The sequence below is a fragment of the Amphiprion ocellaris genome, chromosome 23 (genome assembly GCF_022539595.1).
Source record: "Amphiprion ocellaris isolate individual 3 ecotype Okinawa chromosome 23, ASM2253959v1, whole genome shotgun sequence".
NCBI classification, from domain to species: domain Eukaryota; kingdom Metazoa; phylum Chordata; class Actinopteri; family Pomacentridae; genus Amphiprion; species Amphiprion ocellaris.
In genome coordinates, this window is record NC_072788.1 from 13,184,378 (window position 1) to 13,256,466 (window position 72,089).

At 38.9% G+C, this 72,089-nt stretch overlaps 2 protein-coding genes across 2 annotated transcripts; one reads left to right on the top strand and one right to left on the bottom strand.

Moving 5' to 3' along the window:
- Positions 1 to 4,509: 4,509 nt before the first annotated feature.
- On the top strand, positions 4,510 to 8,929 carry LOC111576689 (protein translocase subunit SecA-like). Its single transcript, XM_023282508.3, has 2 exons — positions 4,510 to 4,584; positions 4,978 to 8,929. The coding sequence occupies exon 2, from the start codon at positions 4,998 to 5,000 to the stop codon at positions 8,574 to 8,576; it is 3,579 nt and encodes a 1,192-aa protein (XP_023138276.2). The 5' UTR covers positions 4,510 to 4,584; positions 4,978 to 4,997; the 3' UTR covers positions 8,577 to 8,929.
- Positions 8,930 to 12,372: 3,443 nt separating this feature from the next.
- On the bottom strand, positions 12,373 to 58,665 carry ndrg2 (NDRG family member 2). The gene is made up of 16 exons (XM_023282493.3): positions 58,396 to 58,665; positions 29,057 to 29,142; positions 24,819 to 24,860; positions 23,604 to 23,709; positions 23,391 to 23,511; positions 22,740 to 22,802; positions 21,073 to 21,133; positions 19,909 to 19,995; positions 19,537 to 19,593; positions 19,329 to 19,432; positions 19,204 to 19,242; positions 19,067 to 19,118; positions 18,876 to 18,923; positions 18,733 to 18,768; positions 16,971 to 17,022; positions 12,373 to 15,384 (listed from the first exon to the last, which is right to left on the bottom strand). The coding sequence occupies exons 2-16, from the start codon at positions 29,129 to 29,131 to the stop codon at positions 15,221 to 15,223; spliced, it is 1,107 nt and encodes a 368-aa protein (XP_023138261.1). The 5' UTR covers positions 29,132 to 29,142; positions 58,396 to 58,665; the 3' UTR covers positions 12,373 to 15,220.
- Between the last annotated feature and the right edge of the window lie 13,424 nt (positions 58,666 to 72,089).

The following is a 72,089-nucleotide window of genomic DNA, read 5'->3' on the forward strand; positions in this document are numbered from 1 at the left end:
CATTTTACCTTTCATCCAAGAAGCTCCTTCGGTACTGAAAAAACAAAATGAAGAACCTAAAAGACAAGGCCAGTTGCTCTTTACTGAAGCTCCCACAGACATCACATAAACATTGTTTCTTGTGTTCTTTCACAGTTACTATTCACCAAAACTAAATTGGCATTGTAATGCAAGGCTCAGATTTAATACTGTGTTGTAAATCATCTTTGAGTAGGGTGATACAAAGTGCTTTACATAACATGTAAACAGCATTAACCAACCTATTATCTTTGGGGTCAATTTATAATTAAATAAATCCATCCATCCATTATCTATACACCGCTTAATCCTCACTAGGGTCGCGGGGGGGGGCTGGAGTCTATCCCAGCTGACTCAGGTGAAGGCAGGGGACACCCTAGACAGGTCGCCAGTCTGTCGCAGGGCTACATACAAAGACAAACAAGCACTCTCACATTCACACCTACGGGCAATTTAGAGTAATCAATTAACCTCAGCATATTTTTGGACTGTGGGAGGAAGCCGGAGTACCCGGAGAAAACCCACGCAAGCACAGGGAGAACATGCAAACTCCATGCAGAAAGATCCCGGGAAAGCCGGGACGCGAACCAGGGATCTTCTCGCTGCAAGGCGAAAGTGCTAACCACTACACCACTGTGCAGCCCTAATTAAATAAATGATAGATAAAAATGTTTTTTGCTTCATATTTAATGACTTTCCCTAATTTAATGGGGACAACCAGGTAAACATAAAATTGGAATAGAGAATGTGTCTGAGGCAGAGGATGATGTTGAGGAGGATCCTGATTATAAGGCCTCCTACTCTGATGAGAATGAGACCCAAAGTGTTGACCCTCCTGTTGTCTCTCAACCACCAGCAAACACTATCTTCAAGAAATGGAAAGTTATTATGGTCCGTCTCCCCACTTGAACAATAGGGTAGACTTAGTGCTGCTAATGTCATCAGAACGGTTCCAGGGCCCATCAGATATGCTGTCAGCCACATCCAAGACATAAAATCAGCATTTCAGCTCTTCAGAACACCATCAATCAAAAAGGATACACTTGAGATAACAGATGTAGACAGGAGGCACACGTATGGGGACAGCTGGAAAGACTTGAATATGACCCATTTGCAAGCCTACATTGGGTCGCTCATTTTGGCAGGAGTGCACAAGTCAAAAGGCGAAGCAACACAAAGCTAAACACATTCCATGCTTTCTCCCGTACGCTTTGATGACAGAGAAACAAGACAGGGCCAACGAGAGCGTATGGAACAAGTGGGTTCAGCAATTACCCTTTCTTTGCCATCCAGGCCCCTACGTGACTGTGGATGAATGTCTGGTTGCATTTCGTGGGTGTTGCCCTTTACACAACACATGTTGAGCCAAACCAGCCAAACACCATATCAAAATATGGGCAGCTTGTGATACACAGTCCAGCTATGCTTGGAATATACAGGTCTACACAAGTAAATCCCCTGGGGAAGCACCTGAAACAAATCAGGGCATGACGGTGGTACTTGACATGACTAACATTTCATAACATAACATTACATGTGATATATCTTTTACATTGTACACCCTGGGTGAAGAACTGTTGAAAGGGAAGGTTACCATGTTGGGGACAGTGAGGAAAAACAACCCGAAGCCTCCCTCTGAACTGCTTGTGATGAAGAACCGGAAGGAAACATCTTCAATGTTTGCCTTCACTGACAGAGCCACTGTCATCTATTGCCCCAAGAAGGGGAAAAAATGTCCTGCTGAAGAGCACCATGCACAAAGATGCTGTCCTGAACACCAGAGAAGACAGAAAACCACAAATAGTCTTGGACTACAGGAAAAAGAGAGGGGTTGATAACCTAGACAACACCACAGCCACATACAGCTGCAGACGCATCGCTGCCCGTTCGTCCCTTGTAATCTTCTTCAACATTTATTTAAAGGGCTATTTAGGTAGTCAACAAACATCAAGTCCCTGACTCAAGTCCCTGACTCATAAACTTGGGTAACAATTTTAATTAGAATCATTTTCTGGAGCTTTAAATTGCTGGGGTCAAATTGGCCCCAAGGTTAAAAGATAAAATGTAAACTAAAATTTCATTGCTGCTAAAGTGGAGCAAGAGATCTGAAAAAATGCCCCAATTTTAATCCAACAAAACAAACCAAAAGCTCAATTTTTTTTAAGACCTGATAGCTGGATCACATCAAAAGTTTGTTCCAGATATGTTTGGGTTTTTTTTAACAGGGCTTGATAATCCACCTGTATAATGTTAGACAGGCAGCAGTGTTCTAAATGAACTGCAGAAGTGTGATTGACTTTGTAGAGAGGATTCTACCTACACATAACTTTTGTTCAATTTGGAATAAAGGAAAGCTCTTGAAACAATACAGAGATGTTAGAGGTTGTGGTTTGTGTAAAACAAACCTAGCACAAAAAAGACTGAATTTACATTTAATATTACATATTACAGCATTCAATGTTTTACTATCTGTTGCCATAGTATGTTTGCAATAATTTGTCAGAGAACCTTGTCTTAGCTGCCAAATGTCACAATTTCTCAAACGTGTCTTGAAACTGTGTTGACGAGAAGTTGTATTAATGTCAAGAAAATGAAAGAAAAACTATGTTGAAATCACTTACATATGACGGGGAATTCATTTGGACAAAAAGCAGGTAAGATCGGATCAGATCAGATATGCAGAAGAAGAGTTGTGTGTGTGTGGGCGTGTGCAACTCTGTTCTTTATGGAGGAAAGTATTTGTAAATAAGGACAAGAGAGAAAAAAGGCAAACAAATATAAATTCTAAAAGGAATTTTTAAAATCTTTATACATATATGTGTGTGTGTATATTGATCTCTGGTGTTGTGCACTCCTGATTACCACGCCCCCACAACTGGTATTGGAAGATCATATTCTGTGGCGCATACAGAAATACTGTTTCCAGTTGGTCCAGTTGACTCTGATCTCACATCAAGATAGAAAAAGATCCAAGTGAGGGTTCACCACTGGGCCATGGATCAAAGATGGCTCAACTGGCCACCGTCGCAATAGGAACAGTAACCACAGTAATGAGGCCTTGCTATATCAGTGAGGCAACCTGTATGAGAGATTTATTGTCTACAATGAGTGAGTGTGTACCAAAAATCTTTACCTCTAGTATTTTAACACTAAATACAAGACTGTGTTGAGTTCACTATGTGACAAAGATGGCAGTCTCTGTAGCTTGATGTTGGTAAGACATAAGTGAAACCATTTGATAAACGGGTGTGACTTTTGCCAAACAGCCAGCACATCACATTTTGTCATGTCTGGCTGTCATGTGCCCCAGCCCACCACATAAAAACAGACTGGAAAGTACAGAATGGTCATGGATGGACACTATTTGAAAAGTGACTGTCACAACAATCAGCAGCAGTGCAATGAACAGTCCATATTTTACATAATTACAGTCAGACAGGACACTCTATATTCAGATGAACTATACACAGGTAACACAACTAAATACTACTGTAATTTATTATATAAGTCAAGGTGAGTAAATCAATATTTTACTTTACAGGCGTTGAAGTAAATTTGCCCTTTATTTAAAACAAATAAACTTGCAAATGTGTTTGAGGTTAGTTTAACTACAGGAAACTGGATACAATTTCACTAATTTGTGTGCAGAGTTGGTGTTGCTACACAGACAAACACAGGGTGATAAGATCATGGATGGATTACTGTGTGGCCTACCCAGCACAGGTTCAAGGCCCAAACAGTCAGGGGACCTTGTCCAGAGTCTCTTTAAAATGAAGGTTAACATTTCATGCTGGTGAGTCTATCAAACAACCACAAAGAGGTACACAATTCCTGAAATGACTTCAAAAAGGCACAAAATGGCCTGAAAAAGAGGGAAATAACTAAAAGGGGAAATGAAAAAAGCATACAACCAGTGAAAAGACATACATCATGACAAATAATTATGAAACAACTGCTAAGATACACAAAATTACCAGAGACTGACTAAAACTAACTAAACTGATGTCAAATGAACATTAACACCTGCAAAACAATGCAAAGAGAGACATAAAATACACACAAAAGGACCACAAAGAGAGAGAACTACCTCAAAGACTGGAACTAATGAAGGGCTTTTTACAAGTCTGTGTCGAGGGTCCCCTCTATTCACAGTACATCCATGGATAAGGTGTGTTTACTGCTGGGCAGTCATGCTATAGGGCTTTATGCATTGATATCACTAAAGGCAATAATGAGCTTTTTTGTTGCAACAGTGTAAAAACTGGTTAACTTGTAGAAAAAACAATCTCTTTTTCATTTATTTTTGGTTGTATTATTGCTCTGGAGCTGCTCTTGAACTTAGAATACAGATGGCATCTTCAAGTACAGTAAGTGACTTGATTTACAATAAATCCAAAACGAAAGGCAAAACAATGGAAAATTCCATTGTGGCGGCGCCCAGACAGAGTTGGCAAAAGAGAAACTAAAATGAGAGCAATAAAAGAAGCATGAAATTCATCTGATGCAGATCACCTCAGGTATCAGAAAAACACACATCGTCTCTCCTTTTTCTAATCTGGTTAACAGGTAAGTACCAGAATACTACTATAATACATGAAATACAGTAATAACAAAAATATTTATGCTACAAAAAAGCTTTTGTTTGTCAGTTATAATTATGTGTAGTGCAGAGAATAAATGCTGTTGTTTTACATTATACAAACATACATTTTAAGGCAGTGAAAAGTATTCAGAGCATTATTAAAGTAAAAGTTACTGTATTGTTTTTAAGTTATTCTCTTGTTTTTACTGTAAAGCATTTTGGATAACCTTTGGGCTGTTGTAAAGGGCTATATAAATACATTTTGATTGATTAATTGAATACTATTGCTTATTTGTAGGTATTGAAAAGTTTGTAGAAATTGTATTTTTTTTAAAGGAACATTCTCTGAATCTTTTTTCTAATTCTGTTTTGACCAGATTTGATAGTTTTCAACAAAATGGATGAATCTGATCTTAGAGTGGCATGGTTAGCTGCCAGATTGACAACTTTCTACATTGCTCGCAGTTCATCTCCTAAGGATAATGAAAAGCTTCTCCTCAAGAAGCTGCAAGGACTGGTCACAAATTTAAAATGGAGCTCAGAGGATGTCACTAAGTTGTTTGACGCTCTTCTGGAGCGATTTGAATCAACATCAACAAATGACAGACCAGATCTCCTCACATGGATGATGGAAATGTTGCACTGCATAGAGATTAATTATATTACATCCAGTTGCATGAAGACAGGAACAGGAAGGACACTTATCGAGCTGGTCAGAGACAAAACTATAACGGATTACTACTTCAAGAAATGCTTAGCTGATGAAGCAGAAAAGACACTAGATGAAATTCCTGAAGAGATCCGTCAAGAAAAGTTAAACCAAGTTGATGAAAAACTTTTAGCCGATGTGAAAGATATTGTATCATCTGTGCATGAAAAAAAATCTGTGCAGAACGACGGATCAGAGTGGAGTGAACTCAAAAAAATCTTGCAGAAGCTTTGTTGGGCAGTGGAACAAACAGCTAAATTCAAACCACGACTGACACAGATGGTGAGCTGGTGTCTTTTGGCTCTTTCCAAAACAGGGCGGTTAATTCAGGTTGGCACTGGAGAGGGGAAGTCATGCATAGTGGCAATGTTTGCAGCTTTTCGAGCTCTGAGAGGAGAAAAAGTAGACATCATGTCTAGTTCTTCAGTTCTGGCAGAGAGAGATTTGGAAGAATGGAGATCATTTTATAAAATGTTGGGTATCAGTGCAGACTGTAACACAAACAAACGAGGTCAAGACTCAAAAAAGTGTTATGAGTGTAAAGTTGTTTATGGCACTGTGGAAGAGTTTGCTGGAGACTGGCTTCGGCAGCACTTTAACAGGACAGACATATTTGGACAAAGAGGATTCCAGTGTGCAATCGTGGATGAAGTGGATTCGTTGATGCTCGACAAAGGTCATCACACGGTCTATTTAAGTAGTGACATGCCTGCTTTGCAACACCTCAACCCACTCTTGGCATTCATATGGGCCACTGCTAATCAGTACATTGAGATTGGTGCAGGGCAGACCGTGGGGCCTAAATACCCCTTTCATCAAGTTGTGCTTGAAAACATTAAGGAAGCTGATGAGCTTGCTATTCTTCAAATAGCTGAGGACATAGGTGTACTGCCAAAGGGGTCTATCAAGGACCTAAGAAGGAACCCAAAGCTTTTTACTGAAAAAGTTTCAAGTGTTTCAGCTAACCAGTTGGCTGAGTTCTTTAAGAGAGTAGAGAGGAGATTTCCATCTTGCCAGTTTGCCCTCTACTGCAAAAATAGCAATGGAGCACTTGAGGAACTGAACAAAGCATCTCTAAGGGAAAATGAGGAAAGACAGAGGGTGCCAGTGCTTTTAATTGAAGGTGGCTTTTGTCAGTACATCTACTCTGATGAAAATAGCGTGCTGAGCGCTGCAGAAGCAGAAATAAAGCGTGCTCTGCATTTCACACCATGTGAACTGAGCCAGGCTAAAAGCAGCTGCTATATCCCGGGCTTCTTCTCAGATCTGGTTAAATCCAAACTTAAAGTTTGGATTGCAAATGCATTCCATGCTAAAACCATGACAAAGGACCATGAATATATAATAGAGACACATGGAATAGTGCCTGTGGACTACAGCTGTACAGGTGTTGTTGAAAACTACATGCAATGGACAGATGGACTTCATCAGTTTCTTCAAATGAAACACCAGGGTAAGCTTAGTGACATGACAGCAATCACAAACTTTATGTCCAATGTTGGCTTGCTTCAAAAATATGGAAATCAGATCTATGGAATGTCAGGAACTCTTGGCCAACAAGCAGAGACTGAGACTTTGCAGAAAATCTATGAAGGTATCAAAACCTGTCAGATACCTTCATTCAAACGCAGAAAGCTGTTTGAGGTTGAAGGGCTGGTTGTAAAGGATGAAGAAGAATGGATTAAGAAAATCTGTGATGCTGTTACTGCACAAACCAGCCTGACACCATACAGGGGTCCAAGAGCTGTGCTGGTCATCTGTGAGACCATCAAACGAGCAAAGGCTGTCTATCATGCTCTGGGAGATAAGGTCCCAAACAAAGAGCTGTACATAAACAACAACATGGACAATCGGAAAATCTTTGCCAAGAAGCTTGAAGAAGTCATCATTGCCACAAACCTTGCCGGTCGAGGAACAGACCTTCAGGTTTCTGAAGAAGTTAAAAGAGCTGGAGGTTTGTTTGTTGTGCAGACCTTTCTCCCAAAGAACGCCCGTGTGGAGGCCCAGGCATTTGGACGCACTGCCAGACAGGGATCCCCTGGGTCTGCTCAGCTCATCGTCTGTTCCAACCATCTTTCAGAGCCACTTCAATTACTAATTTTAACAAAGAAACTTCTATCTCTTTTTGAAAACATGCTAGATGCCACTTCACTTCATCAAAAAATGTTTGTGATGCAATTGCGGCTGTATCAGAGAAGCCACAGCGATGGAAAAGCTAAAGCAATGTCTCTGGCACAGTCACATATTTTGTCTGAAAAATCCAAGTCAGAAATACAGATCGCCAAAGAGGTCAGAGACAAGTCAGTGGCTGAAGAACTATCCAGCTACCTAATGTGTGTGGTCCCAAAAATAAAGAAAGAGGAAAAGCTCTTCAGTCTGTATCTGGACATACTAAATGAGGTGTACAGAAGCAGTAACAACAAGCCAGCAGCTTCAGAATTGTCTGCACTGAATGAATTCTGGGGTATGTGGCTACTCACAAGCTTCAATGAGAAAGACTCTATCTCAGATCTGAAAAGCAGACTGGATACTGACCTCAACATCGCCAGGGAAAAACTCAGACAGAGAGAGTCACCCTCATCAAACCTGCACCACTACACTGCCTTTGGCAATGACCTACGTGAAAAAGGAAAACTTGCAGAGAGCATCAGAATGTACAGTAAAGCCATAGAGGCAGACGCCTGCTGGGCAGCAATTGCCTACTACAACCGTGCTTTCACATCTCTGATCCAGCAAAACTCACATCAGAATCCAGACTGCATCGAACGAGCTCTGGAAGATTTGCAAACCGCACTGAAATCTGTTGAGTTTTACTGTGAACAGCTTGAAGTCACTCACAGATACTCCAAACCACAAACCGAGGACCTCTGCAGTGATTTAAACACCAGGTTTGATGGACACATGAAGGCCAGATGCAGAGTGTTTCTGCTTTTCAAGGAAAACATTAAAGAGGCCATAAAGAAAGTCGACAGGGCCAGAGACATGGGTGGGAATGTAAAGGTGGAGGAGGAACTCGTCTACTTCCTGGTTCCACTTGTGGATTTTCTGCCCTTGGCAATCCTTTCCATGGAATCAGTGGATGAAATTCGACGTAGAGACATTCTGAGGATCCACCAGCTTGTCAGCCATCCCTCCTTTGACATTCTGAATGAACTCAGGTGTCTTGAGTCTCTGGGCCTGACTCATATCTATACTTTAGACACACTGTTCTCTGTAGGGGGCTTTTTCTCAAAGATAGGTCGGAAAATACGCCAAGCTCTTGATTAGAGGGAAGGAATTCACAGTCTGAGCAAAATCTGCAAGCAAACAATGATGTGTGGAAAGCTTGCATGGACTAAGAAACACAGCACAGTTCTGACATGCTGTGGGACTCTGAGCTAATATTTTTGGCTTCATTTGTAGTTTTTGCTGCAGCTTTGAGGATACTTATCATCCTTTAGAAATCATTTTGATAGTAACTGAACTTAATACACATTCCTTCTCCACTGTTACAGGACACATAATATGGGAATATTTTTTTAATATTTGATATCAGTTCAAATGAGTAATAGCTATATGCAATATATAATTAATATGTTCATTTTGTTGAGGTTTTTGACTGTATTTGATTTTGATGAAAAATCTATTCAATCGAGAGTTTTGTTAAATGCAATTTATTATTATTATTATTATTATTATTATTATTAGCAGTAATATTGTGATGTTGTGGAACTGAAACTACTGATATATGTATATACTCATTTTTGTTGAGATTTTTTCCCTTTATTTTAAATGTTATTAATAATTAAGCATAAAGATCCATTAACTTGAGCCTGTGTTGTAACTGTATTTAAATGAATGTTGAGGTAGTGATACTACATTGATATTATCAGAGAAAAATTGGGATGTATTAAGGTTACTGATGTAATACTTGATAAAGGAATATATTTCTGATGACATATTTTTTATGACATTTTAAACCAAAATTGATTCTGTGCAATTAAAATAAATCTATAATTACGACACAGACTGATAGTTATTTGAAATACATTACTATAGTACATTTACATATGGAGCAAAAATAACAGAACAGAAATTATTTTTATACTGACTTTGAGGGGTAATGAGACTCATGCTTACTATTCTTCACAGCCAGGAGTGGAGATAAAGAACACAACCATACAGCGTAGCTGACTACAGGTCTATGATCATACTCTTAGAGTTAAAATTACACCCAGTAACTACTATTGTCTTATCAGAACCATTTCACTTGTGCCAATACAGATACATTTTACTGGCACAACCACCTGCATTCAAGCACATACAATTAAGTAGTTCTGACTGACTAGAAAATATTTACACAGATTTTGTAGCAAGTTAAAATTTCAATAATATTGTCACTGAAAAGTGTATAAACACCCAAGTGTGAGTAATAGTCATAGTGGGGCCACCAGGTTTCATTGTTAAGAACAGTCTTCAAACAAACATAACTTAAAAAAGACTCTCCAATATGAAAGATGAACAGAGACTAAATATAATCGCTTCACTACTGCCACTGTGTGGCATTAATGCGGTGCTGAAACTTGCTTGCAGAGGAGTCTGAATCATAGACTGTATAATAAAAAAAATATGAATATCTTTATTATACAATCTATGGTTTGGACTCATGTTACAATCATCTGTGTAGGACATATTATAATGTTTAGTATATGCATAAATATTATCATATTGTTTTAGTTTTTAAACAGCTAGTTAGATTTAGGGATTTAATCAAGCTAAATAAAGAGTTACAGAAAACATTTACAGTATAAGAAAAATTTGAAAGGTAGAAGCAATGGACAGCATTTGTATACTGTACTATACACTACAGTATTTCTGAACAGTACAATGCTAACAATGTCTGTCAGTATCATATGTACACAAGAAGTATGCTTAAGTGAACACATTAGAAAGTACTTGACTCATAATGAACTCCAACTTTGTTTTAATAAAGCTAAATGTAACCTCTGGAAAATGAACACCCCAATCAATTTAGGATTGATGGCCTTTGGCAAAAGTTAGAAATTCAAATTAGTTTTATTATAATTGATATTTAAAATTCTTATGTAATAATGTCAAATCACCAATAACCACGGATGTTCAGCCTACAGTAGCAGGAAATTCAGCAGGGAGAGCATCAGTGAGAGTAGACTGGACATGACGGTGCTACACTCAGCAATAATAATATACCAATACTTTATTTGCCTTCCTTCATTATTTATTTATTTATTTATTTATTTTTTTTAAAGATTAAGTTAAAATGCTTATGTGTTTACAGAGGAACTTGTGTGGAACAGCCACATTATTTTATCATATTTTAAACTTGTAGTTTTCCAGTAACTAGTAGATATAAAAAGGACGCTAATTAGCCACCAGTTTGTACATTAAGCTAATATTGCACTGGCTACTAGCTAGCTAGCCCGGAGTCCTGTTCTACTTACCGAATAAACCCACTTATTCAAAAAATGGAAATTCGCACAAAGTGCACATTGCTGACGAATACCAATAGTTTAAGTACCAATACCAATAGTTAAAGTTTTAAAATATTAGCATTACCTCAGCGTAGCGTAGCAGAGCAGGTGTTTCCAATTAGTGCTTGATTTCTTCCTCGCTCTGGAAGTTTCTCCGCAGCGCTGCGGTCGGTGCTGCCACCATAGGCCACAGGCGGTATTGCAGTCATTTAATATCTACAATCAAGGCTTTGTTCTATCTTCTAAACAAGGTTCTATGCAGTGACTTTGGTAAGCTTATGGGTTCTGACTGTGAAGCGAAGAATATTTTATAAATAGTCCCACATTTCAATATATATTTTAATTCATAGCCTTAGAAAACAGTTAAGACTCATAACAGCTCAGTACAGAAATTCTAAAGGAAGTAGAGAAATGTTTTATTATGTTACTTTCTGATACTACATACAAATAAAGCAATGTACATGCTACATACTAAATACAATGTATTCATTAACATGAAAGGGGAGGCAGAAGACTAGCACACTTTAAAATCAACCAAAAATCTGAAACCAAATGTTTAAAAAGAAGAAATAGACTACTAAGTAAGACTAGAAAGAAAACTACAAAAACACCACCACATAATGGGAAACTGAGAAGAATTTTCAAAGGTGATACTGACAACTGGGGTAACCTGTTTAAAAAAAATACAGCATCAATACCATCTACTTTTAAGGAACTTAAATCAAATTTATATTGTAAATATCATTAAGTATTCAGCCCTCTGAAAGTTTCACCTTTTACTCCTTTTCAACGTAAATCATGGTCAGGAAAATTAGGCTTTTTTGACAGAATTGTACAAAATGACTTATGTATGAGTGAAAACAGATTTCTACAAAGTAAATTCAAATAGTTACAATTATAAAACGTAAAATAAGTGATCACATACCTCCTTCAAGCCACTATTTAGCAGATGAACCTTTTACTGCAATTACGGCACTAAGCCTTTGTGGCTATTCTCAGTCAGCCTTGCATTACTAGACAGTGCACTTTCATCCCAGTCTTCGATGCGAAACTGTCAGGTCACAAAAAGATCATAAGCCACAAATTCTCAATTGAATCAAGGTCTGACTCTGCCACTGCAGAACAGTCATCTTGTCTTCCTTAAATATTTTCTGTGTAGCTTTGGAAGTTGCAGTTCTCTTGCAGACTGCATCTGGTTGTCGTCCAGGATTTCCAAATATGTTTCATGTCTGCCAAACACATTGTCTAGTCTGACAGCCAACAAACTAAATTTTGGTGTCATCTGGCTAAATAATCTCCTCCAGCTGATTTCAGAGTCTTCCACACGCTTTGAGCTAAAACATAGAAAGGAAATTTGCTGATTTTACTTTGGCTTGAGCAAAGTGCCTTGCAATTCCTTTTCGTCTTACTCTAAAATTGTGCAACTGAGAGGTTAAAATGTAAAGATTTGTGGGCTAGATTAAGCCCCCAATGTTTCAAGATAATTTTTTTTCATTCATTCACTGACAAAAACCTCCAAAAAATAGAAATTGTGAAGAAGCAGACGTATCCGAAGAAAGACATTAGACAGAAGATTACTCTTAAGCTTTTATTAATATTTAAGTTTGCTTTTTTAGGATGTTCATTGTGTTACACAGAGAAATTAGTCACACAAGTAAATTTGATTGTATTCTCTTTACTTTTAATCTTTTTGTTAATTATATTATTCTCCCTTATAAGCGCTAATGCTAAAAAAGTTACACAAGAACTATCACACGTAACTAACTTGTGAGCACATCGGGACAGTAAACTAACACTTCATATAGATAAAAGGACCCAAAAAAATAAAAGTTAAAAAAAAAAATCCAAAACATAGAAGGGGAAAGAAAAAATATGAGCAAAGTAAAAATGAAAAGACAAACAAAAGACAAAATGGACAAGCATTTACAATCACACAGCCCTGCTCAACTCTCCAGAAAGAAGAAGTACCGCTCTGTTTTCCTTATTTGGTAATTTTCTTATCTAGGCTCTACCTGTTATCCCTTATTTGGTAGATGTTCCATTTGTTGTTTAGTCATAATTTCAGCCTGGGATGAGCAAAACATTTACATTCTAAACTTCAGCCCTCTGGACAGTAACCCAAGTGGCATCCTGGTTCATCATCATCATCATCACCACCATTATTATCATCTCCAAGCTCAAATCTGACGCCCTTCATTAACTTTTCTGTTTCTCTCATCAAAATCATCGCTCCATCTCACCTTCAGCAAACAGGTTTGGGTAAGGAGCACTAAACAGCATGTAAAAGAAACAGGCAACCTCCAGCTAACTCATAAAAACATTACTGCTTATTAAAGAAGAAGGGAAAAAAAATCAGATGCAAAGCTGCATCAGGACATGCTTAAAAATGCACATGCACTCCAATGATATCAGATTGGGTTCAGGTAGGGGTCCTTGGTCTAATGGCTACACATCGCAGGGCAGTGGTAAGCTTTGTTTCGAGGGAATTTTAGCTAAATTGAGACGTTTTACATGGTCCTAAAAGGTGCACATTTAGCCTCACAGCATTTCTGATGACAGAATTTGGACTAAAAATGCCCCCTATTCTTTTGGGGACCTCAGTTTTGGCAGTACGCTTAAGCTTAAAGTTCAGATATTGGCCGATCAAACAAAAAGAGGCAAACTCTTTCACCTCTGATGCCAACAACCAACATTTCTAGAGCTCTTTTTTTTTTTTACTGAGTTTGGTGGCAGTGAAGGGGCTGGTTCATTGTCAATAATAAGTCACAGGGGGTTTTGTTGGTCTCAAAATTGACTACTAAACTTCCCTAGCGGACCCTGGTCTTTTCTCCGTCTTTGTGCTTCCCTTTGTGTCTTCAAACACTCCCGCGCGCCTCACATTTGCCTCCTCGCACACGTCTGAACAATCACACGCAAACACAATCCTCTGTTGACCCCCCATCGCTTGAATAAAGTCGAAGGAGTGTGTGTTCATTTTACCTCGCAGCGCACATAAAATCAAGTATGCCGGCTGGGTTTGTTAGGAGGTATCCATGCGCGGGCAAGGCTAAGAGATTACAACCCAGGTGATAAACACAGTGATCCCTTTTGGCCACAGCTGACACTGACATGCAATATCCAGACCGGCATGCTACTGCTGATGTGACGCTCCCCGGGGAGTAGCACACGAGCGTGGATATTGGGACAAGCAGCGCAAGACTGCCAGCAATATTGGAAGCACTATTAAATGTGCGACTAGCGTTAACAATAGGGTGCGAGCTAGCTGCAAAGCTAAAAAAAAACACCCTCAGTCTCACCTATGCTTTCCTTCAGACCAAAGCAGCACACGCATTCTCACAACTCATAAGCAGAATATAAAAGAAATAATAATGTCAATATTCACATGGGCTGATACCGGGCATGCATCTTCAAAACAGTCCAGAAAAAAAAGAGAAGGAAAAAAAAAAAAAGCTTCCGGCCCACTTCCTCAAATCCAACTGGGGGAAATAAAACAGTCACTTATAGACAAGGGGGGCAAATGGAAGACATAAACAACCTGGCAACATCAAGGAGGGAGTAATCACTATAAATGCTCTCAATGGCTGTTTCCACGCGTTACCGGTTAGCCAATCAGCAGCCGTCAGCCCCTCGCTGAGACAGGTCACAAATAAGAAAATAAAATCCCATTAAAGAAATAAAAATAACACAATAAAAACTAGCTTAAAAAGTAGTAGACACACATTGTTGTAAGTATCTCTGCTATAGTATGTTTTTTTTTTTTTAATCTATGTCATTTCATTAAAGAGAAAAGTGTTACAGTTTTTTTTTCTATTATTTCATTACCATTAGCTTCATCATCACCAACAACATAATCATCAGCATCGACAACAATACCGTTTTCAGAATTATTACTATTGGTTAAGGTGTGCCGCGTCTATATTTGTATCTATAGGCTGCACTGTGTCTAAATTAAAGGGCTCTATTGGCTGATAGAGGCTCCAGTAGAGGGAGGGAGAGAGAACTGGTCGCCATTCTTCACCTCATCCCTTTTATAATAATCTCTTCTTGCCTTCTACAGACTGCACTTCTTACATTTACCGTAGAACAGCCCAGTCTACTGTGTTTTCAGCTGGAAGGGGGGATGTGAAGGGCTGGACTTGTATGTGGAGCAAAATGTGGAGGACGGCTTTCTATCTTCCACTGAAATCGCTTTATCTCCCTTCTCCCTCCCTCCCTCTCTCTGTATTCTGCTCTTGTGGGGAATGATGGGAGTTGTTTAGTGACAAATAAGTAACCCATTCATCTTGTTCCTGCATTATCGCCATGCTTCCTCTTTCCCTTCCTTTCATTTTTTTTTTGCTTCCTCTCTTCTCCCACTCCCACTCTCTCTCTCTCTCTCTCTCTCTTCGTTCTATGTTGTATCGTTTAGTTTTTTTTTTTGCTTCAGCAGGAGACCTCCATGGTTTGGGAGGGGCTGGGCGGCATCTGTCCACCCTGCGAGCCCTGCGACAGGGTGCGGGAGCGAGAGCGCGACCCATCCATGGAGTAGGAGGAGGACAGGGAGGTGGTGCGGGAGCGGGACAGGCGGGTCATGCAGGAGGACGCCACTGTGGAGAAAGAAAAAGAAAAGAAATGCATAGTGAGTTTACATTCACAGCTTGGAAAACAACTCAGAAAGTATAGAATACATAAATGATAACTCTATGATTACAGTGCGTTTTTATTATTGTCACCCGTCACATTAAAATACCAGAATAAACAATGCATGAACCAATCTTTAACAACTTTCTGACTAAAAAAATCCTAAAACAGCAGTAAACAGGGGGTTGATTAGGGACTATTTTCATTAGTGGAATTACACACATTTAATGAATAATTGCTGAACTCAAAATAAACTTCTAATAAATGTTATTATGTAATAATAATAATGATATCAATAACTTTATTCATATGGCACCCTTAAGAACAGTGTTCACAAAGTACTTTGACAGTTAAAACGTGCAAGGCTGAGCAGTCAGTTAAAATAAATAGCAAAAATGATAATAAGTTGAATGAATACTTAGCTAGATTAGCACTCATATCAAATAATGGAACTAGGCAGTTTAAAAATTAAAGAATATGATTGAAGGTCAAAGGAATTAAAGAATTAATACGCTAGAAATAAAATAAAACAAGAGAGAACATATAAAATAAACAGGACATAATACAGAATAGAACACTAAAACTAATCAAAGCTAAACTTCACATAATAGCAAGTCTATAAAAGTGTGTTACTGACTCTGCAAGTACTTTGAGTCATTTCTTTGTTTCATTTGTGTGCTTTGGAGACATGGAAACGTCTTGCTAGTGTAAATATGATGAGATTTGTTGACAATAATGCAAATGTTTTATCCTTTTAATGCAACTGACACGTAAAATACATATTTTGAACAAAGCTGCACACATGGATTATTTGTTCCTCGTGCCCTTTGTTAAACTCAGACTATACTGACATTTGGAGGCCTCATTTAAAATATAGCTGAGTAGGAAACTAAACAAGGCACACAAATTAGAAGCTTGGATATCAATAGTTTTAAAAATAATACTAATAATAAAATGCAAAATTGGTAAAATAATAACACTAGACCTATATTTTAAGAATTTCAAATTAAGTAATATAACAATATATTAATTAAAACAAGTACAGCTGGAGGTAAAATATGACAAAAAATTGAAGCTTAATTTGCCCGAAGCATAAAAAGAAATTGCTCTTTAGATTTTTGTGTGTGTTGCAGGTGAAAAATGAGTAGAACTGCATTTTCTAAGCTCAGCAAATCCAACCATTTGAGTGTGTTTGCTAAGGTCCCAAATTAAATGAGAGGAGGTTGGTAAGTAGTAAAGGTAGGCAAGAAGGTAAATAAACAGTAAGAGCCTCATAAATAACTAAAACTCTGTGTCTATCAGATTTACAGAAAGTGAAAGATATCCAACTTCAGTATACTCTCACAATGATGACTACTAAATAATAAATCTCAATGACAAACAGCAGCAAAATGCTTAATAGTCACAGCAGATGCACGAACATATAAATGCACATATTGGGTAAACAACAAAGTGTCAGTATGAAAGAAATTAGAAACAGTTTTTTTAAAATTTGCACATGTCTGTATTTGTAAACAGAAACTTAAATTATTGGTCAGTGCAGTGAACTTACTGTAGCCCATGCCCTGGATGAAATACTTGAAAGCCTCAGTCAGTTTAGCAGGCTGCAAACAAAAAACAAGGCAATGTGATGCGTTCAATCAAAATGATCACCAACTGTTACCTGCAAGTGATGCACATGAGTGACCCCATGTGGCAGCAACGAGTAATTACAAGACGACTTCAGTAAGGTGAGCGTTTTTCAAGGCTGTTGCCTCTTTTGTCTTCTCCTTTTGCATTTACATGGGATGGAGCACTGAACATCTTACTTTAACAGCGAGTTAAAATGTGATTCTCGACTCCGTGGAGTTACTACTGCTGGTTCAAATTCAGTTTTAATCACTTCACGTGTAATTAAACAAACTAGGGATGCATGATATTGGATTTTTACTGATATATGTGCATATTTTTAACACCCAATTGCACATAACATCCCCTAGTGGAATTAACATAATATTATAAATGGTGCAGACATACAACACAGCACTTTGCAAATATACGCATTCACTGAGCAAAATACGATTACTTCAACTTACATGTTAAACATTCTACTTCATTTTTTATGTAACATTTTCAAACAAAATAGTACATTTTTGACCTTACAGGTGTTATTTGCCTGTCCATGTTAATTTTGGTCCAATGGGGATATTTCATGTCCTTTCCTTTTTTTTCTAATTTAATATTTAGACAACATTTTCCTAGATAACACACATTTCAAGTATTGTACATTAGCTGTGGAACCTGGTTGCACCACCCCTTACTGTTTAATACTATAGAGACGAAGCAGAGCACACTGTGGAAGTTTAGCTAAGTAAAGGAGCACTGCGATAAAGACTTCTATGAGTCTTATTGACCTTGACAAAGGAGCACTGCAATAAAGACTTCTGAGTCTTAAGCCACAAGTCAACAGGGCCATTTTTTCTCACATGGAAACGCACCACATCTGAATATCGTCCACTTGGTGGGCAGCACGAGTGGGCCACTAGGTGGTCACATGACAGTCCGGTAGATGTATCGGACCAACATGGCTCAGTCGCAAGTCGCAACTTTACAAAAGCAGTTTAGCAGAAAGTATTTCTGAAAGAATTTAAGGCAAGAAAAAAGCTGTGCAGTTGCTGAATCTGTCCTCGTTTTAGTTCAACAACGGCTAATTTAGACGTTTAACGAAAGTTTCACGATGCGTAGGACCTCTGCTCACCGCAACAAATTTGCATAAAGTAGAAATGAAACTACTTGATGCAAATGAGCTCCAAGGTGACGTGCCACAACACATCTCAAAACGTGCCGCAACGCAACCAGCACGCAACGCGGTGTGTTTCACATAGACACTGAATGGAATGTAAGAAATTGACGGATCCTGTGGACACGTACCATTACTGACCTTAGGCTAGTTAGAAAGTGTCAAATTAAGATCGGCTAATCGAAGGCAGCATTTCTAGATCACAGTGGAATATCTGATAGATGATTTTGTGGGGGTTTTTCACATTTCCGCATGGCAACAGATGCAAACAAAGAAGGTACATGCCGATAATGATTAGTTAAAAAATTCCTTGATCAACACATGACAGGTAGCGCTGATGATGCTGATATCATAGTGCATCCCTAACACTCACTATGTCACATTAATCAAAAAAAGTTTAGATTTTATAACACGCTGTAACATTTCAGCTCCACTGATTTCACATTAAATTAATCTTGGTGCAGCTTTAACATCCATGTTGAGTGTCTGCAATATGAGGTAAATCAGAGGCTTTCAGGGGTTGTGTTTTTCTTACCTGAGTCAGCTGAGGGAGGCCTCCAGCATCAGCCATCTGTGATGAGAAACAAGACATGAGTAACAGTAAAAGACACAACGAAGTGCCACAACAGAGAATGAGAGGTTGTTTAGATGTCAAATAAATATAAATATGATGTTCACCTTTAGGAATGAGGTTGTTGTTGGGTCCATTTTGCTGTTGCACTCCACCTGGTGGACACAGAAAGAACACCTGTAAACATCTGCCATCGCAACTCATTCTATCATTCTGCAAAACATCCAATAAACACAATAATCATTCATCTGGTTTCCGTTAAAATACACTTTTCTCAGAAACAGCCAGCAAAACTTACGGCGGCGTCCTCATATGGAGCTTGATCACCCACCACCAACATTACTGGACACCTGAGGGGAGACAGGTGGAGATTACAGGTCAGACAGGTGGCATTTTAATAATTTAGAGGCTTGAATATAAAAAGAGGGTATTTACTTGAAGGTGCTGTTGCGGTCAATGTTCAAGTCTCTACGACTGGAAGGGGGGAAAAAATGCCGTCAGTCATAGTTTAACGTGGAGCATATTAGTGTTTGTGTATTATTGTGTGTTGGTGTGTTTACCTGTTGTAAGTCTTCCACAGGAGCTCTATGTTGATCCCATTAGGAGCTTTATTGATACGCTCTCTGTGAGACTGCACTAGATCTGTGTTTGATGACAGCTCCTCCTGCAGAAAGGTTTCGAAATTAATTGAGTCCGACACAGAAAGCTAAAAAATTATACAACTGGTTGACCACGTGGGTTTTTTTTTTTTTCTAGAAAACACTATACCTGACTGAAGAGGTGGGACAAGATCTGCTCTGTGAGGGAGGACGTCACAGAGCTCAGCTAAAGAGGAAGAGAGACATCAATAATATAATATAATATAATATAATATAATATAATATAATATAATATAATATAATATAATATAATATAATATAATATAATATAATATAATATAATATAATATAATATAATATAATATAATATAATCAATAGCACTGTAGAGAATACACATGAAGCCACATAATTTTATAAACACATCTAAACTTAAATTGATGAAGAATTCTCCTCAGGACTAACTACATTAACATACCATGTTTCTGTGCACCAGACAGTCTTGAGTCATTCAGGAGAAAGACAGAAAGTAAGCAGACGTACCTTCTGAGCAGCCCAGTCTATCCATCCTCGAGCGTTGGTGTCGATGTTGATCAGAACCAGACCTTCCACTGAATCTGGGTTTGCAAGCTGAAGAGAGAGAAGGAAGCAACACAGACACAGATGGTGAGTCGATAAGGAAAGGAAGGAAATCGACTTGAAGAAGCAAGATTCAATATATGTGTAGAAGCCGTGAGTTGGTTTAAAGTCTCTCAATGTTTGGAGGCTTCCGGTGTAGCCGGCAGATACCTGGATAACAGATATTTGGGCCAAGACTTTCTGTTCCAGGTCTAAATACATTTTGGCTGATCTTCTTAAACACATATCTGCATATGAATGGAGAAAAACTTGTATTCTCTTCATGCAACCAAAGTCCCATCAAACACGATAAATGAATAACACTCAGACTAAAAACAGAAACCAGAAAGTTTCCAACATGTTGTACTTCTGCATATTCACAGACATTACTTGTATTTTTTATGGGATTCTGTCATTAAAATTATTTGGTAACTCTTTATTTTAAATCTGAAAAAACATAGAAAGAAAACTGAAATTTGGTAGTAATCAGTGCAACAGTATGTGCAAAGTTTAGGACATTTACTAGAGTTTAGGTAGCTGTGGTGAGTTTATATGTAGCTGTTGATTTCCAGAGGAAACTTTTTAAACATTTAAATGCATATAAATATCTATTCAGGATTTCACTATTATTGGAAGCCTAATTGTTCAAATATTATAAGTTAAGTATGTTTGCCTGTATGCAAATGTCATATTTTTACATATTTAGCTTGCCTAAAGGAAATGGATCTCTGAGAAACTCATTGATGGAGGTGTACTGGTGTTTTTATCAGAACTAGTACCAAAGGAGACAGTTTTTCAAGAAAACATCCAAGGAAATTACAAAGAAACACCACAACTTTTAAACAAGCCATTGGTGAGTCTTCTGGTAACATGAATTGCCATTTAAAGACAAAAACAGACGAGTTGAAAGAAGCCGTCTTCTTTCTGGCACCACGACACACTACCGTATCGTGTAACAGCCTGACTGACGAAAACAGTGGAAAATATTGCCAGCGAAAGTCTTGATGTTAAAAAACAGACCACTGTGAAGTGCTCATGCAGACAGTGAAATGACTCAACATGACAGCTTTAACAAAAGATGATGCTCACTGTGAACTTGGAGAGGATGTAGGCTCCTGCTCCCACACCGACGCCGATTACAGTGCGGAAGCTGACGGAAAGAGACACCGAGTCAGTAACACATACAGTATATATGCATATGTAAACATAGAGAGAACCTCTGCTGTGATTCTGGTTCCAGAAAGAATACAAAAGATAGAAGCTTGACTACAATAGCATTTTACAAGATAAAAGTTTTGAATTCGGACCAGAATGGCTTATTGAACTTGGATAAATTCAATCAATTACATATAGGAACTGCATTTTTCCATGTTAGCCCTCCTCAGACATGGGATAAGTAACACTGCTGATTTCATCTGTTATAGTGACTGAGACATAGATCACTTTCCCATTAATGCTCCTCACAGCTTCAATCAGGCAGTGAAATGAAAGTCACGGTACACACACTGATTTTATTACAGATGCATGTTTGTACAGCAAACAAAAGATTAACTCTAAACTAATAGCAAGCTTATTAAGTCGTGTCCTAATGACTAACAGCCTAGTATATTAACATTCTGTCCATATGTGAGGATAATAATCGATCTATTACTTAATAAAGAATAAAATAAAAATACTGCGACAGCTGCAAAGAAGCTCAAAGCTGTTGTGTTTCTGGATCAATATTGGTGGTGAAATGAGGAAATATGAAAATGTTACTAGCTCTGATCTAATAAGACCATTGTTGTGCAGCTCACTGTTCATTAAATATTGGTGCTGAAATGTGGTAAAAGCTTTCTCTGCAACTTGTGCTAAGCTTATCTTTTAATGTGAGTGAATGCAGGGCAGACTTGTGCTGCATTCAAAGACATGGAAATGTTACTCTAAGTCTTGCCTAGTAAGACGGTCATTGGGCCATTTTAATGGAAAAGTGCTCATTTAGTGTTAATGTAAAGGAGTGAACGTCTGAAAGAATCACGTTGTTACTGCAACATTTGTAATAAACAATCTGATGTGTTTTTGTACACGACCGTTCAAAAGTTTGGAGTCACTAGGAATGTCCTTTTTTTGGAAAGAAAAGCAGTTTTTTTCAATGAAGATAACATTAGATGAATCAGAAATACACTGTAGACATTGTTAATGTGGTAAATGACTATTCTAGCTGGAAACGGCTGATTTTTAATGGAATATCTCCATAGAGGTACAGAGGAACATTTCCAGCAACCATCACTCCTGTGTTCTAATGCTACATTGTGTTAGCTAATGGTGTTGAAAGGCTAATTGATGATCAGAAAACCCTTGTGCAGTTATGTTAGCACATGAATAAAAGTGTGAGTTTTCATGGAAAACATGAAATTGTCTGGGTGACTCCAAATTTTTCAACAGTAGTGTATATTAGATGCAGGTGCAGCTCAAGTAAGACATTTATTGACGCAAAATCCTGTATTTTTTTTTGAGTTGAGTGCATTGTTCTCCACTATAAATAAAGTATATAAACACATAACAGTTAATAAACCACATCTACTGTACATCTAGTGTATCTAAACCTCCAACTGCATAGCTACAACCGTAATAAGACAGAGCCTTTAATAGCTTTGTCTGGCTCTGTAACAAGACAAAAACAGAACCCCTACGCATCCATTCACTGACCTTCTGTGTGGGTGAGCAAAAGCGATGCTCTGTTTGCGTTTATGTCAAAATAAGTGCTGTTAACTCACTTGAAAAACTGCAGGACAGCAGGGATCATCTCTGCTATGGTCTCCATGGAGGGATACTGGTAGCTGCAACAGCAAAATGAAACAAATGATCTCAGTCTAATGAAGAAATGAAAACAATACGCAGACGATGTTCAGCGTTTTCTAACCTGGGATCTCACTAGAGTATTTGTAGAAGCTGGACAATGCTCATAACACACAATGAAGGAAAATGATTTCATAAGACACTTTGATCCACAGTGGGGATTTAAAACAAGACCTAAAAGAGAATGAGCCTCGATCTGTGGAATCAGCGGCAGGAGTTAAGGGTCACGGTGGAGATGCCGTGATAATACACGCAATAAAATCCTCCTGAGCCACTAAAATAATCACGCAAGGAAGAGGAGCGATAAAGAAGAGCAAGAGGGGGAAAGAAATAAGAAGCGTGGAGAGAGAAAAGGGAAGGATTTTGTTTAAACCTCTGACAAGAGCGCATTAGAGAGCGGAGAGGGGGGACATGTGAGAGATGGGAATGTTAAATATTTTTCGAGGAGATTACGTTTAAGCCTGCACAGAAGATTGTTTCCATGTCAGAAAGTTTACTTTAAAAAAAAAGCGAGGTTACTGCAGGCCACTGAGGGATGCAAGCATAATTACAGGGAGTGAACGTCGTACCCTGCAGGGTAGGCAGCAGCCCCCTCCTCCTGTCCCGGTGCATCAATATGAATCAGGGTGAAATTCTTGACAATCTCCTGCATCTCCTCGAACTTGAAGAGAGGGGAGAAGCAGCTCTTGCCTGCCAGAGAGAGAGAGAGACGGGAAACAAACAGGTGATCAGAGACTGAGACAAAGAGTTGAGAGACAAAGAGGCTAAAGAGAGCTACTCACTGTCCAGGCCCACATCATGGAAGGTGAGGATAGCGGGCCTACGGGTGGTTCGTGTGCCGTGGAGGGTCACATGCAGGACGCCGTGTGGGGTCTCAACACTGTGCTCCTGGAGAGAGCGACAGTTTGTGCTTGATATTAATATGCTGGGATGGACGGTGTTGGATTTTTGTGCGAGTGAAACATTTCATTCACATGCTACTGCTTAATATTTTTGGTTGCATGTGGTGATTTTCTGCAAAATTAACAAAATCTTAGCCAAAATCGTATCATTTATCAGAGCGAGAAACTATTAAAACAGAAAAAATCACTGTATTTTCAAAATTCCAACAGTTGTTGAGGTGCTCATGTATGACTTTTGCTTTTTTCTGAAAAATTAACATAATCTAAGCCTAAAATCATGATATATAAGCTAAATCTCTTTATTCTATATGACACAGACAAAAAAATAAACCTTTTCTGTTAACCAAATTCTGTAAAAAACAAAAAATTCTGCATTCCGAAGTGCAACTGACAAAACTTTCATTGACTCATCTGTGACCAACAGTTACATGACAAAAATTCAGAGGCTTTCTGGTTGACCTGGGCTGAACTGCAGGCTGTGTTTACACAGAGCAGACATGAGATGAGTATGGAAAGAAATTCAAAATGTAAATAGGAGAATATTTATTGTTTATATTGTGTATTTATAGTATAGTTTCAATTCAGTATAGTTTCAGTAAATAATAGAAGAAATGTAACTTTTTGTCTGTTTTCTGATTTATGGCATTATAACTATTATTCTGCATGAAAGACAGGTTTGACTTCTCTCTACCATTATCCTGCATGTAAGGAAAAACTTCAAAATAACAAAACATGTTATGGTAATAATACTGTGGAAAGAAAGTATTAAAATTCCCATTGAAACTTCTCTTGATGCATAAAGCACTGTCAGTTCATATAACGTATGCTCCAAAATGCGTTTACATTCAACAGTAACATTTGAACTCATGGCTCTTAAGATTGCAGTCGTGTATTGATTTATATTCTACACCTGTTTACTAAGATTTTTTCAGAATAAAAAAGGAACAAAAAGCTACTGCAACACCAATAATACTATAGTATACTTAACTCAAGTCAAAACAACATTCACATTTTAAATTAAACTCTTGAAAATTTACTAAATGATGCAAATGTCAAATATACAGAATTTCATAAATTGCATTTTATTAAACACACCTGTCCTTGGTCCAGGAGTATCCTAGCAGCCAGTTCAGCATCCTGTGAGAAATAAAGGAAGGACTTAGTAGCACAAGCTGCACAATGAACATGAAAATTCATGTCGTTTTTTGACTTCAGACAGTAAATATGAGCGAAACTAAGACGACAGTGACATTAAATGTGTCGATCACTGGACAGTGGAGAGGAGTAGGTGCATGTGGTTTAAGAGAGGACAATATTCATTTCCAAAACTACCAAATCACATCCAAAACCCAAACAGAATCCATCATGTAAAGAACTCAAGTTACCAACTTGGCTGCAGAAAACTTCATAAATTGTTCTAATTTTGTGATCTGAGTCACTTTGTCATGGTTAAGCTAATACAGCTTTTTAAAGAAAGTTCATTTTTTTCTTTTTAGTTCCCATGAATAAGAATAAAATCTACAAGAGAAAAATCTCAGCTTTATGTTCTTTCTGTTCTTTGTCCTTTCATGCTAAGTGAAGTCTTGCCTCTTAATTAACACCCACACAGGGAGGCTGGGCGGCTTTCTAATCCTCATGAAGCGGCAGAGAATCTCTTCAGAGGAGCAGGTGGTTGTTGCATGCTGCCTATTATATGGAGGCAGTCTGTCAGGGTGATTCATATGGATTCATATGGAATCATCTGACCATTTATCTCACTAATGAAAAGTTGTGGGTAGTTGAAGTGGAGGTAGATCCCAGTGAACAAAGGAATTTCAGACACAGAATTACCCTTTACTGAGTATTTGTCATGATCACACCTGCATTTCTAAACAAGTTTTCTTAATGTTCTCTTGCATTTTTTGCTTATATACATTGAAAAATTAGCTTTACAGGTCAACTACAACAAGTCCTCTCTGACAGAACTGAGCACGTTATCAAGCAGGATGTAACATTACATTACATAACAATTAAAAATTTTACTAAAATTTCCCATCATTAAAGGTCCACATCTAAAGCTACAGTCCTACAAAAATTGAAAGTTATCCCCTTTTTGCTTTTCAACTTGTCTTTACTGGCAACAATTTTAAAAAAAGATCCTTTCAGGTCAAAGCGAAAACAGATTTCTCCAAAGTAATGTCAATTCATTAAAAATATAAAATGAAAATTAAGTGATTGCCTAAGTATTCTCCCCCTTTAAAGAGACTTAATTCAATACAGCTGTATCAGATCGGTGCTTGAAGTCACACAGTTAATGAAATGGAGATGATCTGAGTGCAGTGGATGCGTCTCAGTGATTGTAGTAAAGAGATTCCTGTATCTGGAAGGTGCAGTCACTGGTGAATCAGTACTTCTGGATGTAACTACACCATGAAGACTAAATTACAAGAACATTTCCTAGTCACTAATTATCCCTTTGGAGTAGAGCTAAAAATGGAAGGATGTGTAAATCTACGCAGAGCAGGCTGTCTTAAAAAACTGAATGACTGTGCAGCAAATAGGCTAGTGAGGGAGGCCACCAAGACACCTATGACTCCTCTGGAGGAGCTTCTGTTCTTCACCAGACAAAACTTTACGGGAGATTGGCACAGACAAAGCTACTTTTGAAAAAAAAAAAAACTCCCAATAAATCTTGACTAAAGTTTACCAGAAGGCATGTGAAAGACTCTGAAGTCAACTAGAAGAAGATTCTTTGTTCTGATGAGACCAAAATTTCACTTGTTAACCATCAGAATAGACGATATTTAATAAGTGACTAGACCACCTGAAAGTGTTCTGCACCATAGATTGATTTACATAAGAGGTAGTAAGGAACCGCAGATGAAACATCAATATGTTTTTATTCTTCTCATAAATAGGAATAATTAGAAAACAGGTGCAAAGTAGCCTTTACACTTTATTTCATTAAGTATGCCCACACTTTTCTGTCGATAAAAAACAGGATTAAAAAAACATTTTACTAATGCACACTCCCCTGAGAGACACTTCTTTATAAATCACCTGCACTTTGGTTCACACATTAATTAACTATTGCATTTTCTCTTTAAGGTTAATTGATTATTCTAAATTGCCCGTAGGTGTGAATGTGTGAGTGCTTGTTTGTCTATATATGTAGCTCTGCGACAGACTGGCGACCTGTCCAGGGTGTCCCCTGCCTTCGCCCGAGTCAGCTGGGATAGGCTCCAGCCCCCCCCGCGACCCTAGTGAGGAATAAGCGGTGTATAGATAATGGATGGATGGATGGATTTTCTCTTTAACAAACGCAAGAAGGGAGATCGAGGGCTAAAATTTCATATTTGCCGTTTCTAACCAGGTTGTACTTTGACTGGCTGTCAGTGTTTTCTATTGTTCATCAAGTCATCACTATACTTGTGGTGTAGACTGAACTATTTGAGTAAAATGATGTTTGAAATGGTATAATTATAGCAGGCATTGCAGTAATCAAGCTTGATGTAGATGGCAAATAGCTGTTTTGATGGTCTAGTGAAAGATTGTCCTATATTCTCTGGGCTCTACCTCTCAGGTGAGAATTTTTTTAATGTTTTTTTTTTGTTGCTGTTGTTGCTTTTTTCAGTTTTACATCACAAAATGTCAAACAAAGCAAAGTGTTTGAAACATATTACATTTCTAGGCCAAGCAACTCATCAATTAATCCCTAAATAAAATATCTGTTCATTCCACATCTAGAAAAAAAAGAAAAGCAAAATCCTTCAAAAAACAATGGATCAAATTAAAAACTGCAAAAATATTCAACTTTGGAAACAAAGTTTTTCATCTTACAACATATTCTGAGTTTAACCCACAGATGCATAAGTGGGTCAAAAATGACCCGGTGAGGTCGTTTTTCAACAATATCTAATGAAATGACAAGTTTTGCTCATTTCATTTTCAAGCTATTCCTCGGAAAGCATGTTTTTAGTATCATTCCATTTAAAATTTTAAGCTACCTTTTATACTTTTAAAGAAATTGTTCTATTTGTATTACTACCTGAAGCTTTTTATTATTATTTATTTCCTCTAGAAGGAGAAAACGATTATATCTGTGCATTGTGTGCAGCTCTTTTTCTTTTTCTTGCACTATTTCTTGTATTCGCTGCTGTAACATCGAAAACTTCCCCACTGCAGGATCAATAAAGGTTTAATCAATCAATCAATCAATCAATCAATCAATCAATCAATCAATCAATCAATCAATCAATCAATCTATCTATCTATCTATCTATCTATCTATCTATCTATCTATCTATCTATCTATCTATCTATCTATCTATCTATCTATCTATCTATCTATCTATCTATCTAGGAGGGACAGAGAGCAGCAACAGCTGGAGGAAGAGTGGAAAAATGTCAACAAAATGGATGCTGACATTCTTCTATTGCTGTTCTGTGTAATATTCTTCTTTTTCAATTATCAAAATGTTCAAAATCTGTTATGAAGTGGAAAATTAAACACATTTCAAACATGAAATCATTCTTGTGTGGACAGAAAAACAAAAAAACAAAACAATAACATCAATGATTATTCTTAACCAAAATGAAAAAAATGGCAGAAAAACACACTGATTCACATATGGGTCATTTTTCACCCACTTGTGGAGGAGTGTAGGGTCCAATCACTCGTGCATCTAAGGGTTAAATACGTAACAGCAGAATGATAACATGAACTACTTTTTATTTTTATACTTCTTGATAACAGTATCCTTCTGTCTGTCTGTCACCAGCTAGGCATCAAATTAAACTGTTTAATCCCTTCAGCCCCTTGTAAATCTGGGTTGTTTTTGTTTTAGCCCTGCATTTAAGTGTTTGCCCATCAGGTGCCGGCAGTGAGTAACGAAGCCGCCGCTCTGCAGCGCTGCATCTGCAGCGCTGCATCTGCACGGCAACATCAGTGCAGCAGAGCAGAGGAGCTGCTCCAGCTCCCTCAGGGCTTTGACGTCAACCCAGCAGATACGAGCCAGCGCTGCAGCTGTGCAAAAACACACGCCGACACACACTCGCACAGCCGCACATTCACACACACACGGCCTCGCAACACATGTTGTCTCACGTAGGCTCTGCTCAGACTCAAACACTTGCAATTATGCGCACACGTGCAACGGACACATGGCAACACAGCTCGTGTTTCTCTCCCCTCTTGGGATGCACATGTATGTCCTGGCAGTTTTCTGTGGTTTCAGGTCATGTTTTCATGTGTTTCTGGACTACATTAAATCAGCATATGTGTGCACTTCTGCACACAGACTATATAAAAGCAAGCGTCCGGACATGTTTCTGTATATGGCGCCATCTCTGACCTTGGTGCTGTCAGCCTGACCCGTGAGTAAAGGCTTGTCCTCCGTGATGGCGATCTCCTGCATCTCTGTTGTCATGGTGTCACCTCCTGCACAGGTAAAAAACACACAATGAGTACATTGTATTTTTACTGTCATCCTTTGACAAACACTCACTGATGTGTCAAACACAAAGGCCCACACTGATTTATGCACACACACACACACACACACCCACAGCGATTAAATACTGTACATGGCTGCTATCCCCTGGGACGTTGTTTGGGCTGTGGGACCTTATGAGAGTTAATCAGTAATTAGTGACAGGAGAGACGAGCAGGAAAGGATTGTGGGGCGGAAGAAGAAAGAGCTAAAAGAGAAGAGGAGAGGTGGTTGATGGACGCATCTTCATTAAATATAAAAAGGATATTTTACACATTTTTAGCGAAATGAAACAGCGACAAAAGGAATAGATTATGAGAAATGGTGTGTTGACATGAGTAAGAGGAATGAAGGCAGGTGAAAAACTGCGACACAAGAAGAGACACAGTTATAAGAAATGACAGTCACCTGAGGGCAGGACTGACTGTGACAAACAAGCGCCTGATAAGGAAAAAAAAAGGCTTTGTATTACATTACTTTTATCTGTGGACGGTTAGTCGAGCATGCCACTTCATTCCAGACACCTTCACAGTTCTGCAGCCTCAGTGTGCTTTACTGTGTGTGTCCACCACAGCAGCTTGGGGCTAAATTCTGCGCCCAAGGGCGTCGCAGAGGTGACTGTTCAGAGAGGAAGAGCGCTTCATTTCCCCACACTGATCTCCCTACATGTCTGGGAATTCAAAGTGAAGCTTTGACAGTCGTGACGTTCCGTTCTCTGCGCTCTCAAGTGCTGCTTCACCCTTTAAGTTCCTTCAAAATGCCATGCAGATTGAAAGATTGTCATGATCAGTAAGTCATGTTGACTCGAGAATTGCTTGACTGTGTTATTTGTTTTGTTGCCCCACTTGACATTCACGTGCTACATCAGTGACATTTAATCGCCAGATAACCGCTAGTTTATCTGGTTTCACACAGCTGCCTCCGGACTTTGATGTGTAAAATGACTTCAGTGTACAGTGTTTGCCAGTTGTGCAAATATGGTTACATGAAAATTCCAAAACGGTTGAGGAGGCTGAAGTCGAACAGCGGCAGCAACACAGCCTCCACAGCTGCAGACACCACGGCAGATCATGGAGACTCCAGCCAAAATTAGCCTAGCTGCTTCAAGATTAGCGCCTGCTATCAACAGTTCACTCCCCTCGCCTGACTTGCCCTCACACCTTGGCCCACGACTTCAGCGAGTGCCAGACTTGGGCTGGGCCAGGATAAAAAACAACTTTACTTTAAATGGAGCCTGTTTATTAAGGTACACAGAAGAAATTTTACCCGGAGGTGCACAGAGGGTGACCAGGGTGAAGCCACTGCCCTGCAGGCAAGTTCATGGTCCGTCAACTTGAAACAGGCCACTGGGAGCGTGTAGCTTACATAAGGAGGGGACACAGGGTGGTGGGTGTTTTTAGAATGCAAAACCCCCCCATCAGCTGCTGCCTCCACCAGGGAAGGTCTGTGGTGCAGACGGGGGTGATGAGAGGCTCTGGTGGCCCCAGACTAGAATGCCTCAGGAGACCTGCTTGGCACCCAACAATGGTGGGTGAACAAGTTCCATTATCAAGGTACGGCAATCTGTCTAGGAGCCATGTGAGAGTTTTGGAGTTTGGTCTTGGAAATGAACTTCTAGATTTAATGTATTTAACCCTCATGCTGTCCTTGGGGTCATTCTGACTCCAAGCAAAATCTTTTGCCGTCGTATATTTAAATAAAAAAAAAAAAAAAAAAAAAAAAAAAGGCGGGGGGCAGTAGTGGCACAATGGTTAAGTTTCTGGGCTACTGATCAGAAGGTCAGAGGTTCAAACCCCGATGCGGCCACTGTCGGGCCCTTGAGCAAGGCCCTTAACCCTTCCCTCTCCAGGGGCGCTGTACTATGGCTGACCCTGACTGCGATATGTGAAAAACAACATTTGACAGTGCTGTAAATGTATTTGCGACAAATAAAGGCTTAAATTTAAAATTTACTTTATGTAACAAAGCCTGTTAGGCCCTAAATTCCAAAATGAGGGGAAAAATTTGTGGTAATGTGTTGGACTGAAGTAAGACTAAAGGTGTAATGCAGAATTGATTGACAGTTTTTACTATATGCTTTAAATAACAGTCAAACCAGGCGGGGTCATTTTGACAGCAGAGGACAAAAGGTGTATGGCAACTGGGAGGACATTACAAGGACATTAAGAATGCGTGAAGTAAAACTATCATGTATTCTAATGAATGTGCCCAACTCCTCTGTACAGATGTACAGAACGAAAAGGTGTTCAGTTTAAAAATGGTGGCTTAAAAACAAAGAATGGCAAGAGTATTCCTTCAAAACGACACCACAGTGTGCTATGTTTAGTAGAAATTTCAGGTTAAATTGCAATGCATCAACCTTTGTTGTTAACATGGTATATATATTTGTACATTATGACAGTTTGTTCCAGATAAACCACACAACAATTACTTTTGGTGTCTGAACTACAACAATCCCACCTCATCATTTTGTTCTGGAACTGGGTCTGCACTGAAAAAACAAGAACTCCAGTCAGCCAGGAGATATTCAAGCACTTTGAGTTTCTGTTTACAACTTTGTCCTACTTTACTTCCTCACTGCATTGTGGTGATCAGACTTTTTAACTACACATCAACCTGAATTATAAAAACAAACCAAAGGAAGCTGGAATACAAAGCAAACCTCAAGGCCTGTTGTGTGCAGGGCTGACTATGTCTGAATACACCAGTTTGTGTTTCTGCTCTCGAGTGCAAAGCTAGCTAGACCAATTGTTGCTTAGAAACAAAGAAAACGGTTGACATTGTATCATGTGAAGCAACTAAATGTCTGCACAGCAGGTGTGCATAAAAAGAACAGTTCTGTATGACTGCAATCCTTTATTTCTACTGGTTTGCCTGCATCCTCCTGCTCCACTGTGTAGTCATTTAGAACTATTTCTAAATGTTGCATTTGCTTCTTGCAGGACTGAATTTGTTTTTGTCCTGCTTTCAATGACTGCTTTTGTAGACTGTGAACAAAAAAAACCCCATCCGCTTTGAATGTGCATCAACAATGTATCCAATAAAAATCTCATGCTGGAAAATTACCCACACTGAGCTTCCCATTTGTCGCACAACAGCGCTTTTAGATTTGCTTTCAGAGTTCATCAAGCCTAAAAGGAAATATTACGCAGCAAGTGAGCACACTGAGGTTGTTATTGTGTCCGTCTGAGAGCATCACGATTAGTCTGACATTTAAACCTGAAATATGGGACCTTTTGACATCGCTCTCATCAACCGATGACTGGATTCTATCTGCAGATTTGGCATTACATCAGAGGGGGGTCGAGGCGCGTTGCCGTGTGTGTTGTGTGTGTTGTTTGTTGGTGCTCGTGTGTGTGCATGTGTGCACTCATCAGAAAATGAACTACAGCCTCGGGGGAGTTGTGTCTCTCTGGGTCTCAAACGGAAATGATTAGTCACCAAAGGACCCCAGCACACACATGCACTCCTCCCATTGTTCACCATCCATCCTCCTGCCGTCCCATTACATTCATCTGGTTATTAGCCTCGCAGATATTGCATTTGTCTTCTTTTTTTAGACCCCTGCCAGTGTCTGTATGTCTCTTTTATTTCACTTAATGTCAGATTCAATCCTCCGCCAACTACCTTCATTTATATTTTCAGTAATACAGCCACTGTAAATACTCAGATTTGTCATTTTCATCTTTCCGAACAAATAAAAAGTCAACGCTACGCTGTTAGTCCTGAATACTAAAATCGAAACGTAGCAGTGTGGGCTAAAAAAAAACAAACAAAAAAATGAGCAAAAAGTTAATCATCTAATGGAAATCCTGCAGATGGATTGCAGGTGACTGATCTCTGAGCCAAGACAGACACAATCAGTCTATAAAACTCTCTCCAAATCCATTTTAGTGCTGTAACTACCGATCGGTTTCATTATCAATTAATCCATTGAATGGAGCCGGGCTGCAGCTCAGGGAGGTCAGTTCTTGGTCACGTGCTCAATATGCTGTCCAATCGTGTATGTCCACTTTCTATATGTGACACTATCATATATAGGAGGCCCATCTGTGCGTTTGGCACTAATCAGGTCTGCATATAGAAATGCCAAGTTCTGCCTCCTTGCTGCACCATCACTGCCAGCTTGAAAATTGTCATATCGGAAATGGAATGCACAGTTTCTTAAAGCCCGAAGTGATGGCTTCAGATTTTCTCTGACCAACGGACCAAAAGACAGTTTAGAATCATGAAAAACAAAGAAAAAGCAACAAATCATGAACATGTATGGAGCTGGAGTCTGTGAATGTGTTGAGCTAATTAATCATAAATCACTGCAAATTGATTTTCTGTCACTTGATCAATCCATTAAAAGACTACCGATTGACAGAGAAGGTATAATCAATCTAGACAAGAGCCCAAAATTTAGTAGCTCCAACTTCTTTGTCCTAATTTGACAAAAGCCGAATATGTCAAGTGGACGCTGGACACTTGATTCTGACACTCTATAGCCCAAACAATTAATCAGTGAATCAAGGAAATGCATGTTCGATACATCAATGATGAAAACAACCTTTGTTTGTACTCATAATAGTCATTCCAAGTTAAAATTCAGTGCATTGTCGCATGAGAGTGTCTCAGTGCACAATGAAGACAAACAGCAACAAACAATTCAAGTGGCAAATTAAAGAAATACAAATTAAAATAGCTGGAGATAAAACAATAAAAGCAACAGACTGCATCGAGAGGATTAAAACAAATAGAGTTGTGGAGCCGAGCAGACAAATTAGACACTGCAGGACAAAGAAAGCGTGTCAGGGTTTCGAGAGTTGTTCCAATTAGAGAGGTAAGACTGTGTGTTCACAGGAAAGAACTACAGGAGAGAATCAATCTGTTCAGTAAGAGTAAGCAGGAGACTGCTGCTGTATTTTACATGTGCTAATCCATGTAGTGGTCAACTCCAGCCTGTTTCTAGTGATTATATAAACATCTGAAATACTTCCGGATCTTGGACGAAGCTAACGTTGACAATCACATCTAGAAATGGCAGCAAAATGAGACAAACACAGCAGCCCGTGCACCCCTCCCCATCTCCTCCATGTCTAAAGGCTTCATCAAGCCTGTTTCTGGACTGTGCCTTCAGCATCCAGCACATTAACACAACGCATGATGTAAGCACACTACACTGTAAAAACAAAATCTGTTAAAAAAAAGACAGAAATATGTCAGGAAAATACAACAAAAAATGGTGGAAGAGTAAAGTAAAGTGTAAAGTAGCTGAATTTAACAGCAAATATCAGTAAAATAATTATATTTTTAGCTGAGGAAAATTAAAAACGTAAAGACATTAAATACAGTTTTGGCATTTCTCTTTCTTTCAAGTCAACGTATAATAAATAAATTTTAAAAAAATCTTGCTTTTGCTAGCTAGCTATTACCTGTAATTTAATAAAAAAGGAAAACAAATCAGTAATAATTTAGAAATTATTCATACTTAATTATTATTAAATTTTATTTCAAATAATAATATTCTTGGAAAATATTTGTAAATAATATTTTTCCTGATTTAAAAACACTTAAATATACCATCATTTTACAGCCAAACATTAAAGAACGAATTACAATTTTCGAAAGTACAGATCTTTGATGAAGAAATTATTTACAATTTTTCTGTTTTTTTACAGTTAAATTAATTTTGAAAAATTCCGTCATTTCCGTACTTATCATTTGGTATGTAACAAAACAAGGAAAATGCCATAATAATACCAAAAGACAGGTGTGAGCTGAAAAATGGTTGGCAAACTAGGAATTAAACCTATTGTTCTCTGCTGTCTGTCTCCTTTCCTGTTCTTTCACCTTCACCTCACCCCAACTGGTCGAGGCAGATGCCCACTATCCCCAAGCCTGCTTCTGCTGGAAGCTTCTTCCTGTAAAAATGCTTTTTTTTTTTTTTTCGACACTGTTGCCAAGTTTTGCTCAAAAAGAATCTCTGGATTTGCTGGGCTCCTCACTATAATATGATAATGTATGATCTTGACTTTACTACATCACGTTATTCCAATACTATCTTAAATTGTAAATAAAAGAGTACTATTTGAAAAACTCCTGGACACCCAATTAAGAGGTATTAAACAAATACATAAAGCAAATACACGAAACAACACTCCCTCATTTTTTTGTTTTCTAATACACAATGTAAATGTTAGGTAGTTAATCTCACAAATAAACAGTACATGAGTAGTAGGAGCTTCAGTATTCAAGCTCAGGAAATAAAAGCACATCTAGAGTTGGTAAGACTCCAGCCTCAAAGACTCTTGAGCAGGTAGCTCGTTGACATGCAGCCTTAATCCTGTCTGCTCTGGTTTCTGTTTTGTGTTCACCCACTCCTGTCACTGCAGACCAGCCACTCCCACCTGCCCTGAGAGGACTAGTGCACATGATCTATGAGCCCAAACACACAGATGCACGAAACAATGAAATACGACCAAGCCTTTGCAGCATGTACATTTCCCATTTCTCTATTTTAAGCCTCCGTTGTCCTCTCTGCTTCTGCTCATGACCCGGAAATCGATCTCAGCGCACCGTCTTGAGGGATTTCTCAATTCCTAAAAATGCAACTTGAGAAGGATTGCCGGAGGATGCACAGGTACATCCTCTGCTGGAGTCATTTCCACTCAACATCCGCCCATTCTTGTCAAATTATATGTAAACTGAATAACAGATGATGCAGCTGTGCGTCACGTCATATTTTATTGATACTGTTTAAAAGCAACTGCTCCGAAGCAAAGACGTCTCAGTTTGTTAAATACCTGCTGAATTGTGGTTCTTCCTTCTGTTCCTCCTACACTCGTATTTCAGGAAGAAGGTACAAAAATATGAGAAAAGGAGTCAAGGAAAGCTTTGCAAGGAGCCATTTTGGGATGTCGTAAATACATCCAGCCTTCTCCTAAGCCCCATCTAAATTTAGGTCTAATATTCGCACTACTTTTAGCTCCCTTTTGGTCTCCACCACCTGTTTTATCAGCTGTTGAATTTTCCAATAACATAACTGTCACTGTTTATGAGCCTACTGAGCTATGCACAGTGTGTATACTCTATTAAGAACAGTGGGTGTGAACCAAAACAGTAAAGTTATGGACCAAAAAAAACAAAATAATTAGCTTAAAGATGCTAAAACGCCAAATTTAACTGAAGGGTTGGGTGATAATTCTTTGTTTTTTTTCACTACCGGCTACTTCCGTGATATTATGTGCAGCTCTTTTCCCATTGTGAATACAAAAATGTTAACTAGCAGATTTAAGCAATGATTAATGAATAATTAAACCGCTGAACTAGAATGCTGCTATATGACCAAACCTCCATACAGTTAAAAAACACCACAAAGAGCCAAAAAGCTGCTTTTTCCAAGGCAGAGAATGAACTTTTCCGCAAAAAGAACATATAAAAAACATTTTTCATAACAAGTATGACATACATTTTTGCATTTGCTGCATATTCTTGATGATATTCGCTATGTTATATCAGCCCTTTTGACTTATTATTATTATTATAGCACTGTGGGAACGCTTAAAGATATTTAACTTGTGGCGATAAAAACCACTTTAGCTGATACTGATGAAAGATCTCATAGTGGTGAGAGGCAACTAAATTATGTGCTGCCGAAGCCTGCAGACAGACGAGGAGGCAGAAATGACCGTCACATGACCACACTGTGCATTAAGCAGCATCGATACGGGTCTCAAGTCTCTCCAGCATTGTATCTAATCTGCTCACATCCACACACGTCCACGTACAGTTTCCTGATGCTGCAATGCTTTAATCAGCCCAGCTCCCCTCCATCATCCATCTTTCTTTATCTCTGCCTCTCTGAGTCAGTGTGTTCTAGAGCGTGTAATAACCGCTAAACTGCACAGGAGGCACCGTCTGTCACCATGGAAAGACGAATACAATGATGAAGGGGAAAAAAGACAGATTTGAATGAGGAGCAAGAAGGGAGGGAGGCTGGAAACCAGGGAGGAGAACATGTTTGGTAGCCGAGAAACAAAAAAAAAGAAAGAAAGGAAAGCATGCTTGCTTCTCATTTGCTGTTTCCACATTTCAGCTGTCAGACAACAGTTGTTCAGTTCATCTGCTGCAACAAACAGGTTCTACGTCTCAGCTATCTGCCTGTGTCAGACAATTGCTGCAGCTAAATTAATCCAAACTGGTTGTATTTATGATCATACACAACGATGGCATTTCATTCCTATTAGCAGGCCACCTCCATGCAGCCTGTCACAATCTGTTTTTGTCAATCCTCCCTTCCCCCCGTTTTTCTCCTCATCTCGCTCTGTCACACTGACTCCATCTCTTTGTCCTTTGACGCAATGCAATGTCATCACACGGTAACTGTGGATTCAGGCTGCCAGCAGCCGCACTAAACTGTGCAGAAGCTGATCTGAGCTCCATAAGACCTGGAGCTGCCAGTCTGCTGATGCTTCTCTGAAAAGCTTTGGCAGCCTCAACACAGAAATGAGCATCGGACCAAATAATTTTTATTGTGTTTTCTGATTTTCTCACCACAGCTGTTACGTCTAATCTCCAAGTCTGTCTTCTCTGCAACTGATCTTTCAATTGCATGCATCCAATTAATTAAAATCAATCACTGAAGCTGACAAATTTCATTTATTTATCTCATATCTCAAGTACTTGATTAAAGTGGTTGGCAAAAAATAAGGTGTCGACTTTACGAGATAATGGCTGCTATTTCTAATGTGTAAAACACAACTTTAGTCAATATTTAAACCAGATTAGCATTGGCATCTGATTTATGGTATTAGCAGTTATCCAGAAATACATTTAAATCAATTTAAGCAAATTTTATGTGCTGAGATATTGTTGAAAGCTCCGGAAAAAAAAGTCAAGGTAGGACTTTGAGCAGATATATCGAGGAGGAGGAGAACTCTAGAAGTTTCTAGAAGTTTGTCCATTCTGTAAAACAGCATTTTTTCTTGAAACAGTAAAAAAAAAAAAAAAATTTAAAATCTGGCAGCAAGGATGCCAGAAAAAACGTGTTAAAAACTGTGAAATATTTTACCATTCAAAAACTGTAACAAAAAAAAAAAAAAAAAAAAAAAAAAAAAAAGAAAAAGTTGCAACTATTTGTAAAATAATGAGACTTTTAATGGAATTTAGATCCGGTAAATAATAATTTTGCAGTCACATTTTATAAAAGAAGTCATTATTATATGAGAAAATACAGATATTAATGTGAAGGTGTGGCCTAAAATTATATCCTTTTCCTGTGATTTTACTAGATGTTCAAAATTATAAAATGTCAATTTAAAAAAAATTTTTATTTTTTTGGTCCTTTTCATTTTCCATTCAAATAACAGTAAATATCTGTACAAAACAGTGATTGTTGCTGGTTTAAATACAGCAAAAATAATGTAATTCAACAGTCAAAAATTTATACAAATTATTAAATTAAATTAAATCAGTAAAACTATTGATTTTTAAAATGGGAATTATTTACATAATTAGCCTGGTTGTTTTTTGCCAACATGTATATTAATACTTTTTTCTATGATTTTATTAGTAATTATCTGTATTTTAACAAAAAAGGAAACTTCTGTATAACGCCAGTCAATTATTCAAAAAACAACAGTTTGTTGCAACAGCTGGTTTTACATCCATGAAAATATAAATATGAGTAAAATATTTCTACTACCATAATACATCCCTCCTACATCCAACCCACTGGTGCTTTAAGGTTCTTGGATCAAAATCTGGAATTCAAATTTGACTGAGATCCCTAATAATGGTGAGAAATACACACTAGAAGTTTGTTATCAGTAAAATTCCGACAAAATGTTGCCAAAATATGAACCACTGATACTTTTTATAGTTTGGCATTTACAAGGTCTAATAAAGGCAGCCTCGCCTCGTTTTCTCCAACCTCCTCAGCTTCCATATTAGTGCCAAACTAAGTGCCGCAATCGAATAAAAGCACTACAACCTCACAAAGTATTACAGACTGACTGGAGTCGCTCCTTCAGGCTGGATGCACCTGCTGCTGTGGCTGTTGAGCGCTGCTAAAACATACGCTTCACTATTCAGCTGCTGCAGCTAGAGGTACTGACTCACATTCACACTCACTCTGTGTTTAGATGCTGATCTGCCAAAAAGATACAGGAAAAAACGCTTTCTGAACAACACTTCAGCAATACTCAAAATCTTCTAGGTTTGTGTCTGTGAGGCAACACAACGCTCAAACTTCCTGCCAATAATTTGCAAGCAGTATTGGCAAATTTACAGCATAATATTTTCATTTTCTTCATATCTCCGCTGATCTGTTTTCTGTCAGTATCGTTTTCCTTCCCTGCTGCTTCAGATATGCGACCTGTGAAGCTGTCAGGAGGGATGGTCTGCAGAGGACTGCTCTGCAGCAATAACCGAAGCTGTTGTCTGGTTCAAGGTCAGGTTAAGTCTACTGTTACTTTCTATTCTAAGTTTGGATTAAACTGACTCTATTACACACAGCAGGTTATGAGCAAACCAAAAATGCCTCTCAAAAAGAGCTGTATGCTAATCTACAAGAGAAGTCCTTCTGATCTAAGATAATTTACCGCAATATATGGGTTCTAGATATACAGAGTTGTTTTGTTTTCTTTTACTTTCAACTTATTCTACTCTTTTTAGTGTAATTTTTTGTCAAACACTTGTCTGCACTGCTGTGCTGCAGTAAATGAGTGGAGACTTGAGGCTTCTTTGCGTACAGATGTGTGATAATTCACCCCAATTTAAGGGTTCCTGGATCCACAGAGGTGTTATCTTGTTTTTTTACTCATGCCTTATTCCACTCTTTTGAGAGTCATTTTTGGTCACACATCTGTCTGAGCTGCTGTAACTGAATGGAGACTAGAGGCTTCTCTGTGCACAGCCGCCAAGATAACGTCTACTGTAGGCTGCATGCAAAGCATTTAGAAAACACCAGTAAATTGTAGCGTCCATGAAAAAGCAGCGAGTGAGGCGGTTTGAGTGCAACTGTATTCATAATTTGCTTGCAAGTTCTTGAATACGCAGATGTTTTTTGTTTTATTTTTTAGCTTTCTTTCAAACATATCGAGTTGGTTAGCATAAAGGCTCTGCATGTGTAGAGCAAAATGAGCTTGGGAACAGGAGAGAAACACTAAAAATATACATTTAGATGCAAAGAAACCAAACACAATGTCATCTATAGGGCTGCAAAATTATCTGAATAATAATTACAGTCCTGCTTTTGGTTTCCCACACTAAAATGAGCATATTCACTATGATCATGACATCTGAAATGGTTCACTTATTGGAAAATTTAAGGAAACGTTTTGGCTTCAGTAACTCTGACATCAGAGCTATTCCTTTTTCACTGTTGGCCACACAGCTGTTTGAGTTGCTGCCTGCAATAACTGAGTGGAGACTAGAGGCTTCTGTGTGTACGGCTGCCTGGCTTGCTTCCACTGTAGCCTGTATGTTAGGCATTTAGGGTAAATCAGTAAATTATAGTGTCTGTCATGGTCCGAATTCAGGTGCAGAAGAAATTTTAAGTCATATTCTGCAGTCACATACTCAGCAGCCAGCAAAGTAATCAGGAGAAGCCATTTGTTCCACTTTTTTCTTGTACAGTAAAAAAAATTACTGTCATCGAGTGGAAAATTGCAAGAAAATCCTCAACTCAGACAGAAATAAAAGCACTTCAAATTACTCTGTTTTCCCTTAATCAGTCATCAGCCGCTAGATTGTTGTTTGCAGAGCTGATAGAACAAGTCGCTGTTGATCTGCCCTCTTCCTTTTCATTTTAATCTCTTCCTCTCACTCTTCCTCATCTCTCTCCGTCCATCTTTTGTCACGCTGCTGACTTTTCATTCGTCTGCCTCTCAGTTTCTGCCAGTCATCGCTCCTCGTTCTCCGAGTCATTGCCGGTCGTTGTCTCATTTCTGCCATCCTCTTTCTGTCTCACCCTCCGTCATTTTCGCCACCCGGCAGCAAGCGAAGAGGAGGAATGGGCAAACATTTCAGCGTGCCGGCTCTTTTATTTGGTCTCACTCGGCTGCCAGCAGTGTTTGCAGCTCTGAACAAAGAGGGGCAGCCAGACACTTGGAAACACACAACCCAGACACACAAACAGTGGTCTAAAGTAGGGCACTGAGCATTGAGGTCACCTATAATGAGAATGTAGGCTTAAGGCTGAAATGTTGAAAGGTTAAACCTGTGGCATTTGGAGGACAAGCGCGGCAGCTTCAACACGGGAAGGCGTTGCTGTCGAGGGTGTAAGAGGGGGAAGCGTAGTGAAATATTTGAGGTCAAACATGAACAGGTAAAGGCCTGAGTACTTAATTCCTTCTTGTCTTTTCAAACATCTTCAAAGTCCATGACATTTTAAAATAAAATAAAAAATTGAGGCTTCACGTTCTACAGATTGTGGATTGTAAATGTCTTATCTTGCGTCATAATGTGACCCAGCACGGCAAAACCAGTCTGAGTTCTTCTATGTATGTTGTTTTTGTGTCAAGATGACATAACTATGGTTTTACAAAATGCTATAGTCAAACTTAAGGATTTTAAGCATGTTACAGTTAAGTTATTAAGAGTTTGCTTTACACATCCTACTCACTTATCTTTAATATTGTCTTCCCAAGTCTTACCTAATTTCGATTTGAAATGTTTTAAAACTAGGGTCAATACTTGAGTTTTAAGACCCTCTTTTATCATTTGACCTTGCAGTAACTGAGTTTTTGGCAGCACAAGATGGTTTTAACCCACCACTTATGCACTGTAAATAATTTGCCGATATATTGGCTGATATACTGGTATTTATATCGAGATAAGCTGGTAAGTAAAAAGAAGGAAATGCATTACAACAATGAGGACGTAGTAATCTAAAGGAACTGTAAGTGGTGCTATCAAAAAGTTCCAGGACTTATCGTGATGTATCCAACATGTACTGGCAGTAACTGTACCACTATATACAGCTGGACAGGTGTTCTGTATGTCTTTTTGACCACTGGCAGCGGTGCATTTGCAGTTTCCCCAGTCGTAGTGCGTCATCACTTTTTTTTTTGGCCACAACACAAAACTATCAATCCCCAGCCGCTCTGCTTGCTAGATTTGTCTACCTGACTCTTTCCTCTTTGCCCAAAATGAAATAGAAGTTCAAGAGTTGCTGTTTTAACACAGTAGATTCATCATCACACATGGTACTTGGCATGTTTACTTAACAGGAATTCAAAGGAGCGTTACAAGTGTTGCAGGAGCACTAGGAGCAGTATACCACAGCGGCACAAGACTACTTCAAAGGGAATGGCAGCTAATTTCATTCAGAATTCAATGGAAACATTACAGTTTTTAACATATTGATCACGTAGATTATTTGCCTACGTTAAGAATATATGTTTAAAAGATAAACACTGTGAGTACCTACTGGCAAAAAATAAGTTTGTAGCTGTTACAACACTGATATGGTAAATCATATTTGGACTAATATATAGGATTGTTTTGTTGTTTGTTTTTCCTTTTCATTATTACTTGCCAATATGCTAATCACAAATTTTTCATTTAGAGCTAATTGTAACTCAAATATAAAGTGCAACAAAACAGTGAAGTGAAAAGTCAAAAATACCAAAACAATAAGCTGATGCTACAACACTAAAACGGGAGGAAATTGCGGAATTGGATAACTCTGATGATCTATTGTTAATTTGAAAATTTTTCTTTGTACAGTTTTAAAGTGTTGCACTATAGTAACAAAACATTTGGATGTGGTGGTCATTAGCGAAAACAGAGTACATCTACCTCTGATAGATGGTCAGAAGTTGCCCAAAAACCACAAACTGCAGTTTTCCTTTGTTACACTACAAAATAACAACACAGTTCAAAGTTAGGGCGTTTTTTGGGGGGTTTTGTTTTGTTTCTGTTTGTTGCAATTAAAAAATTAAAATCACTGGAGATTTTCCGATTCCACTTGACAATAATGAAATGTGCGGGCATGCAGACACAATTTTATCACCCTGCTGACACACACACACACACACACACACACACACACACACACACACATATATATGTATGTATGTACAAACCCAGTGAAGAGACCCAGGTGTTGAGGACATTAACACTCCTAGAACTGAATCTGTTCCTTGTCCTGAAATAAATCCTGTTAGTCTGCAGTACTTCACTGCTGTCACACCTGCTTCCACTATGGCAGCTTTATGTGTGCAGAGTGGACAGCGATGTGCAGCTCTGTCTGCTGGAGTCAAATTGTCTTCTTTCCAGTTCACCACAGTCGTATACAGATTGTAAACGCATGGAAAGATGCAACAGAAAGTCCTAGTTTTCACTGCATTTCTGCTAAAACACTACTGCACCTGTGCAATATAATACAGCCAGGAGATATTCGCTTAGCATAGCGACTAAAAACGACAACAAACAGCTAACCCAGAAAAAAACTGTATCGGTAAAGTGATGAAGGTCTAAGTGAGATGACTTTCCTGAGTGTTGTAGTCACCATAAACTGAAATTCCTTTGGATAAACTCATCTTCAAGGATGAATGTAAAGCAAAACATTAGAAGAATTTAGTGAATACTGCTCCTTTTTCTTATTATAGGGACTGCAATAACCTGATTTTTACATGCAAATCCTCATAAGACAGAGAACAGATCGACATGTATAAGTTAAGTCAAGATAAGATAGGATAAGAAATGTAGTTTCTGAAAAAGTAGAAAAGCAATAAGATAAAAGTACGAAACCGTTTTGAAATCAAATAAGGCTGCAAAAGAACAGTACAAAGTAATGTTGGCAATTCTACTGATGTAATAAGTAATATCACACAGGATTATGAAATATTGCACCTGAAAATGAGATGAAAATGAAATATCGGCCGTCAGGCTCTATGTGACTGCCAGAGGCTTCAATGAAAGAAAAAAAAAGTTTCTCTGAGTATGAACTTGTTAAAGCATCAGGAGAGAATTCAATCTGTGCTTTGATGCGAGAAACCGTCTGTGAGTGAGCAGCGTCTTATGAAACACATGGCAGCTCTCCTTCACGGCTGCTTGTGTACATTTCTAAACGCTCTCCTACAGTCAGGTTAACTGTTTGGGCTTTTCGCGGGGGGCCTGTTGCTAGGTCTGCCGGACAAAACACAGCGCGAGAAAAATGAGCGACATACGTCTGGAGAGAAAGGAAGGCACAACAGCAGCCACCATGGAGACCCAGAGAGGAGCCAAAGCTGCCCTCGTCTCGTCGCCGAGCCAAGGCCTTAGAAAATCCTGTTTTCTCTCTCTCCGTCTCTCAGCACATCACTTTGGCCTCTTGTCTCCTCAAATTCTCTGTCGTCCGTCGCTCAACAGCTCAGCTCGGTTCTTCTTTTCATTGTCAGGCCACCTTTTATTCTCTCCATCATGACCTCACCTCCACTCAGACATCCAGTCTCTCGAAGCAGGTGAATGAACACTCGACAAAGGTCATTCACTGCAAATGATCCATTAAGGCCTGAGAAAGATCACTGTGAAAGTACAGATATGAGATTGTGAGCTAAAGCCATTTTCCAACTACTTATATTACAGATTTATTGTATAAATTCCTGAAATTAAACTGAAATAAGTTTGATTTTTGCCATAAATGTAACTGTCAATGTATATTTCTGTAATTTATATATGAAAATTTCGAGGCAGTGTAAAATTGCTTAATACAAAGTTTGGTTTATCATTTTGGAAATGAATAGACTTCTTTAATTAAAACAGACCTTATTACATTTTTTTGGCTGGCTTTAAAATTCTCCTTTATATTGCTTCTGTTAAAATATTCCTTTTTTACACTTATTTATAAAAAAAATCCTGTATGCAATGTATCAACAGCCAAAAAAGACCTCAAGCGTTTTTTTTCTTCATCTGATAGCTACCTTAACTTCACATAGCATCAACAGTCACTTTAATACACTTATGTTAGCTTAAAGAAGGATTACGTGTTGTGAAATATCAAATTCAGCACAACTGAAACACTAAAATATTGTAAAGCACTTTTTCACCTGTGCTTGGATTTCATATTTCTTTCACTGGAACACAAAAAAGTAACAAAAAAGTCTGGTATTTTCAACTGTTTCAGCTCCTCTGCAATTCGGAGGTGGTGCTGAAGCATCTGACGAGGTGGGTGAAGCACCTACATGAATTTATATATGGGCTCATTCAATCTCAGAACTGCTAATTAGATTCAATATCTAAGTGGGTGCGGGCGCTAAATATACTTCAGTTTCAACAGCCACACACAGATAACAAATTTGAGTTTCTCCGCGATTCTGTGCATCAGTCTGTTTTAAAATTTGAAATCTTGGGCTAATGGATGGAGTGCTGAGGTTACTTTTTGCTAGTCATTTGCTTTTTCTACAATTAGGCCCATGACAGAGAGCCATCCATCAATTTGCAATATAGCTAAAACTTTCTGTATTGTGGAACAAACAAACAACTGAGTGTGTAGGAATAGTTAATGGCTCAGCCGGTGTTAAGATTCCAAGACCTAATGTCTAGTGGGGCTTCATCAAGTTTGTAAGTGGTAAACACTTAGCCTGGCTTGCTGTCTTACATTTCCTAATGGGAAATACAAACCTAATCACACAATGATTCCTCCTAAACGTTGAATGTAGCTCAGCCAGAGATGGCTTAAGCTGTAAATGGTACACCGGGTGCTGCAGTAGTCGAGCAGTTGGGGTTCATACCACATGGACACAAGTGGCCTGAGCAGCAAATTCCTGGTTGGAGACCAGTTGCAGACCATATGCTTCATGTCATTCCCCTGCTCTCTTTCATTACAGTCCCTTTGTCTTTCCACTGCCACTATGAAATGAAGGCATACAAACCCCAACTCAGATGGGAGCAATCTACCTGTTTCCAGCAGAAAACTATGGTCGCCAACCAGGAGGTTTGAGGCCACTGAGTTTGACTTCAAAAAAATTTTAAAACAAAAAATCTGCATCTAGCTTTTTAAATGGCATGATTTGTAAATTTTAGTTTTTTTTTTTTTAAATATATTTGATCACGTCATCTTTTACTTTAGCAATTATTAGAACAAGACAAGTAAAATTCTGTGAACTAATCAAAGCTAGTGAAATAAATAATTAGCAATAACGGTATTAATTTCTTTGTTAATTCAATGGCTAGCACAAACACAAACTTTCCAGATGTCCAGCACACTGAACAGGAGAGCAAATTGCTTGAACAAGCATGTGCTTTTTGCTTTGTGTCCTGTTCTGTCTATGAAATTCATGTTCTCTCTCATTCAGCTTTGTTCAACCCCCAAGCGCCTAATGGCAGCTGACTGATAGGCTTTTAGTTTGCCCGCTCAATAGCTGTGAGAACGTATCAGAGTGGGGCAGGAAGAGGACCGGCAATTACCTTGAATAATGATGTGACTGTACAGCAGACAGTGGTTCATCTTATTCAGGTCAGATATGTGAACGTTTGTTCAGCTATTTAAAACAAAAAAAAGACTTGAAAAGGATTTAGAAGGGTGAATCAATTGTTTCGATTGGGAACAGACATCATCACAGAGTCCCATGCAATCAGACGCACACACACATATTAACTGACCTTCAAACTGGGGTAAATTGACATGTAGGAGCCACTTGCTAAGAGCTGATAGAGATAAATAGACGTTGATGCAGAATTTCTGCTGCAGCCAAACATGGAAGAGCTTTTCTTCTGGCAGCAGCTCCCAAAACACTCAGCTTTAATAATATATTGATGACTTACACATGTAAGAGTGCTATTTCTACTGATTTTATATACTGCCTGTATATTTAGAACCTTAAGTTATATCGAGCAGGCCTACCTATACTTTAGTAACTGTATTTACCCAAGAAACTCTCTGTGACATACAGTGAGTATATGCAGTATTCACCCACATTGGGAGCTTTTCTCTTCTATTGGTTTTCAACACTTAATCGTGGTCAATTTGGGCTCTTTTTAACAAGAACATACAGAAAAAGATTCTTTATAGGAGGGAGTTGACAAAAATGCTATGAACAATAAGGAAGAGAATTATGAGGAGGAAGAAGAGGAGGTAGAGGAGGATACAGCTGCTCGAGACAATCAGGAAGCAGGAATGTAGGAATGAGCGTGAACACTGACCACTTGCAATGCCTTTTTTGGCTGCCTGTAGAGCCAGTCAGGTCAGTCCTTCTTTTGATTCCCAAATGAATAAAACCAGCCATCCATTCAGAATTCCAGTTAGGAAAATTGGGATATCATGCCTGGAAGATGGGGATGCTATTCCAAACACTGTGGGGTTGGAACAGATCAGCTTACACTGTGGAAAAGGTATATTTCTGTACAAAAAAAACACATTTCGACAAAGTAATGGCAAATAATTAAAATAAAAAATGTAAAGTAAGTGTTAACCCCTTCATTATAGTACATAGTAAGAGTGCCGTTTTGTAAACTCTTGTCAAAAAAAGCCACATTACAATAAACTGATCATTGCTCAATGGCTTATCCAAAGGTATTTTTGTACTCATTCCATTTTAACATTTGAATATATATCATTTTATTCTGTTTCATTTGTCCTGTGTATGAAATTGGACATTATTCCATTTCCTTCCAACTTCACTCATCTCATTCCAAAAGCACAAAGCTTAATATGCTGCTTTAGCAACATCTAATCTGCTTTGAGAGATCTTCATACAGTTTTGGAGCCTGACTGCAGACATTTGCTCTTTTGCAGCCACAAGAGCATTAATGCAGTTGAATTAAGGTCTGGCTAACAGTTAAGGTGCTTTCACACAGCGAGCAGTGGCCCCTGCTGCCTCTTTTGTTATAAACACAGCAGCACCCGTGCAATCAAGGTTGGGCATATCAATGAAGAGGAATAGTCAGTGAGCAACATCAGCTTTAGAGTGCGATTATCATCTAGGGTAATTAAAAATCCCCCAAAATTTCCGCTTCCAAGTGGGAGGCACATACTGTTTCCTCAATTACAATTAAGATGGCAAACTGAAAAAATAAATAAAAACTGTCCAAAATAACCCTCTGAAAATCATGCAGTTTCTGGGCATTTTCTGGCTCCTGACACATTTGTACTCACTGTGGGCTATTTTTTAGTGCAATAAAAAGTCCTGCACCTCTATGGAGACGGAATAACCACAGCAAGATGTAGAGACAACTAAACAATGTATTTTGTGAAGTATATTATAGTCATATTGCCCTGAATCATAAAAAAAACAAAAAGTGAAAGTTGAATTTCTTTGATTGTTTATGTACAAAAATGAAAACTCTTGGAATCACCACATACAATATTTTTCAATGAGCCCACAGGTGTTTTCAACACCGGAAAACCGTGGTTTTACAAACTACACAGCCTGCAGTTCAGCCCACTTTAGTCAAATAATCCCAGAATTTTTGTGACTGTCGGTTGCAGCTGAGCCGCCAGTGGTTTATTGGTTGTGCCAAGGAGCACGGAACTTTTAGTTTTTTACAAAAAGTGGCAAATGGAAGTTCATTTTTGATACAATTCATTGTGATTTTAAGCTTAGATTTTCATCATTTTTCCCAATGGAACGACACAGATGACTAGTACAAGGACTGTTGGAAAGTTTAAAATCAGAGAATTCTTTCTGCTTCTACGAGTTCCAACTTCAAGAAATTGTCGAAATTTGGCTATTTTATTTAAAGGTAACAAGAGTTTTGGGGTTTGGAGAGGGCAAACAGAACATGGGGAGGAATGTCCACATACTTTTGACCATTTCGTAGTGCTTTCCTTCTTTATCACATTTAGTTTATGGTGGTCACATAACTGCTAAAGGCATCTGCGCATTATCTACCATACAAGTCAGGGTTAGGTCCATCTTAATATCCTCCGTTTACGGCTCCCCTGCTGCTATAATAGCTGATGTTATTATGCGGGGGGAGTTGCTGGGGTGCTTCATGAAATCATCATTAGGGCAGCTACTCCAGTATCGCTAATGCCGTGCAGAAACCCGACCAACACGATGTCAGTCAGCGCCATGCACCCAGATATGAACATTTAATGGAGAGGATTACCATGTTTGTGGTTGATTATGCAGATTAATTTAATATGTAGAAATGAATAATAGATTGGATGTCCAGACCCAAAGGCTAAACGTACACTAAATATCTCCTCCTCCTCAATCACAGTGTCAGCTTGTAACAGAGCTTATAGCAGATAAAAATGGAGTAATTGTGTGCTACTATTACAGCAGTTGTCAAATTGCAGTGATTGCTGCTTTCTGTTAGCTGAGACTGACAGCTGCAGAAATCAGTAACTGTCTCCCTTAAGTTAAGTAGTATTCTAGCTTTGTTTTAGTATTATTAGTTATATTTTCTAATTGTGGTGACAGGAAATTCATGTTCATACAACACCGGAGAAAGAATATTATTAGCGCAAGGTCATTTTTTTATTAAGGATTTCATTCATCGGAAATGATATGACTGAGCAGCCTTGGCGAAGTACTGCGCTCTGAGTGCTTTTCTTGTTTTATTTTATTATTATTTTTAATCTGCGAATGGGACTCGAGATGGCTAAAATCACTCCTATTTACATGTCAATGTTCATTTTCAAAATATACAAAACATACATATGTGCGTGTACGTTTTTTACATGCAGGTTGTGAGAAATTCACATTGTCGTTAATGTGATTCACTCAGAGTATCGTCCAGCATTATGTGTGATTCAAACATTAGATTGTTGATGACTGACAGATAATGAATGCTAAACAGAGTTACACCGGTACCACAACCATCTGTTTCAGGCAGCTGTCTCTCTGTTATTACATTACATACCTGTCCACTCCTGTCCTACAGCTATACCTCGACCTCCATCATGGCTCCATCTTCTGTTGCTAGGAGATTTGCAACACAACTGCAGACAATTTACACCAACACAAAAACACCTCACATGGAGCGTACGTGCCGGCAGGGAGTGAAATTACCCCCACTTATATGGTTGTACCGTTCATTTTCTGCTCCGCTCAGCTCATTCCCTGCCTGTGGATCTATTGACAAACTCTCCTGATTATGTAACACACACACACACACACATATATATTGTGAAGCGCCGCCTCTGACAGCACCAGACTGGATGTACATTTGAACACATTTAGGTCACAGTGCACAAACCGCACCACACAGTTCAGTTAGAAAAAGAAAGATACATGTGCACAGCACTCCAACCTGAGAAATATGAATGGAGTTTGGGCAGAGCATTTGTCTATAAATAGGGTGTTGTGGAGGCCTGTTTGGACTCGTGGGAACAGACAGGGCATTGTGCTGCCCGGCCTATCTCTATCTGGCCTCTAGCCATCAGGCAAAGGACTGAGCTGCCCCCCCACGAACACACACACACACACACACACACACACACACACACACACACACACACACACACACACACACACACACACACACACACACACACACTGGCCTAGATGCTTACATATGGAGACCGCTGTAATATCATACACCTACACAGTATAAAATCCATACGCTCTGACCCAGATACTGAGACTGTTACGCTCACATACGCCCCTGCAGAATATAAAAAGTAAAAATCCATATTTTTACACTCGCTAATACATCCAAGACACTACCGCTGCCCATATCTGACAACAATTCAAATGAGAAACACGCGAAAAAAGGTTCCTCGTATGGTCAGAATTTCTTCCGACTAGACTGATTTCAAACACCTACGCAGCGAGCGTTGTTCCACGCTGTCTCAGTCATCAGCTAATGTGCTTTTCTTCACTGTACAGACAGAAAAAATACAACTGAGCTCATTTTACAAAATCCCATATGAGAGTGCACTGCTGCCAAACAGAAGTAGCAGGAGTCATATCAAAGTAAGTGGCCTATCTTCAGTTGTCCAGGCAATGTCTGAACACAGAAGAGCTTTTACATCCCCAAGTGTTTTTAATATTTAAACTGGCAATATATTTCATAGTGTCAAGGCATTAATCTGGAGAAGAATGCTATTTTCGGGGCTATACAAACTAATTTGAGGTTATAGTGACAAAAATCTCTTGGAAGTCATCTCTATTTAAGTGGTTTTGCTTATCAGCTGCTGCCCAAGATGCTATGACATGCCCTGGTAAAAGGCTGCATGCAAAACTGACGAAAATGACTTTGTACGGCCAAAACTGCAGGTCTGAGTGGGAAAACATGTTCAGCGGCTTTGGTTGCTGTCCAAACAATTCATTTTTAGTAGCCTGTGAGCTCAAATTTCCATGTTTGTTTTACATTTTTAACGGTCTCTCGTGCCATGTCGGACGGGTTTCAACACACTGAGCTGAATCTACTGTCAACAGAGAAAAATCAATGTTTCTGTTGCTGCCAACAGGCAGAAGTGCAACACTAGATGGTATTAGTTACAGTAGCTGCACTCAGGTGGACCATACAGGATGCAACTGGAGCGTGTAAGTAAAAGACCAAAGGGGTTTTTTATTTTCATATACACAACACATTAACACATTTTATTATATCTAGATCAGGGTTTGTATTACAAATCACAATTTACTTAGAATTTAGAGCATCAGCTTACAATTAATACATGATTATAACTCTCTGAAGCCCAAAATGAAAGCCATGAAATAGGACCAAAATACACCGTTTATTAGTTCCATATCATTTTATCTGTTTTAAAAAAAAAACAGAAATGAACTTTCCAACAGTCCTTGAACTACACGTCCATGGCGAATAGTTCCGTACCAGGAAACTTAATCAAGTCAAAGCTTCAAAATGGGCTTTTGTATCAATATTGAGGAATCAATCAAAAATTGATTTATTCTATAGGTATCATTTAATATTTCATCAAAAATAGAGCCTTTGCTCCAATTAGATTCTGTAAAAAAAAACCAAAAAACAAATCCTGCATGCCTAGTGAAAATGTGAAGCCATTAGTGACATTGTTGTGACCAATAAACGTGACAAAAAAAGGACTTCATTGCCTGAACTGGTTGTGCTGCACTGTAAAAAAATAAATAAACATTGATGAAAACAAAAAAACTAAATATTGTAATGTTCAAAAACTGTAAAAACACAGTCTGCAGTTCAGCCTGTTGAAAGTTTAATGATTTTTACTCCGCCAAGGAATGTGGTGGAGTTATGTGATGATTGGAGTACGTTTGTCCGTCCGTCTGTCTGTCAGCAACATTAGTAAAACATAGACAAACGGATTTGGATGAAATTTTCAGGGAAGGTCAGAAATGACACAAGGACTAAGTGATTAGATTTTGGCAGTGATGTGGCTTATAGTCTGGATCCACGGATTTGTTAAAGATTGTGAGATAGCGGCATGGCATCACTGTAACTATGACAACATGTGAACACTATGTCAGCTGCCTGCTGATAATCACATGATTGTGATCCTACTACAAATCCACCACTGTGGATTTATCGGGACGTATCTGTCGGAAACCATACAACGACTGAGCAGCCTTGGCGGAGTACTGCATTCTCTGAGTGCTTTTCTTGTTTGTTTAGTGACTGTTGCTGGCCACTGAGTCAGTCATGACTTCCTGGTTGCGACAAGGAGTGCAGAGTTTTTGGTTTTTAACAGAATCTGATTAAAACAAGCAGTGTATTTTTGGCTTATTTTTAAACGGAGGCATGAAATATCACAATTATAGGCTTGGATTTAGTTATGTTTCTGGACTGAATGGCACAAATGATGAGTTCAAGGACTGTTACAAAGTTTAAAATGTAATTACTCTTGGTTTTGACAGTTTGGGGCTCTGATAAATCGTGTGATTTTGTAAAGATAACATACTTTTAAACCTGCAAGCAGGTGTTCAGAAGGGTAATCTATTGTTATTTTTACAAAAAAAAAATTGGTTAGTGCAACTTTAATAAGTTCCCTCTCATTTATTTAAAAATTATATATGTTTTTGTTCCTGTGATGAGAGATTAAACTGGCCATCAGCCCTGCAACACTTGTCAGCACTTCTGCTATAAATGAAGGCGGTCCTTCCACTCAGCTACAAACAAATCTCAAACTCAGAAGAGGCAATTACACCCACAGACACGAACATCATCTCCACAGCAGCATCAGCACTGAAATACCATCAAACACCACAACACAGTCCACTTAGTACAACAATACTTCCCTTTTACTCAGCCCGCTCTGTATCGCAGCTACACTGCACTACTTGCAGTGCATCACAGCAGGAGCTCATACACCCACCGGCTGGCAGGAGACCAACTCGGTGTCGTCAACACCTCAACATAGACAAATAGCATTTCCGAGAAGGCGAGATGACAACAGCATTCACATTCCTGATATTCTGGGACCTGAATCCACCTCTGAAGCAATACTTGGAGTCCAATTATAGCTGTTTACTGGCCTAGTTTGGCTGCATATCCACACATTCATCTACCTTTCAACACTGTTATCAGCTACTTCATAGCAGGAACAAGCCCTCAGAGCTGCTGCGGTTTAGGCTGAACATGCAGAATATTTGGTCAGTTTAGCATCGTTGCTCAGTTTAAGGCAGGAAATTAACTCAAACAATAATCAGCTTTAAAGTCAGAACAATGACTACATTAGTCAAAACATTTGGAAAATAAATCATGGAATTGGTTTTAGAGGCATCAGATGTGGATATGGGCGAGAATTTCCACATGTGAATCTGCTCTCTCCGGTATTCAATGTCAGAAATAAGCCACAGTTTGAACTTCACTGCCGTACAACTGCTGTAACAGGTCAAGCATATCATCATTCCCTGCAGTCGACACTGATGGATGGGCAAACACTGCGGGAGTAAATGTTAATATTGGTAGAGTAAACAGGCAAGGTGACAGTCTGAATGTGCTCGAGTAGGTTTCCACCGATAGCGGAGCCAAGTGCAAGTGCATTTGTGCTTTGGCAAACGGAGCAAGGCTGCATTCGCACTGTTTAATGTTCAGTGTTACAACCCTTCTTCTATTTTTAATCATCCACTGGTGCCATTTTCTATTTACTTTTGTTTCGCTCTCACTTTGTATCTCAGCATGTAACATATTTCCCAAACCTGCAACGTGTTAAATAACAGTAAAATTTTATGCCGCATTTTTCACAACGCATGTTGGGAATCCTGTGGATGTTCAAGTCGACCCTGTTTGTCGTGACAAAAGGTCAGACTGTCACTGAAAATCCAAATGAGCACTGGCAGAATCCAATGATGGCACAGTTAGTAATGAGGTCAGGCTGGTCAATAGCCACCAACAGATTCAGTGGTGCAGAGACAATTCAACATGGCTGCTGAGGTTAACAAACATGGACAGCATCTACAGTCACAAACATATTTTTATCCAAAGTACAATATGGGAAACAAATCCACAGTGAATGTGTCTTCTCATAGTTTCATTTAGTCTCTTGGTGGATTTACAAGCGTATGTCCGCTCAGAGAAAACTGTCCCCGTCCGCCACAGTTTAATGATGTCAACAACTTTATCTCCTTGGATTATTAGTCTGGCCTCAGTGCAAACACTCGGGGATGCAGCATCAGACCAAAGAGCAACTGTTCCAGCACAAGGGTTTATTTTCAGCCCGACAGATGCGTACAAAACAACTCCAGACAATCTCAACAAACTGCCACTGTGGCACATTAACTGTCTTTCAAAGTAACATTGTCCTCGCTGCAACCTGCTAAGATCTTGTACTGAGCCTTAAGTTGTACTTGAACTCATGGAACAACTTTTCGTTATTTTACTTTATTTGAACTGAGAGTATGCCAATAACAAATGGCACATTTGTGTGTTGAAACTTCTTATTTAGTGCAACCAACAGGAGCTCAATGAAGAGCATCAAATTCTTACATGTAGGGATTGACAGTGATTATCAGAGCCAATATTCAGCATTTTACAGATTAGAATTTTGAACAATTTTCTTAACCAATAACCAGCAGCCTTATCATTAAAGAATCAATTAGTCAGTATCACAAAATAAACTCGGTGGACATCACTCTGTGTCCTGATGTACACTACCGCTCAAAAGTTTGGGGTCACCCAGACAATTTCAGGTTTTCCATGAAAATTCACACTTTTATTCATGTGCTAACATAATTGCACAAGGGTTTTCTAATCATCAATTAGCCTTTCAACACCATTACCTTACACAGTGTAACATTAGAACACAGGAGTGATGGTTGCTGGAAATGTTCCTCTGAACCTCTATGGAGATATTCCATTAAAAATCAGCTGTTTCCAGCTAGAATAGTCATTTACCACATTAACAATGTCTAGACTGTATTTCTGATTCATTTAATGTTATCTTCATTGAAAAAAACTGCTTTTCTTTCCAAAAAAAGGACATTCCTAGTGTCGTGTACAAAAACACATCAGATTGTTTATTACAAATGTCTACAAACAGTAAACAGATTTGATAGCTAATCCAAAATAGATTTTCCGACTTACAAGTCTTAATATATTTTTAATCCATTAAAGCAGTAACAGCAATTAATTGATTAATCATTAATCATTAACATTCCATCATTTGATTAGCTTTTTTTCCACCTGATTTTGAGTAAAAATGGTGAATTTAAACACTTTGGCTCTGATGCAACTGCCTCTCTTCATCTGACTGGTTACACGTCACGAGTATAAAGTATAAATTATGACATTTTTTCCTGAGTAGACACATGAATAATATTAATAAACAAACGCGATTCAACCAAATTTTGTGTTGAAGTTTGCGTTATTCTAAATTTTGACACCAACATTTCCCTTCAAATGTACAGCAGCTCCAGATACTGATTCCCACATGAGCCGACTTCTACTTAAATAAGCCAGAGAGAGCACATTTTCGACGTTTTAACTAAATTGATTTACTCATTATCTAAAGGTCACTGCATATTTTGTCAGTAAATTAATTGAATAATGGTTTGAGAACAACAATGTGCTGAAAGAATATGAATTTTATCGATTAAGTAATTCTGCTGTTTCCTTAATGCAGACTGCATCAATAATCCATATGAAGAAGAGGCGTCACTGGTGTGTCAGTGTTACACAAGACTGATTACTAATCATGTTAATGGTAAAAATGCACAGCAGAACAATCTGTTCTTGTGACCTCTATAAATAACCCATGCTTTATCATTTTGTGATGCTGCTACAGATTAAAGGGCCAGAAATCCTTTGAGGTCAATAAGCATGTCTTCCCACTAACTCAGTCAGCAGACAGAGTGTGGCTGTGTACATTTAGTCCAGTACAAGGATGTGGAGAAATGCATGAAAGTACCATCATGGTGACATCTGTTTGAAGCTACAGAATCAAAGCCGTCTAGGAAAATGTGCTGTAGAAGGTTTAAAAATGAAAGCGGTCGTTTAGAACGTTAAATGATTGATTTCTTAGCATGTTAAGCAGCTGGCGCACTGCTCCATATGTTACTGGGTAGTTTAGACCAGTGGCTTGTGTTTAAAATCGTAATGTGAAAAATGACTGCTCAGTACAGCCACCTGACATATTTATAAAGGTCTGCAATCTGCAAAAGTGCAAAAGCAAACTCGGAAAATGTAGAAAATGCTCTCTCTGTGCTCAACACACTTGCTTATTATTTGCAGAATGGAGATTAATACCAGGAATAATGAGGTTTTATGATATCAGAGATTTCTTCTTCACCCCAGAGGCGAAAGCGATGTTGTTGTTTGTGCTGCTTGGAGCGTTGAAATGTGACATTGTCAATGTGGCATGAAAAATGTAAGACTGACTACCCACTCACAAAAATGCCAAAGCTTTGTGCGGCACACATAAAATGCCATGCACCTGGATTGTACCGGGGCACAGGAGGAAATGTCAGAGGAAGATTTCTCTAAATCGCAGCTGAAATCTGTGACCCTTTAACCCCCCAGTTCTTCTTAAAATCCACTTTTTTCCCATCTTATTGCCACTAATTATTTGAGATAACAGCTTCATGAAGACATGGCTGCTGGTGACACCACACCCACCACCAGTGCTTCCAACCATCACACAAACACACTCCTGTTTGAGTGTGTTTGTGTGATTCTTTTATCTCCACACGGCCCCTATAATTTGGGACAGCTCGTGCAAAGCAGCCTGCATTTGTACATCTCAATTCCTGGAACAATGTCTACTCTCACAAGAGCCCGTCTGCGCGTGCACGCCGCAGTCCGCGCGTTATCAGCAGGGGCTCCACTTCAGTCACAGAGCAGCGAGGCCGCGAGTCTCCAAATGCGCTATGACTCACTGAATGTGCGTGCGCGCTTGGGTACGTGCGTGCGTGCATGCAGCTTGGTGAAAACCTGTGTGAGGACAAGTGTGTGAGTGTCTGTCCTTGGTTTGGGGCACGACACACTGAAGCAAAAATATTTCCTCTTTTACGCGCCGGGCTCCGACTATAACATGATCCATAAATGGAGACTCTAATGAAACGCAGCTTGTTTTTGCCCCCCCTCTCCACTGCTGCAGATTCTTTTATTCTCTCAGATGTTTTTATCCCAGCCAGCAAAGGGGCCAGTGAACGCACACACACATACACACACACATACAAGGGGACACACCTCCATTTGACATTGACACATATTATATTCCCTCTTCCGGCGCGCAAAAAACCCCCTTCCTCGACCACCAGCACTCCAATATCCACCCTCCCCCTCCTCCTCTTACAGAAAAAAACAACCTCATATTAAAACAATAAAAAAAAAAAAAGTATTTCTCCGTGAAGCTGCAGGAATAACTGCTAAAACAGCACAAAGGAAACAGCACTGATGCGCTTTTTGGCTGGGAACAAAAGAGGAAAGATTCATGCAAAAATAAATAAATAAAAACGTCAATCGTGGCCTATATTCTGTTTGCTGGGGATGTGAAGCCATGCCATTGAGCTGTCATGCTTGGGGTCGGTTATTATGGAGAGAGAAAGGGGGAAGGGGCGACGAGAGGGGGGGAGAGCAACAAAGACCCGCTGGCTATGCCACATGTGCGCGTCAATAACACGCACTCTCCCTGCCACAAGCGCACTCTTTACGCACGAAAAACATCTCATTTTTTGTGCATGCAAGCAGATATTTAAGGTGAGAATCTTTGCAGAAATGCGTGTGTCGTTGCTGTCGGGCGTGCAGCGATAAATCCCACCTTGCATCCTCGTGCATTTCTACAAAAAACACCTTTTATTGCCTTGTTGCACGACTGTTGAATGACAAAACCTCCACCCCTTTGACTTCTCTGACACAAAACACTTGCATGTGAGGGGAAAACAACAACAAAACAAACTCACCTTTTTTTTTAACTCCGCAGATGAGGAACAAAATGAATGTTCGTGCAAAAAAACAAAAACAAATCAGGGGGACTTGTTAAAAAAAATTATATGGCAAGTCTCGGTGTCCACTCGCGCAATTTTCTTCTTCTTCTTCTCGCTCTTTCTCTCCAACCTGCCGCTCCAATCTTCCCGCTAATCTCCTGTTATTTCACTTTTTTCCTCCACCTCCTTTATTTTCCTTCTTGCTCAGTGTCCCCCCAGTCTTGTGTGTGTTTTTTCTGCTTTCTCCAGCAGGAGGAAAATTCAGCACAGAGAAAAAAAAATGTAGCAGTCAATCAAAATGGCAAGATGGAGCCATGGAGTTTTTAGGGGTGGTGAGAACTTAATTCCTCACATTAAACACAAGTAAGACGGTTTATTTAAATTCCAATACATTAATGGTGATGTATTAAACAGATTGTGACAGCTACAAAGTGGGATCAGACTAAATCCTGATGTGATTTTGGGTGAAAACAGCGCGCCTCTGTTTCTGTCCACCCCTCTTCCCGGGTTCACAGTGGTACAGTCCAGCCTTATTGCGCTTGTGGAGCGGAGCCGAACGCGCGAGCCTTCCCGCCCTGGACCGAGCCGTCAGGTAAATAAACACACCTGGAGTTAGAACGTGGACCGGAAGGAAAAGGAGGGGGTCGTCTGTGCTTTAAGGAGCCCGACAGGAAGCCTCCATCCCGGGGGAAAGGTCTGAGGGAGAGGGGGGGTTTCTGGTTCCCACTCTGTCCTCTGGATCACAAAGTTTTCCATCACATGAAATGACCTTTCAGTTTTACATTTCAAACACATTGTGTAACTTATTAATAACAAAATAAATATGATACACGAATGCATGACTTAAGCTGTAAGTTACACGGTGTTGACTACAGCTTTTAAAATTATTTTAAATCTAATTTGTTTCATTATTCTTATTAAAATGGACATATAAATGTGTGCATGTGCTATTTTAAAAAATACTTAAAAAAACAAACAGAAAATCTGGGAGTAAGGGTGCCACATAAACATTTTAAAACAACTGTAAAAACAGGATGATAATAATAACAATGATGATAATAATGGCAGTTATCACTAAAAATAATTACATTTTTAGTTTCAAATGCAATAAAACAAATTTTATGGTCACATAGTAAAATAGATTTTTCTGTGGAAAGAGTTTTCCCTTTGTTCATTTTATTTTTTCCACACATGTAAATAAACTTTTTTTTATTTGGTTTTACTGGAGGCTATCTGTAATTTAACAAAACCATGGAAATATGTGAAATAATAGTATGAAAAAGTCCTAATATATACTACTTTTCTTTTTATTTACATCAAATATGTTTATATATATGATTTAAATACACAAAAGATAGCATTTTACAGTCAAATTACTTTTTCTAAATTTATAAAAATACTGATTTTGATGTGGACAATATTTTCAGTTTATTAATAGTTCACATGTAAATTATTTTTTTTCTGTGATTTTACCAGTTATCTGTACTTTAAGAAAATGAGGAAAAGCTGTTAAACAACAGCAAAATGTTTCTTTAAAAAAAGCAAAACACAAAAACAAATCCATTTTTACAACTAATAGCTAGACTAGACAGACAGATAGATAGTTCGTTCCGCTTCGGACAGTTTCGAACTATTTTTGAAGTAAAGCTTCTTTTTTCATGTTGTTTTTATTAGGACGGACAAATGCATGTTTTCTTAAAAAAACTTTCATTACTGAAATCACACAATATGGGACCTTTAAGTTCAGTATAGAGCACATAGCAGACTTCATGTTAGCTTCGGCATACGGACTGAGGTAGAAAAGACAACAGATATGCAACCAGTATAATGACTGACCGTTAAATTGTTCTTCAGTGGAGCAAATTTCCCAAGAAACCAAAAATTGCAATTAACTTGGTATATTTGCAGCAGCTGCCTATATTAAAAAGTCAGTAACTGGATTTTACGCTTCATCGTGGATTGACTGATAATAAAGTAGACTTAAAGTGTCACATCATATAAGCAAATATTAGATGCTTCTTTGCTGATCAACATTCTGATGAAATTGTGAATTTTACATATTAATCAGACAATAACTGTCATCAGTCTAATATATTGTGACTGAGGTATGGATAGAGTGTCTTACTGTCTCATTTGCTGTCCTGATTTGGCACTTTATTTAGACTTTACTTCTCTCTGCTTACTTAAACGTGAATTAACCGACATGGAAAAATGCTTATGCGATGTACTGTTTGAGCTTATGGCAACCTGATACTGTATATTGAGCCATAAAGTACACATAAAACCTAGGTGAGTATAGACATTTTTGAAAGCATTCGACCTTTAAGCGGTGAACTTGCATAAGTCTGTTTTTATATAGACTCCACAGTGAGCTCTTTCAGACAGGAACAGAGGGAAAAATAAACCTGACATGCAATTCCCGCTGAAACGGTGCCGTACAGTGCAGAGCGGCGCTGCAGAGAAGCAGAACATCACTCATCAGGTCTGTGCTTATGTAAGTCGGGTCATAGTTTCCCCAAGTGACACACTTACTCATGCTTGTGTTGCCGTTGGATGACCACATTGTTTCCTGAATGTGTTTCCCGGCTACATTTAGAACGGAAAGAGACAAGAAGATGACTGAAACATTCCTTAAAGGATTTAGAATTAATCTGTGGTTTCACATAGCGATCACAAGGCTTTGTTGTGATATTTAGAAGGATGTCTTTATTATACCATCACCATTCTACTATATGAGTGTTTTTCAGACAGGTTTTAAGTGTTACAAATAGTAAACCAGCACACTATTTGGATTCTCCCGAACTAAAACTTACTCAATATGTTCTGTGCATCACAGTTGGCAGCTGTGGCCTTACATGAACCACCTTACATAATGATCCTCCAGCCGGTGCTTCTGTCCTGCTGTGATGAGCCAGATATTTGTTCCACCAGAACACACTATTTAAACGAGTTACTGTGTCACTGTGAATCCAGTCCAAATCGACACATACAGTACGAGTTCCCTCGCACTTCACCGGATAACAGAAATCTGACTCACTCCTCCATATGATCAAAAACTTTATGCCTCAATTTCAGAAGAAAGTATAGACTAGCAGTGAAGGAAATCAGCTCTTTGTATTCAGTGAATCGTTACTTTGGTTGCTTCATTAAAGGCTGAGACGGTACATGGCGAGAGCAGCTACAGTTGGTCCAGTTCAAAATCAATGGTCATTGCTTATCTTGGCCCAACAGCTGTGCAGCCAGCCTGGATTAAGGGGTTTTCAGGTGACGTAACGGCACCTCTGGCAGTCTCACCAGAGGTCCAGCGTAAGCGCTAAATACGTGATTGACGTCGTCGACAAGACGCAAATCAACATCTTCAACAGGTGAAGTTACTTGTGTTGACACTTTGGTCCCAAAACCAAACATTTCAGCAAAACCGAGAAGTTAAGCCAGTTTGCATGAACATGTTGTCAGCTAGTTAGCTATCTGCAAACTATCAAGTATAATGCTGTTTGATGAATTACCTGGTTAGATAACATGGATGCATACTTATTATTATGCTACTGTATGACCTGCTCGTTAGCCGTGTTTCATACATGCATGGTAGCTCACTGCCTATGTATTCCACCACGTGTACAGTTGGTGCTATTGTAGCATAGCGGCACAAAAACTGAAGGTCATTCAGATGTTCACACAGAGGTACTGTGTACAACCCTGACAAAACTGATATTTAACCCTTAGATGCACAAGTGATTGGACCCTACACTCTTCCATCAGTGGGTCAAAAATGGCCTGTATAGGAATCAATGTGTCTTGAAGCCATTTTTCTCATTTTGGTTCAGAAGAATTATATGTATTATTGTTTATATTATAGTTTTGTCCATATAAGAGTGATTTCATGTACGAAATAGGTGGATTTTTCTCTTTATATCAGATTTTGAACATTTTGATAATTGAAAAAGAAGAATATTACACAGAAGCAATAGAAGAATGTCCAACATCTATTTTGGTGACATTTTTCCACTCTTTTCCTCCAGCTGTTGCTACTCTCTGCCCCCCGAAGTTTGTGCATCACCTCTTGTATGATATTATCAGTGATGAAGAGCTTGGGGTAGTAATACAAATATTGCAGTTTCTTTAAAAGTATAAAAGGTAGCTTAAAAATTTAAATGGAATGATGTAAAAAAAAAACTGTTTTTTGAGGAGTAGCTGGAATATGAAATGATTAAAAAAAGAAACCTTTTCATTATAAAGATATTGCAAGAAAACAACCTCACTGGGTCATTTTTGACCAATTAGTGCATCTAAGGGTTAAACTTACGAATGCAGAGAATAGAACCTAACGCCTCGTTTCCACATAGGTCTGTGTGCGAGTGAACTCATTTCTATGGGAACTTCTGTGATCTCAAATGTAAAAGAACTCCTCCTCCTGGAATTTTTCTCAAAGCCGCAAAAATTTTTCAATTTTGTGATGGATTAGAAAGAGACTACACTGAGCTGGAAAAACTGTTTAGGTAACAGGCTAATCGGCTAATTAGCTGCCTGACAACACATGCTAGCTGCATTTCATACAACATGCATATAGTGGTTCATATCTCTTTTAACAAAAGTATTTCACTAAACATTTGGCTCCGCACTTGGCAGGCCAACATCTTCACTTATTTCTTTGTGCTCTTTGTCGTGTTCCTTCATGTGCATCATCCATAAAATTAGATGATTTGAAATTAACAAAATTAGCCTCAACTTGAACACCAAAGCTTGATATCTGTACGTTGCAGACACCGACAAAGCTGTGTGCAAATGCAGTGTTGAGTCACTAATGATGTAGAAGTGTACTCCAGAATGTGTCAGTACCTTAGACCGTATATAACGACGCATGAACCCTCCATGAAGTCACTCATAGGTTTCCTGTACAGCGGGTGTGAAGCTCAGTGTGGCGGCTCTGGTGTAGTCACTATCTTGGTAGCGCCTGACGTCGAGCTAAAAAATGAATCGAAAAATAAGCAGAGATTTAGACCTTAATACAATTTAAAGGAGTGGATTCTATAAAAATTCATCCAGTGTACAGTTGTCACAAACGGGGAAATTAGCTATAGTTGGTACCAGATTGTAAACATGTTAATTCCTGCTGTAAAGTTGGACATTTGAACATGGCAGTCTAAGGGGGTTGACTTACTTTTGGAGCCAGCCTCCAGTGGTCATTGGGGGTACTGCAGGTTTTGTCACTGACTTTGACATGATTTTTCAACCCTGGAAGTTGCTTGTCATCTTTGCTTGTGTTCACAAGTGAATAGACTGGGACAGTGAAACATTGTTTTACAGCTGAATTTAGACTGCACATAGCTGGTTAGCTTATCCTAAGCCCAAAGATTCTGTCCAAACATAACGGAAAAACACATCCAAAGCCCTCAAATCAACATGCTTTACCATGTTAGTGTAAACCTCAAGTGTGAAAATGACAAGCATGGCGTTCTTTTCTGTGAGCAACAAACCAAACAAGCACATGACCTAAAATGTCAATCTATTTCTTTTGCCAGTATTGAATTTCTATTGAATGCAGTGCATGTGTTGCGAGTCTCTCAGCTGAGTAAATACTCACTTGTTGTCACATTCAATTTCACAGATGATGTCAAATATTGAATTTGTGCATGTTTTCTCTGGCCCTGCTTCTTCATGTGTATCTGCAGCTTTATCAACAGTCGTTTCCAGACACATTTCTCTAAGCCACAAACAGGTCAGTCTGCTTTGACCAGGCAGCGGAAACTTATTCAATAAGATACAGTCTGTGAGAGTTTTTCCAACCTCTGTGTGACCTAAAGCCACCTCAAACTTGAAATCAGTCCTGGGCTGCTGTGAAAGCAATAGCTCTGACACACCAGGAGCCCGTGATTGATCGGCTGTACTCTACCAAACAATATGTCTGCCAGTGAGGTCACGACAGGTTGACTGGTTCATGAAAAGTTTTCTGCCTCTCCACATCTATTAAATCAACCAGTCCTGAAATAAAATATGTGTGTGTGGTCTCGGGGGGGATTTCTGGCACATCTCGGCCATAAAACAAAAAACCCTAAAGGCGTAAACATGTCATTTAGTTGTGCAGAGGACTTTATTTTTGCACTGCTGCCAATAAAAAGGTTAGCGAAAGGAATAAATTACGCCTACGTACTGTAATAATATACAAAAACAAAACGTTTGACACACAGTGAAGCACAGGACACACAGAGCACAATCAGCCTGGAAATGCTTTTGTTTGTTTTCTGATGAAATACTGGCTGCCGAGCTGCAAAAATAAGCCAGCAGTTACGTGTTGAGCAGGATGTAGCATTTTAGAGAGCCCAGCTGGCTCTGCATGGAGTGTTACATTCAAACAGCAACGAACAATCACAATTCTGAAGCATCTAGTGGCACCAAGGGGACGTACATGTTTTCATTTTTATTGTGAGTAGGTTTCAAATTTGAAAAAACTGTTTATATTCCATTTAGACCATGCTAACGCCCACTTTTCCATTATAATCAAGTTCACCCACTGTATCAATCCAATACCAGCATGTGTGGTGTAATTCACCGTAGTGCTATTAAAGTGATGAGATGTGAGTTTAATCACAATTGGACAGCGGGGGAACCAGAGCCATTGGAGATTCAGGTTGCCAGTCACGTAATGAGCCACAGCGTCGGGAAAAACTATCCATCACACATCCAGTTTCAACACAAACCCAGCAGCAGGTGAATTAATTCCAAAGTTGTACCCTTTCGTCAGCTCATTTACTGCCAAGGAGGGTTGAAATACTGATGCCCAGGGAATCACATCAGCCAGGCTGCATCTAAGGTGGTCACGCTCACGTTGTGATCGTATCAAAACCGGGTGTGAATGAAATCTGCCCAGCGTGCCCAGAGCAACTCTTCAACACATTTGTAGTTGTGTTTCTGGTCATCTGATGAATCAATCTGATGAGCATTGTTTGTCCTGTTAGCTATATTTTGGTCTCCACCATCTCCTTTGGAAAATAGCTGACTTTTTACCTATCAAATGCTCGACTCTATGTGCACTTTCTGCTACTTTATACTTCTACTACACTACATTTTAAAAGCAAATGCCATATTTGTTACTCAATTATGTTTATTGGATATTTGAGTTACTAGTTACCTTGCACAATTATATTGATATAAAAGAACAATTGTAAAAGAAAGACCAATCAATTACAAATTAAGTGGCTCAATAGTATATACAGTAATCAACTTGAGCGCCATCATCCAATACAAGTTACGCCAAAAAAGATGAGCACATTAATGCTTTAAAAAACTATAATTGGTGATATAAATTATCCTGAAATGAACCATTCTGCATTTCTACTTTTGGTACTTTCAGATTTCTTTTACTTAAGAGAGCTGAATACTTCTTCCACCACTTTGTCTGTTGGATATTTGGTGCTTTTGCCCAAAAATCCCTGTTTGTGAAAACATCACTGATGAGAGTGAATCAAAACAATAAGCTCAAGGCTGGAAAACCAAATAATTAGCTGAAAGATGCTACAGACAATCAGAGCCGCTGAGTTGTGATAATCCTCTCAGGATTTATCACCGTGAGTGAAGCCTTTCTCATTGAAACGTAGTCATTTGATCCATTATTGCACAAAAATACTGATTCTTGAAGCTCAATGAAATATTGAGGTCAGGAATGACAGACTCTGCAAGTAAACTATTATGCTGAGAGGCAATTATTAAATGGAAATGGCTATTCAGCTACTGAAAAAATAAGCAGAAATCATAAACAGTGAGGTTAAAAACTAAATCTACATTATGTAGAAAGACAAAGATGGTTTCACAGCTTTCTCAACGCGGCTGCAAAAGTCAAAGTTAACCGTATGTAACCCTTTGTATCAGGTTCTGAGACCTATCTTATCAACATGATAAAGAGTTAAATAAGTAGGACAAAGCTAATTTTTGTTTCTAAAATCAACATTGTTGTGAGCAAAAAGTTGCAAAACAGCCCACCGAAACATCTCTGTTCCAAAAAACTACAATTTTCTGGCTATTTTTTGATGGGTCAGGCTTTACACAGTTAAAGATATTGCGGTGATGCTTCTCCACTCGTTCCCAGATTGATAAAATAAGCTTCTCAGCCATCATCAAGGAAGAATTATCCAAAGAACTGCTGCGGTCATTTCCAAATACAGATTACCTGAAGTCTGCAATTAGAAAAAGAATCCAGTTCTAGCTCTTCTTTACGTGATCAATGCCAGTTCAAACTCAGTGAACTCCGTGTTCCTGCTCCACACCACAATCAGCAACACCTTGGGCCTGAGGGCGACGATGACCTTCATCATCGGCATCATCAGCTCCTGAGCATCCTCTAGCTCAAAGATGAAACACTTCAAAGTGGTTTCATCAGTTTTTAAATCTTTCCTGTACAGCGTCAGGAAGAACAATCAGCAACATCGAGACCTTTGATCCTTTAGATTTCCAGCTTTTAGCGATCCAGTCGAACCTCCGTATGATTCCTTGTTAGTTCCAAATCCTAGCCTGCTGCAAGCCTTCGTCTCCTCCATGCCGGCTATTCTGTGGATGCTGAACCAGACCTGAGAGACCTGCAGGTTTAAACTTTCATCTCCTCTGTGCCAGTTCCTCTTCAGCAGTTTTGTTGCGTTTCTTCTCCTTCTGCCTTTGTTTGGCAAAAAGCTCTTTGTGAATGGCGTTTCTTTGATGTGACGTCTCCTCCTCTTTCTCCTGACGAGTTCAAGCCAGACTGGATAATATGCAGCAGCTCCAATGGGTCACTGGTGGCCCCCATCGGCTAAACCGGAGCTCCTTTTAATCACTGCAGCTGACCTGGTGGCCCCCGCTGCCCTCTGAACACACATTCTTAAACAATCGCATGCACACATCTCTCCCTGTTTTACCCTCCACAGTCAAACTCCTGCTGGCTGCTGTCCATTAGATTAATGCTTATGGAAGGAGAAGAAAATAGGAGTGGAAAAAAAACCCTTAATGTTAATGACCCAAAAACAGTCTGTCTTTCTTTTTTTCCAAATTGAGTTAACTCTCACTAGATGCATATAACTACTTGCACATGGCCACACAATGCATTGTGCAGCACAGAAAAAGCAAATGTAGCTTTGAGGAGAGTTTACATTTAGGGCTTGAAACTTAAAACATGGTGATTTCTTGCAATATTTGAAACATTTGGCAAAAATGGCAACTTATTTGTGTTTTTGAAGCAGTCTGACATACACAAAAGTGACTAAAACTTGCTTTAAAATGTATTGTAAAATTCCTATTTAAGCACGTAACCTTAAAACTTGGTGATTTATTACAATATTTGAAGCATTTTTGCAAAAATGGCAACTTATGTGTTTTTCAAGCTGCCTGACATACACAAAAGGGGCTAAAATTTGCTTTAAAATCTAGTTTAAAATTCATATTTAAGCATGTAACCTTAAAACTTGGTGATTTATTACAATATTTGAAGCACTGAAGGCAAAAATGGCAACTTATTTTTGTTTTTCAAGCAGTTTGACATACACAAAAGGGGCTAAATTTTTCTTTGAAATGCATTTTAAAATTCACGTTTTAGCACATATCCTTAAAACTTGGTGATTTATTATAATATTTGAAGCATTTTTGCAAAAATGACAACTTATTTGTGTTTTTCAAGCTGCCTGACGTACACAAAAGGGACTGAAATCTGCTTTAAAATTGATATTTAAGCACGTAACCTTAAAACTTAGTGATTTATTACAATATTTGAAGCATTTGGCAAAAATGGCAACTTATTTATGTTTTTCAAGCAGCCTAACAAAATCAAAGGGTCACAAAAGATGCACAAATCTGCAGATATTTAGAATTATTTTACTGATCTGTAGATCTTAGTATTTGCTGTATCATCTTTAATGAAGCTATTTGCTTTTTGGCCTCTAATTCAACATCTAACAGAAGTTTTCCTCCACAATAACATTTCATTCGCTGAGCTGACACACTTATGCGGAGTGATTAACACATTTACAGACCCACATTTAAGCGAGGTCGCACTCTTGCTCACACCATACTCTGATTACTTTGGTGAGATTATGCTCTTAGACTGAGGGAATGTAACTGTAGTAACATATTGCAGCCGACAACAACTCTGATTTAGGCGTTGCAGCTTATATAGTTGGATTCCATGCTCACCTGTGAACTTAGAAATCCAGAAAAACACATTCAAACACAATAAAATAAACTGAAAAATGTAGAATTTGCATCTTTATGAGCAGTCAGACAGGGAACGTGTCATTTTCCTGATCCATGTACTCACCTTGTAATTTGACTAGAAATAGTCATAGCCGTTGAGGATGTTCCTCAAGGACAGCTGGCTCACGCTCCTTGGAGAGACACCTTGTTCTGTTCGCTGATTGATCTTGTGACCTTATTATAATAAGATGGGGACACTGAGTACAGACTTCTCTCTGTGTGTTATTGCCCTTAAATGTTAAACACACCATCTGGTCTCCATTTAAGCTCAAAACTCTGGCAGAGGTCTTTCCTTCTCGATGTAATCAGACACAAAAGGAATAAAAGCAACGTGGAAGAGAAAGTGATGTGCAAAGCAGCAGTACGTTTGTGCAGACAAAACCCAAACAGATGATGAATGGTAATAAATAACATGGAGCGCCACAGATGCTTTGACTGCATGCTTATGTAACGGGGTGAGTTTGCAGTGCATTACTCATGTGGCCTTAATATTATGAATGGTGTTTCTCTGCGTTTGTGATTTGCAGACATACAGCGTTGTTTGTCTGCACATTTTATGCAGAACATTTCAATTCATCCCCTCGAACGCACTTGATCTCTCTTGCGAAGTAAATATCGCCTCGCAAGCGCCTCATTTAATTTATCTCGATTGCAAAACGTAAATAAAAGAGCCATGAGTGTGCACACCAACATCCAGCTCATGAATTTTCTTTCCTGTCTGCCTTCACAGCTTTTACTCAGTGCCGAGCACATCTGGTGTTTGCTTAGTTTCTCCAACTTCAATCAGTGCCTCTCTGCTTTCTTCAGTCTATTCAGTTCATCTTTTGTGCACCAAATAAAAAGTCTGAGTTCCCAATAGTCGAATGTAATGTCCCTGAGCGAGACTGTAGGTGTATGTAGCTTGGAGACGAGAAAAATAAGGTGTATAGAAAATGTTGTACAACTGGCAATCAGACATCCAAGGTAGTACAGATAAATTGACTGAGGCAAGAGGGCTGTCACTAACAACTGTAGAGTTAAACTGACATCTGCAACTCCAAAAGAAGTTTCTAACCAAGTAAAACTGTAACATGTGCTACATGGTACGGTGGATATTTAACAAGCGCGTATCCAGTAAAGCAACACCTTTTCTTTTTATTGTGTATTAATTGTCTGACTTTGGTAGTCGCTTCGCACTTCACGAAAATATCGTCGAATTCATAGCACAGCGATCTGTAACTCATGTATGGGTAGCTTGTCAGACAATGTTGCGATTTTTGTGTTGCAGTGCCACGTTTCAGGCCCCGTTTACACGATAACGGTTTTAAGATGAAATGCAAAAGTTTTGCTGTGTTGCGGCCTCCCGTTTACACAGAAATGGTGCTTTTGACAAACTAAAACGGAAACTGTCGAATACGGCCGCGGGAGTGAAATTTTTCTCAAACCCAACAGCAGCCGCTGTTGCCTTGGAGGTTTCTGCAAACGCTCAGAAGAAGCAATGCTGTGACGATAAAACAAACACCCTCGCCACTGAAACAGCTATGCAGCTTGAAATTCAAGTAGCACTCAACTTTATTATTTCCTATTTATACAACAAATTCCCTCGACGACGCGTGAATATCTTTGGAGAAGAGCTCGAGAGACAGCTGAAGAAAAAATCTGAAGGCCACTGGTATCCAGATAAGCCATACAAAGTATCGCAGTTCAGGTGCATCCATGTAGTGGCTGCAGTGTGAACGAGTAGCCAGAGTTTTCAGTGAGAACGCTGACGTCACACTCGCTTTGCACTTAATTCTAATTGGCATGTGCAAACCGGACGACAACAGTAACAATGACGGACTACCGTGCTGGGCTTTTGCTGCCGAGTCTACTGAATTTCATGAATCTCCTTCAGCAAAATGTGCATTTGTAGCACCATTACTGCAATCATCAAAGACGCATTCAATAAATACGCCAGATAATCAGCCCATCTCTGCATCGGTGGCTGTACTTCTTCTGGTCTGTTTAGGAATGGGTATTGGTCATGTGCCTTACAAAGTTACATCGCCAACTACTGGCCTGGCATGCACACTACAGCGCTTTAAGTCCTTCCAGCGTTCCAATGGAAATGCAGGTTTTTTTTCACTCCCTTGTCGTGTAAACTCAACAAGCCAAAGGAAATACTTTTGTGCTTTCAGGTGAAATGTTGTCATGTAAATGGGGCCTCAGTCATTATTTCTTTCTCGTTCCATTGTCTGACAATAGAAACAGAAAAATATGCAACTGACCACATTGTTACTGTGGATTTGACTTCATTCAAATGTATTTGTGAGCACAGAGAGCAGGAGAGAAGCAAACAGACACAATATGCTTATTTTGTTGAATAGCTCCTGTATGTTTTCTCTTTTGATTTTCGGCACTGTGCTGCTGTGGTATGCCATCGAATCATCCCAAATCACTTTTTTTGTTCTGTGACAGCTTTAATTCTGGACTTGGGAAACGTTTGCATTGATGCGAGTCAGATTTGGCTTCTGCTGCTATTGTCGTATACTATTGCTCTGACTGCAATCCAGCACCAGGACCCAAAAACAACTGACGTCATCATGCAACAAATATGCAGTGATACTGAAGAAAAACTTTTGAAATTAGAAGAAACCAAAAAACAATCAATTAAAAATAATGATTTTCAGCGTCTACATCATTGACGATGAAAACTAATCGAGTCAGCATCACTGTGGCTCTTAATGCACCATAAAGCATCCTTTGTTTATTCATATTTGTGCTTCATTTGCACTCTGAGCATAAGGGAACATCCTTAGCTCTTTATCTTTCTAGAAAACAAATCAACTCCGTTGTGCATTACAGCGATAATTAAGTTCACAGTTAATGTCACTGCCTCATTTGAGAATTCTCCAGACTGTTTTTCTGCCAGTTTGACCTCAGCTAATGGAGCTCACTGGTGTCTTACCCACATTATTATTATTTTTCTTTTTTCCTTTTAATCTTTTTTGCTCCTTTTCCCCGTTTCTAACATTGCAAAATTGCCTTGGAAACATAAACCTATTGTTAAAGTAAGCCGACAAGGTTTTTCATCCTCTGTCACTGCCAGCTCGCCTCAGCCTCTGGCTCTCTATAAATCTGCCACTGCTCAGACTCTAACACACACACACACCGTCTCATACACAAACCTAGACTTGAATGCATTGCTATCAAGTCTTGATGAAGGGCAAGTGGATTTGTTTGATGCTAAAAGTCAAAAGAACATCAGAAATAGCTCCACTGTAGTCTCAGATGTCTTCTTTCCTGCCGTCGGAGTGAGCGAAGAGGCTTTGGTGAGAGCTGAGGAAGCAAAGGGGGGAGGCAATGAGGTGGAAGTCAACCGAGAAGAGAGGGGGAGACAAGTGGAAGTTACTGCTTCTCCTTAGGGATTATAGTAGTCTACTGTTACTATCGGCGTCGATGGCGGCAGGAATGCATGTGTGTGTGAGACTGGGCGTGTGCATGAG

Coding starts and splice junctions, on each gene's coding strand:
- LOC111576689 (XM_023282508.3), top strand. CDS start 4,998: ATGGATGAATCTGATCTTAGAGTGGCATGGTTAGCTGCCAGATTGACA.
- ndrg2 (XM_023282493.3), bottom strand. CDS start 29,131: ATGACAACAGAGATGCAGGAGATCGCCATCACGGAGGACAAGCCTTTA. Junction 18,769..18,875: donor CAACAACCTCATTCCTAAAG/GTGAACATCATA, acceptor TTCTCATCACAG/ATGGCTGATGCTGGAGGCCT. Junction 17,023..18,732: donor GCCTCCCTCAGCTGACTCAG/GTAAGAAAAACA, acceptor TTTTGTTTGCAG/CCTGCTAAACTGACTGAGGC.